Below are 63412 nucleotides of genomic sequence, written 5' to 3' on the forward strand. Positions count from 1 at the left end.
CTTAAACTAAGAAAGACTAAAAATAAAAACAACTAAAATTAGGACTATTGCCTCCCCGGCAACGGCGCCAAAATTTGATACCCGTCGTTGTGAGTACCAAAGATAAAATTTATAATCTCCTATTAAGACTAACCTAGGCTAGTGGTAACAGGGTCGAACCACAAGGAGGCAGATGTAAATTTTAGTTGATTTATGTTCAGTCTGAGGTAACTATTGTGGGGGGTGAATTGAATTGGTCTACGACTAAAAGTGAATAAAGATAATAAACTAAATAAACGATTTAAACAGACAAAAGAAGGGTACTAGGATGGTCGGTTCATTATAGCTTCGGCGGCAGCAAACTAAGTCGGTCTGAGTCAACACAGGTGAGGCGGGAAATAAAGAGGTCGTCTCGGTCCACTCTTAACAAATAGCATCTTTCGATCTCGCTATAGGTCCCTAATATCACTAATACTAACTTTCGTTCTGAAAAGTGACTAATGGTCTAAACTATACCTATCTTTCGATCTTAGCACAGTTTAGTCGATTTAATTGATGGTCAAACAACTTTCCCTATCTTTCGATCTAATGGGTCAGTCATAAATTAGGTATCTAACTGGTCGCATGCATTCGATTCGTTAAATACAACATTAAAACAATTAAAACGAATATGAAACCCTACGAGGTCAGTCGATCGACCTACAATGTCAGTCGATCGACCAACACGCGAAACAGTCCGTGTATAATCTATTACCGCCTATGCCATAAATCCCCTACATCCTAGCACTATAGAATTAGCTACTCATGCTAAGGGTAAAAACAACAATAAAACTAATAACGATTACTGAATTCATACTTAAAGTAGATAACAAATAGCGGTAATACGATAATTGGCTTTTGGGATACTAACTAGCAAATCTATACTAATGATGAAAATAGAACAATAAACTGAAATTAGGGCAGAAAGAATACCGAGATTTCAGAGGAAAGATTAAGAACAAGATCAGAATTCCAATGCTAAAACGATGTTCCAAACCCTAATTACTCGAATGAACAAAACTGAAAGTTACTGTATGAAACTTAGATAAAAACTTCAATCTTAAACTGAATGTTTTATGTTACGTTATATAGCAAATATGTAACAATTATTATCAAAACCTAAAACTTAATGGGCTTCAAGATTCACGGTCTTTCAATTCACGTCTGGAATAGCAATCTGGTCGATCGACGATAGATCGGTCGATCGATCGCTCCTCAATGAACAAAGAGCTTCGAACCGAACATTGGTCGATCGACTGAGGGTGATGGTCGATCGACTACTTGAGCTGGTACTTGACTTCTTAAAACTCGTGGACTTGTCTTTTGGGCCTTGAATTGCGCACCAAACTCGTTCCTTAAGTGATTCCTTTACGTCATTTGCAATGCAGATTACTCGGGGACGGATTTGGCTTGATTTTCCGTTGAATTCTTCACATTTCTGCAATAATGTACAAAATACGGAAGTAGACGGAAATAGGGAGAAATGCAGCATAAACTACACGAATGAGCTCTGAAAATGAGTGTAAAATGGGATGTAAAACATCATATAAAAGACACGCATCAGTACTAGTGTGTTGCTGGGAGGTTTTCAGAGACCGGCTCAGGGGAGCTATTCTCAGGGTCCGGCACAGAGTTATGCGAGCAACAGACTAGCTGGGTCATGGAACAACAGGGGAAGTCAGCGCAACAACGGTGGAGGCAACCGCAATGGCGGTAACTCTTATCAGAAACCTGCTACGAACACCAACAACAACCAGGAGTCGGGTGCTAAACCGGCTACTTCAGCTAGTACTGTCCAGGGAGGTGGGCAGAAGACCAGCGGCAAGCTGTTCATGATGGAGATGAAAGCAGCTGAAGACGACGCTCATGTTATCACTGGTACTTTTCTTGTTAATGGTGTTCATACCTTTGTTTTGTTTGATTCGGGGGCGTCACAGTCGTTCGTATCTTCGAGTCATGTTAAACAGTTGGGTCTGAGGGAATATGAGTCTGTAAGTGAGAAAGTTTTTATACCCTCGGGTGAATCTGTATCATGTGGGAGGTTGTATAGGGATGTATCTATCATAGTTGGGCAAGTTGATCTACCTGTGGACTTGCTAGAGTTTCCCTTAGACGGTTTTGAGATGATAGTCGGGATGGATTGGTTAGGAAAGTACAAAGCTAAGATAGACTGTCATCAAAAGAAAGTGTCTCTGAGAGGTCCTAAGGGCATTAGTGTGTCTTATCGTGGGTTTGTTGTCAAACCCAAAGTTAAGTTGATTGCAGCTGTGAGCCTGTGACCTTGAAGTCCTATCTGAGGAAGGGGTGCCCGATGATCTTGTGCCATTTGAGAGATGACACGATGGAGAGTCCGACAGTTGATCATATACCATTTGTGGGGGAGTTTTCATATGTCTTCCCAGAGGAGATTTCGGGGTTGCCACCGAAGAGGGAGATAGATTTCAGTGTTGAGCTGAAACCGGGAACGGGGCCAATCTCTAAGGCACCGTACCAGATGGGTCCTAAGGAGTTGGAGGAGCTCAGGAAGCAGCTAGATGATCTGATAGAGAGGGGATACATTAGACCTAGTGTATCTTCGTGGGGAGCACCAGTTCTTTTTGTGAAGAAGAAAGATGGGAGCCTGAGGTTGTGCATAGATTACAGAGAGTTGAACAGAGTAACAGTGAAGAACAAGTATCCTTTGCCAAGGATAGATGACCTGTTTGATCAGTTGAGTGGTGCATCAGTCTTTTCCAAGATTGATTTGAGGTCGGGGTACCATCAGGTGAAGATTAGAGAGGAGGACATATCAAAGACAGCTTTCACGTCTAGGTATGGCCATTATGAGTATGTGGTGATGTCGTTTGGGTTATCTAATGCACCTGCTGTGTTTATGGATTTGATGAACAGAGTTTTCAGTCAGTTTTTGGATAAGTTTGTAGTGGAATTCATTGATGACATCTTAGTCTATTCCAAGACTAAGGAAGAACATGAGGAGCATCTGAGGATTGTGTTGCAGGCCTTGAGGGAGAATGAGTTGTATGCAAAGTTGTCCAAGTGTGAGTTCTGGTTGGAGAAAGTTGCTTTTATGGGGCATGTGATTTCTAAGGATGGGGTAGTTGTGGATCCGACAAAGATTGAGGCAGTTACCAAGTGGGAAGCACCAAAGAATGTAGCTGAGATCAGGAGTTTCTTGGGTTTAGCAGGATGTTACAGACGGTTCGTGAAAGATTTCTCCAAGATTGTTAGACCTATGACAGCTTTGATGAGGAAAGAGAACAGGTTTCGTTGGGATGAAAGTTGTGAGACGGCGTTCCAGACATTAAAGGAGCGTTTGACCACGGCTTCAATCTTAGCATTGCCTGAAGGGAGTGAGAACTTTGAGGTTTATACAAATGCCTCAAAGAACGGATTGGGATGTGTGTTGATGCAGAACGGTAAAGTGATTGCCTATGCTTCTAGGCAATTGAAGCTTTATGAGGAGAATTATCCTACACACGATCTGGAGTTGGGTGCGGTTGTATTTGCTCTCAAGATTTGGAGACATAACCTTTATGGGGCGACCTTTAAGGTATTTTCTGATCACAAGAGTCTCAAGTACATTTTCACTCAAAAGGAGTTGAACATGAGACAGAGGAGGTGGATGGAGTTGAATGGCGATTATGACATGTATATTATCTACCATGAAGGTAAAGCCAATGTAGTTGCAGATGCTTTGAGCAGGAAGAGTGTACATTCTTTGTGCACAGCTATATCCTTGAAGAGATTGAGAGATGAGGTTGGGAAGTTTGGGATACATATGATCCAGAAAGGGGATACCATGGGAGATTTGACAGTGCAGCCTGATCTATATGATGATATTTGAAGTAAACAGGTGTTAGATCCCAAGATGGTGGAGTGGAGAGCAGGAGTAGAGAAAGGGACAACGTCTAGATTCTCTATTCATACAGACGGTAGTTTGAGGTTTGATGGGAGGTGGTGTGTCCCTAATGATGAGGAGCTGAAAACGACAATCATGACAGAGGCACATTGTACACCATATTCGGTACATCCAGGTGGTGACAAGCTGTACAAGGATTTAAAGAAGACTTTCTGGTGGCCTGGGATGAAGAAAGAAACAGCTGAGTTTGTGGCCCGTTGTTTGACATGTTAGAGAGTTAAAGGGGAACAGCGACGACCACAAGGTAAGATTCAGTCTTTAGAGGTACCTGAGTGGAAGTGGGAATCTATTTCCATGGATTTTATCGTGGGTTTGCCCAAGAGCCAGCAGGGTAACAACATGATATGGGTTATAGTGGATCGACTGATCAAGTTAGCTCATTTTGTGCCAATGAAAGATACATGGACTAAGGCACAATTAGCTATGGCTTATTGGAAGAATGTGCTAAGGTTACATGGGGGTGCCTAAAGACATAGTATCTGACAGAGATGCGAGGTTTATCTCAAGGTTTTGGAAAGAGTTGCAGGAGTCTTTGGGAATGATATTGAAGATGAGTGCAGCTTTTCATCCTGCAACAAATGGTCAGACAGAGAGAACAATCAAGACTCTTGAGGATATGTTACGAGCTTGTGTGATGGATTTTGGTGGTAGTTGGGAACAGAGGTTAGATTTGATTGAGTTTTCCTACAACAACAGCTATCACACTAGTATTGGCATGGCGCCATTTGAGGCTTTATATGGGAGGAGATGTAGGAGTCCGATTTGTTGGGACGACAGTGCTGAGGCAGTGGTTTTGGAACCAGATATGGTACATGAGATGGTTGAGCAGATTAAGATGATCAGGGAAAGGATGAGAGCAGCTCAGGATAGGCAAAAGAGTTATGTAGATCTACATCGCTGGGATATAGAGTTTCAGGTTGGGGACAAGGTTCTTCTGAAAGTGTCTCCTATGCGTGGGGTCATGAGATTTGGGAAGAAATGCAAGTTGAATCAGAAGTTCATAGGACCATATGAGATCTTAGACCGGGTTGGAGAGGTTGCTTACTGTCTTCTTTGGATAGGGTGCATAATGTGTTTCATGTATCTCAGCTGCGGAAATATGTGAGTGATCCGTCACATGTGTTAGAGGCAGAGAACATAGAGTTAGATGAGTCCTTGTCATACCTTGAGGTGCCTAAGCAGATTCTTGACCGGAAGGTTAGGAAAACTAGAAATGGTGAGACAGTCTTGCTTAAGATTCTTTGGTCTAATCATGAGGTTGAGGAAGCTACATGGGAGGCACAGGAATCCATGAGAGAGCGCTATCCGTTTCTTTTTGATCAGGTATGTATGGTTACGGGGACGTAACCTTGTTTCTTTTGGGGGGGTAGGAGATGATCGCGAAGAGTTTTTGCATCTTGTTATGTTGTTTTTGGTATAGTTAGTAGTGAGTTGTGTCGGGTTGAGTTTGGGTTGGTAGCATGTGTCGGAGTTTTGTGTTGAGTTATGTTTTGGTTGTAGTGTCGGAAGTGTGGTAGTATGTTTTTATTTTGTTGTGGTTTGAATTTTGGGGACGAAGATCTTTTTAAGGAGGGAAGACTGTAATACTACGATTTTATGAGCCTCTGGGTACTCTATCGAGTGAGCCTAAGGGTGTTTTGATTTTAGAAACAGTATTCTGCCTGTAGGGTACTCGATCGAGTAGCCTGGGTACTCGATCGAGTAAGTGGCACTCGATCGAGTACGTTAGTTACTCGATCGAGTAGGTCGGTTAACGGGTATTATTTTGACGGGTTTTGTTAATAACACGGATTAGTATATAATTCATACCGTCATCTTTATTAAACACTTTTACAAACCTAATAATCTTAAAAAGGAGATTAAGACTACGTTATTCGCATCATCAGTGTTATTGGCAAATCCCGGAGCTAGAGAAGTCGGATTTCATCATTCTTTGTGTCCTTGTGATCCTTGCGTCGAGGGTAAGATCTACGTACCAATTTTATAGCATTTAATGAACTTTGTTTAAACCCTAATTTGGGGATTGGGGGTTTTTGATGGTTAATTGTGATTGTTAGTAATTATATGATTATGTGTTAGGAGGAGGATTCGTAGAGGAGAGGTTTTGATACAGCTGTTGAGACCGTCTGCTTGTGTTGCATTCCAGGTAGGGTTTTCCCTACTCAGTATTAGTCACATAATGTGGTTGTTGTTGATTGTGATTGTTGTAAAGTATCATATTCGTATTGTGACGGTTGTTGGATTTGGTTGTTGTTGATTGTTGTGATTGTATCTGTCTGTGTTCTTCGAGGTGCGTCCCTGGCTGAGTGGAGTCACTTGCGGGAGTGGCTCCACGCCCATGATTCGCCTTCTGTGGAACCCGCCACAGAAGGGATGTGCACATTAATGGATTTGGGTTTATCGCTCGACGGAGATGAGCGGGGCTTCGGTGGGAACGGCTTAGTTGGTGATGGAGTTCGGGATGTTGTGTGTGACGATTGAGCTGTGTTGTTTTCTGTCTTATTGTGATTATATAATTGTGAGATTAGTACTGACCCCGTCTTTGTTTTGAAAAACTGTGGTGATTCATTCGGGGATAGTGAGCAGTTGTTGAGCAGGTATGATTAGAGGCATATGGGCTAGCTGGGATGTGTCACCACGAGCTTATTAGAGTCTTCCGCTGTAGTACTTGAGTAGTTTTAGACTTTTGGTTTTGAGGACATGTATTACACATTTTATCAGTTTTGTTTTGGATTGTAATCGCTTTAAACTTATTACTATTTAAATATTGTTTCGTTTTATTCTTTTGATTATCATTGCCTCGGAAAAACGAGATGGTGACATCTTTATACCTGAGTGGTCCTGGTAAGGCACTTGGATTATGGGGGTGTCACATCCATACCTTAAGTGGTCCTGGTAAGGCACTTGGAGTATGGGGGTGTTACAAAGGCACTTAGAGTAAGGGGGTGTTACAGTACTAGTGTCGTTGTCGGTATGTCTGGGCTTGTCCCGGTACCGTGGTGGTGATTGTTTGATAGCATGTCATTCATATCATAGTCATGTTGCATATTCACACACTCATGTTGTGTCACACTTTATTTATTGAAACTGGTGTTTGTGTGTATGTGTAACTGCCACCTATTTCCGGGGTGGCCTGTGTCGATCCATATGATATTTTCGATCATATGGGAAGAAGGTTAAGTACAGGTTATCTTGATAGCACGTGGGAGACGGGACGAGCCTTAATGACATCCGAGTCGAGTATAGTTGGCTAGAAGAGTATAGTTGTCATGAGTTGTACTTTCTTTTATTTATTCATTCATGGTTATGTAATTAACTAAACTTGTTATTTATAATAAATGTTTCTTGATTGTATATCCGATTTACCGCCTCGGGAAACCGAGATGGTAACATCTCCCAATTATCTTGGCCGGGTAAGAAGAGAGTGTTACACTTATCATGAGTAGCTAATCACTTTATCTAGGGTAAAGAGGATCTAGGTTGATTAGAAGAGGATTATGATTTAATTGTTAGTAATATTGCAAGAATTACCGTTTGATTATTGTTCTTCTTCTAATTAATTGATTGAGGCCTAAATTGATAATTAGTCTAGTGAATTAAGACTTTCTCCTACCGGGTTGGAATTAATATAGGCTGCGATAAACAGGTAGATATAGTTTAATTATAGCGATTGCATGTTAAACTAATCTAAAGGGCATAATTTAATCGACCGATCATGTGACCTTAGCTAATTTGATTGACCTTACAATTGATTAAAATACACCCCTGAATAATTAACCTAGTGAACCCGCTCCCTAGACCTTTTACTATTATTGTTTACATCCTTTACTTTATTACAATTAGTCCTTAAAAATCAACCAAACCAATCTCCAAGAAATTGTTACTTTAAGACACTTTAAATATTAACAAGCTGAATATTACCGCCTCCCTGTGGATTCGATACCTGTCTTGCCACTAGCTATTAGTTAGTAGTATTATAGAATTATTTTGATTTAGGTGATACGACTTTAGCCTTATCATTGGGAAAGTTGATTGGATGAAAGAAGGATAAGAGGATGAATCCAAGAGCAAGATAGCAAAATTGCCAAGGCTTTTTTTGTGAGAGAGAGTTTTGAGTGAATTAAAATGAAGATATGTCGAAAAAAAAATAAGAAGGTAGTGTGTTTATAGCTTTCCGGAATTTTAAGCGCTGAACCGGCAAAGATAGGGGTACTCGGTCGAGTACCAGACCTACTTGGTCGAGTAGCCTATACTCAGTCGAGTATACATGTTTACTCGGTCGAGTACTCAGAATTTGCAGAATACTACAGCTACTGCCTTTTGAGCATCGGCCGAGTGTTCACGTGCTTGGTCGAGTAAGGCGTACTCGGTCGAGTACCCTAAATCAGTAACATAATTCGTTTAACAGTAACGTCATCGTCCCTGCAACACGAAAAACATTGTTCAGAGTCTAAACTTATTCAGAACTCGTCACATTTAGGTCCTATTTCTATCACACCCTATGTAACTTAACAATTATACACACCTACTTCAACTTAATCGCACAAAATACATCGTGTCTCCATATAATCTTTTCACAAAACTTATCATGTTACGCACACACATACGATTCAAGCTTGATTAAATTATCAACAATGTCATATGCATCCAAGTATTCACTCAATTACTCAATGAAACAATATCACATGTCATTCACACATAATATAATAACATTTATATACTATACCGTTGACGTCACCCGTTCCTTCTTTCGTCATACCCAACATACATAGGACTCAAAGCTAACCCCGCAAGCTCATTCATGTGTACCATCACATACCATCTCTTGAATCATAACCGTTTCAACCTTATCAAAATACAATATGAAACCCAAGATGACCACACACACACACACACACACACACACACACACACACACACACACACACACACACACACACACACACACACACACACACACACACACACACACACACACACACATAATTCCACACATTTACCCCACGCGGAGTTGCTGGCTTAAGCAGGTTGGGTCCGGGATTTTGAGATGAGGGCGCCTTCTCACCCAAAACCTACATAAGAGGGCTCCCGACACACATGCACCGGGTTCATTTTAATTTGACACTCTACATTCATTTGGTTAATTGATTCAGGTTCCAAAATCGTCCCTCTAATACCACTTTGTAACACCCCTACTTACCAAAGAGCCTTAACAAGACCTTCCCTAATAAGTAAGGGCGCTACCATCTCGGTTGCCCGAGGTAAGTATATCAAATAGACCATAAAAGAACAAATAACAATCTCTTTACAACTTACAGTGGAAAAGAACAAGAACTAAACTCTGACAACATAAGAAAATACAACTCGTGAAACTACTATCGACCCAAGCCAACTCTATGTCATGCGACCTCTCCAACCCAGCAGCTATAACGAGACAGCAACCATAGCAACCTGAAAAGTCTCACTGCTCAGCATTTGCCGGCAATATCAAATGGATCACCGCAGACAAATACAAAGAGGATAAACACACAAACACACCACACAAGTCAGTAACAAGATACAAGGACAGAAGAATAAGCAACTCAATATAATAATACAACTCAAACCAATGATTGCCGAACTCAACCACTCCAACCACATAGTATCCAATGGTTCCCATCGCAACAGGTAACCAACACCAATAGTGGGAGACCGCAGCCTTACCACCTAAGCCCCGCTCATCACAACGAGCGAACCTAGATCATTAATGTGCACATCCACTTGTGACGGGAGCCACAAAGGGCGAATATGGGGGTGAAGACCATCACCCGACAATGACTTCAAAATCAATTCCAATAACAACAACAACAACATCATCACCATCTCAGTACTGTAACTGAATCCACTCATCAACGAACTCACAACAAAGATAATACATAATACAATCAGACAAATAACCACGAACTAAAACTAAATAGGGAAACCCTACCTTTTCGCTATTTCATAGAAACACATTAATCATATCACACCAAGCAAGAATTCGCACCTTACCCTACAACCACGATTATGCCCTATTACTAAACTTTTAAGATTGACTAACGATAATCAAATATCCACAAACTTACCTTGAAGAACAAACAGATGCCGACAGCGGCGACGACCCGACTCGATGACTCCCTGCTGAGTTGCCTCCTTTCCCGGATTAGTGTTCAAGGTTAACTCATGATTGGTAGTGAGAGATGAAAGAATTGAGAGAGGGGGAAAGAATTAAGTTTAGAAGAGATGAAATGCATCGTGGAAATGAATTTAAGTCGCAACCTCCGTGTTATTAATAACACGCTGTTAGAACGCATACTTGGTCGAGTATGGAACATACTCGGTTGAGTACTCTGCACTCGGTCGAGTACCAACGTTACTCGGCCAAATGACCCTTCCTAGGTTGAGTATTCAATAAATAACGTAATATAGCTCCCTCTTCCAGCTCTACTAAGGGTTTGCGTGGTCAATGGGTCAGTCAACGGGGCCCTAATCAGGGCGGGTATTACAACAAGTACCCGGAAGCTCAATTTAACAGACTGTGTTCTTGCGTCTAAAAAACCAAGTTATTCCTCTATCATCATGAATTGAAAATTTGGAGTGTACTAATTTTTGTTTTAAAATATCGCTCCCTCTGTTGTGTTCATTTCTTTACTTTTTTTTTTAATTTGTGAGCGATTATTTAATTAAAATTAAACAAATAATCGAAAGAGAAGAAATACCTTACATAAGTTATTCACAATTAAATACTCCCTCTGTCCCGGTCATTTGTTGTCATTTTCTATTTTTGGGTGTCTCAGTCATTTGTTGTCATTTCTATTTTAGAAATATATTTGATGAACAATTTGTTCATTCACACCTATTTTAGAAATATATTTGATGAACAATTTGTTCATTCACACCTAATTTGGTCCACATGTCATTTAGTAATTGGTCATTTCCTTTTTCATTGATCTTTGTGCCAAAACCAAAGAACAACAAATGAGCGGACCGGAGGAAGTATCTAATTAAACTCCATGATAAGCACCAAAATGGGTCAGATTTAAAGAGATTACGCAAAATCCACCCCATTACATACTCATTTACTCAATCTTCCCCTTTCTCTTTCTCTTTCTCTTTCTCTTCCCCACATAATCCAATCCAGCTTGTTGCTTCTTCAAGGTCCTTCTCACTTCATTCTTCTACCACCGTTTTCCAATTTCAACCATTTTACATACTCAATTCATCTTATTAAGTTTTTAATCTTGTTAATCTGTAATCGTATCATCCTAATTTACCGCCTTTATTGCATTTTTTCGTTGATTATTAGGTGATTACCAACACAACAGTCATTGTTTTGCACAATTTATGATCAATGGAGGAGTAAGTGCATTGTTTCCTTTACATTATCATAACAAAAATGTACTCTAGTTTCATTGTTAAAATTTCAATGATTTTGATATGTTGGTAAATATTAGGGGATGTGAGCTAGAGGTTCTACAAAGATATCGTCGCGATCGTCGTGTGTTGTTGAATTACCTGCTTTCCGGTAGCTTGATTAAGAAGGTTGTGTTGCCTCCTGGTGCTGTAACATTGGATGATGTTGATCTAGATCAACTCAGTGTTGATTATGTTCTTAATTGTATTAACAAAGGTCTCTTTCTTATGTTTTTTCGTTTCTGTTTGTTAATAATCGTCTAATTAAGAGATTAGCTTAATGGTTGTTCTTTATAATGTTCAATATGTAGGTGAAATGCTGGAACTCTCTGAAGCTATCAGAGACTATCATGATAGTACCGATTTTCCGTGTATGGTATGTTAGTTATTTATATCAGAATATTTGAACTTTAGTTTAACAAAGAGTGCACTGAACGCGTCAAGTCCAAGGCTTAGTGAGACACTAGCCAACTGCCTCGGTGCATTACTAATTTAGTACTTTCTCCGTTCCATAGAATTGTTTAGGTTTGCTTTTTGGGCACTATTCACAAGTGAGGACAATCTTTGATACAATTTCTAATATATAACATGAAAAATAGTCATGTGAGATGATTTTGTTTAAATTGTCTTACAGAGTGCATTATGAATATCAAACTTTTATAATTTTTAGTAATATGTAACTAAATTTATGAACAAAAGAAAACGAGCATTGATATACCATATACTTATATAAAGCAAACGTAAACTATACTATGGAACAGAGGAAGTATACAATTTCCATGTACTTTTTTCTTCTACTTCATTTATCATGCAAGATATAATTTGGCTTTAGCCCATTATCATTATCAGTATCATTCATTAAATTCTGTTTGTTATCTGCTGACTCTAGTGTCGGGATTGTTGACTGCTTTTGTAGAACAATGGTGGGTCCAGTGACGAGTTTTTTCTTGTCACGAATTCTGAATTGTCTGGTTCACCTCCAAGACGCGAGCCACCACCAATTCCACTAATTCCATCAGCACCCTTTCTTCCAAGCTTGTCAAACTCAGAGATGAATGATGAAGATGTTGTTTCCAATTCAGTGCCTTCTATCCAAGATCCACTGTCGACTGTCGATTTACTTGCTAGAAAGAGCATGTCACAAGCTGAATCCTTTAGTTCAAATCATGTCAAAGAATTAACAGTTGACGACATTGAGGATTTTGAGGATGACTATGACTTGGAAGAGGTTGATAGCAGAAGGATATCTAGGCGAATGCCAAATGATGCGTCTGATCTCATGCCAATATTACCACCTTTTTCGACAGGCAAGTGTAGTGGTTGTTCCCCGAGTGAAGTAGTGAACAAGCAGATGTTCTTAAGATTTACGCATGTATATATATTAATCAATATACTTTTAAGGATTATTTTCACTCTGATTACCCCGTAGCTCCAAATATATATGAGCATTTAATATTTATGTATACAATTATATTTGCATGCAATGTCTGGATGTTGTTCGGGGCGCCTTTATGCTGGAAAATATTGGCCCCATCTAACTGATTTAGTTCATATATTTGCTTTATCTTATATATCGCATCACTAAGTTTAGGCCTTGCGAATTCAGAACGAGTGTATTTTCAGCGAGTTTTGGTTGATATGCTTACAGGTATCACTGACGATGATCTACGAGAAACTGCTTATGAAATCCTTTTGGCATGTGCGGGAGCTTCAGGGTATGCCCTCATCCATATCTTGCTTTCATTTCAGAATTTGCACATTTTGCTGCAATCCGTCTCCTTTTGCTTTAAATTTACTGGACATGTTTTTCATCCCGGCCTTCTACAAGCAGAGGTCTTATTGTACCATCAAAAGAAAAGAAGAAAGAGAAAAGGTCTAGATTGCTAAGGAAGCTTGGGCGTAGTAAAGCTGAGAATGTGATGTCTGAGCCTCATCATTCATCTGGTTTGGTCGGTTTGCTCGAGACTATGCGGACTCAAATGGAGGTAGGCCAACATAATGCTTTTATTAGTCTTCATCCTATTCCTCGTCGACTTCTTCCAAGTAATTCCTTTACATATATTTTTTGGATAATAATTGAAGACTTTTATTCTGTTTTGTTGTATTTTATTCCATCTAATTTGCTAATTTAACTTTAATGTTTTTGTCTATGCGTGTAATTGCTTCTTTTTACAAGAATGAGTTTGTACAATTGTTATCTTCATGAGGCAAACAAACTGATGCAGTAGATATCTACCTAGCCAATTTTAGTGACCAAGTGACGTCTAGCTAAACAGCTAGGATGTCTTTGAATCTAAATCAATCATCTTTTTTTTTTTTTTTTTTTTTTTTTTGACATAAAAATAGGTAAAATTAATTTGTTAGCTGTGTCCTCGTCGATACATATTGGAGTCAGGCAGTCAGCTAACATTTGTGTTTGTTGGATCTAGTCTCCGACTTATGTGAACATAGTTGCGAATAAGTATGGGTTGAGTTAAGTTGACATTTGAGAACATTGAAATTTAGAACGAAGTAAATAGTACAGGAAGGCATGTCTCGCAAGTAACCAATGAACTCTCTTTGCTCATTTTCTGCTCTGTTGATATCTTGACTGGTTTTAAAAATTTGTCTTCTCTCTGTTTTTTTTCCATTGTTTGCAATGGAGCCAAAGAAATGATGGAACAAGTAAAAATGGCTCACTAAACAGGTTGCACTTTTTTTTTTATTGTGAAGTAGCCGTCGTTGTCATTACATGCAATTCTCAATACAAATTTCATTTGGGTCCTCTGGAAACATTTATAAATGCGCTTACCATAGGGATAAGGCTACTTGCATCTGATGCCTCCCTACACCTTCTGCTGGAACTTTTGAATTTCTGGAGTAATGTTTTAAATTTCCCGACTTGGACATAAATGGGGTTTCAAATCATTCATCTGGTTCTATTGGATATCTTTGTTATTTTTCTTTTTTCGAGGTGCAATAAGGAACATTTTGAAAGACCCTTGGAAGAATCTCTGCTAGCTTCGGTGGTCAGATTGGGTACCCCGTCGACCTACATTGACAAAAAAACTGACCAAAAAAACTTTGCTTGCTAATTATGCAGAACGATTTCTCATTGCTTATTAATTTGGATCCTGTTTCCTTCTTTGCCTATGCAATCAGATTTCAGAGGCAATGGATATCAGAACAAGGCAAGGGCTCCTAAATGCTCTAGTTGGGAAAGCAGGGAAAAGAATGGACACAATTTTGGTGCCTTTAGAACTGTTATGTTGTATTTCACGCACTGAATTCCCAGACAAGAAGGCATATATAAGATGGCAGAAAAGACAGGTGACATCCCATGTTTCTATTGCTTATTTACTTTTCCTACATTGGTGTCACAGTTCCTCAACCCTGATTGCACCCATGCCCTTGTGATCATAAAACCCATGCTCCACCCTAGGTCTTTTATGGATCCACTGTTGTGGGGCTCTAAATAATGAAATATCATTGATATCTGTTTGTACATGATTTTGTGTCAGTGTAGTTAAATATGTTGGAGGAGGGGCTTATCAATCATCCTGTCATTGGTTTTGGAGAATCTGGACGGAAGGCCAATGAAGTGAGGGTTCTCTTAGCGAAGATCGAAGAATCTGAGGTATATGATTTTTTTTCTTAGTTTTGATTTTTTAAGCATCCTGTGTTAACACTTAACACCATGCTTCCTTTCTCCATGGTTTCCCCATGGTATTGATGTAAACTCCCCTATCATTTAGCGTAAAATTTGTTGCAATGAATTGTATTCATGCGTTATTTTAGTAGTAGGTTTTAATTAATGATGTCTTGACAAGATGATGTTCATTAAATGAGCTTTGTGCTAGTGGTGGATCATACTAGGCTCTAGTCGATAGAACTATCAAACTTGTAGTTCTACACTAATCTAATTTTTATACTGAACGAGCTATTACGCAAAGGGAACCTCTTTCTCATAAGATTACAAGAGTCATAAGACTGCATGGTCATACCAAGTCGTGTAAGATTCTGATTGTGTACAAAAACCTCCATGTGAGCTTTTTGATTTTGGGAACAGATTTTGATGAGCCTTTGACATTTTAGTACTTAACACCATATTAAGCTTGCTCTAAGAGTTTGACCTTGCATGTTCATACCGAGTCCTGCAAACTTCTCACGAAACCTATCATCTCACTCTTACATTCTATTGTTTTCTTACAGTTTCTTCCAGCATCTTCTGGAGAAGTCCAAAGAACAGAATGTTTAAGATCTCTCAGGGATGTTGCTGTTCCACTTGCAGAAAGGCCAGTTCGTGGTGACCTAACTGGTGAAGTCTGTCACTGGGCTGATGGCTATCATCTCAATGTTAAGCTATATGAGAAGTTGCTCCTTAGTGTTTTTGATGTTCTAGATGAGGGAAAACTTACAGAGGTCAATCTTCTCAAGGCTTGACTTTTTTTAGTATCTAGTATTGTAAATTTGGTGCTAATCACTGAATTCAAAGATGTTAACATTTATTGTTTTCCACTTTATTGCTTCATGTTGGTGGTTCATTTAGCCAACCAAAGGTTTAGGAATTACCATGGAGATTCTGCTAATGCAAAATATTATCATAGAAATAATTGCTCATTTTAGCTGATCGCATTATACAATACAATACAATCACTTTTTAGGCCTTCATAAACTTCTTCTAGCTGCACCTCTTGGGACCTGGGAGGTTAGGCTCTGATACCCCACTGGACATCGCTATTGACAAGACGATAGTTTAGGTTGATTCAGGAGCATAGAGGCCTAGGACTGGCATGCTACTTGTACAAGAACTATAGTAGTAGATAATCAAGAGCATATTATATAGTTATCATGATTGTTGTAACTTGGAAGTCTTTATTATGAATTTGGGTTTCTAAATCGATAGAGCTTGTGGCATTAGTATCCTTTGTCTGATACAGCTGAAGTTTCGAGTCAAAGCTTACTTTGTTTATGAACTTCAGATGTTTTTCAGTTATAAAATTTTAAGGTAGTAACGAAGTATATACAAAATAGTGTAGAGACACCCAGAAGGCGGCAGCAAATGCCAAAAGAAAAAGAAAATAAAATACCAAGGCTTTTAACTGTTGCAAATAATTTTTCCCACAGAAGAATGTAAAAAGTTATGCTTTCTATTGATCCATGGTTATTTCTTTTCATCTGTAAGTATCCATGTTGCTCAATGGTTAAATTAAATGGCAGGAAGCAGAAGAAATACATGAGCTATTGAAGTCAACTTGGCGATTATTGGGTGTTACAGAGACCATGCATTACACGTGTTATGCTTTGGTATTATTTCGTCAGGTAGGCAAACTGCAAACTCTTGCACCACATTATTTTGACTCCTTTTTGGTTCCAAAGTAGCTTTATTATCCATATTGTGTTCTATTTCCAATGGGCCAAAGCAAAATGGCTTACTACACTCTATGCTTCTTCTATCGACGCCTTTATGACACGATTCTCAGTATAGGTCATTTGGAAATAGCTTCTTTGTTTGTTTTGAGTAAGGCTTAAGACTGCATCCTACCATCATACCCTGCTGAAGGCGGGAGCCACTAAGGCACTGTGTGAAGTAGTAGTAGCAGTTCTTATTGTTGCTGTATCTCATTATGCCAATGAGATTTACTTTATTTGATAGCTAACAATGCAGACATAACATTGCACAAGCTAATGTTCTTCCTTTTGAATGCTCTGTAAACTGGAAAGTAACCCCACCCCACTCATTCCCCTTTCACAAATTCAAGTTAAATGCAGTAGCCCTCTGCTCCTTTGACTGACTTATTTAATTGCTACATGATATCAGTCATGCCTTCCATGCGTTCGGGGATAGACACAAATATTGGACCTTTTGTATATGTACCCGTTTCATAGTTTTGTTCAATTTTACAACTGAAGAATTTTGCTCCTTCCAATCTACAAAGTACCCATATTTACAAATTCCCCTCACATATTCTGAAATATAGTACTTAATTTTGGATTGGAGAGGAAGTGCTAAATCATTGTCATGTAAAGCAGACTATTTTAGATTGCATTTGTGGGAAAGCTCATCTAGATTATATAATACTTGTAAAAAAAAGCTCAAATTTTGGGTCACTTGTGTTGAGCTTAGAGAGTATGCCGCTCCCTATGCTTCACTATAGCGATTAGCGAGCTTAGGCTTAGGGGAATGGCTATTTGCTGAGTTACTTTGACTGATGGAAGAATTCATTTGTAGTGAGTGAAGAGGAAAGAGAGTATTGACTATTGAGGACGTTTATGTGGATGGAGGTATGCTTGACCCGTGACCCGATCCGTAACTAGGTAAATTTATTGAAAAAATTGTATTTAAAGCAATTAGAACTAATATAAAAATGATGAAAATAGTCTACACATTCAAATTTTGAAGTAAAATATGCTTATATTTGTTTTAAAGCATAGTTTTACCACGTGATTTATTATTCAAATGATTACCATATAAATTGTCACGGTTGTCACTTACGTGTAACAATTGATCATTCTAATACTTCGTAATTTCGTATAGCGTTGCCAAAATTGAATATATTAAACAAAAAATGCTTATTCTTACTAATGTCATATATTATACTATATTATTCTATAAATTAAGAATACCTATATGTTTATAATTTAAAAAAGATAATAAACATTTGTTAAAAGGTGGTAGTCTGACGGACCCTAACCCAACTTGACACCCGTTAAACCGGACCCGTATTTTACAAACCCAAAATAGACCCGGCCCATATTTTACCCGAACCCGTAACTCAGTCCAACCGTCCTGTTTTGCAGGTCTAGATGGAGTATATTGGGAAAGATAGTGTTCTTCAAATCTTTGTCAACCAAATCATTCTGGCTACTCAGTATTGTAACGCCTAATGGGATAGTTGAGCTCTTCCCCTGCCTTACAAGCTGGGATTTCCCTGTAAACTGAATATCTCATAAGCTGAGATTTGCTTATAATCTTTCTTAGGGGCTTGGTCTTTTGGCCTTTTGGGCTAGAGGGTAACCGGCCAAAAAAAACAATACAGAAAACTATGGCCGTTGGGGTGTATATTGTTCAAAAGCTTTAATCAACTAGGATAAGGACACTTTAGGCGGAAGAGCATTTGCAAATTATGAACTCTCACATATCTTAAATCGTCTATTTTCTTTTTTATTATGTATACATCTGTAATTATACTCATATGAAGTTACAGACAAACAAGTACTTATTTGGGGTACTGCTTTCAGTCTGTAATTACAGGTGAAAAACGTATGCTTCAACTTGCCATTCAGCAGTTAAAGAGAGTCCCTCTTAAGGATCAGCGTGGTCCACAGGAGAGGTTACACTTGAAAAGTTTGCAATCAAAAGTAGATAGTGAAGAAGGATCTGAAAGTGTATCCTTTCTTCAAGCTTTCCTCGAACCAATCCAGAAATGGGCTGATAGGCAGCTTGCAGACTATCACTTGCATTTTGCTGAGGTCTGTTAATATTTGTAACATATATACTTTTAGTTATGAGGCAAATTAGTAAGCTGTTTGCACTCATATTTGATTTACCTATGATCTTAAAGTCAACGCTAAGATGACAAACTGCACGTCTGCACTTAAAGGTTTTGTTCGATTAGAACTTCCTGTGACTTCATAGTCATGTACAAATACTAGTGGAGCTTTAGACCCCATGGCATTTCTGTTGAGAGTGCTGTTGCTCTTGCAGACGCATTGAATAGGAATTTTTCTTAGTCATGTACAAAGTACAAACTGACCTTTTTTTTTTTTTTTAAGCTTCTTGGTACTGGGAATTGAATTGTGTGCCTTTTTTTTATCTATCAGGATTCAAAGAAGATGGAGGATATTTCAACAGTTGCAATGACTTCCCGGAGATTGCTCATGGAGGAACCAGAACTTGTATGTCTTAACATTTTGATTAATGGATTTACTTTCTTTAGTTAGACTCCTTAAAGAGGTCATCGTCTACTCTGTGACCATTCTTCTTGGATTAAAGTTTTAGTCATCTTTTTGATAGCTTGCAACCATGTTTTTTCTCCACAACTTGTCAGGGAGGGCAGTCTACTTCAGTCAGTGATGAGGATCAGATTGAATTGTTTGTAACATCATCAATTAAAAATGCATTTGCTCGGGTGAGTTAATTGATTTGATGACTGATGAGCATGAGTTGGTCTGGTATTATTTTCGGGCTTGATATTTCAAGCTATATGTTGCTGTTTAAGTTACCATGTAAATAATAACCTTTTATTGCAAGTTAAGATTGAGAGAATGAGTTGATAATTTAATTTCAGTGAGGAAGTATTTGATGACTGCCAATTCAATAATATCCTTCCATTTCCTTTCTTTTGGAAGTGAATACAATTTTTAACGGGTCATATTTAATTGCTGACTTCTTTTCACAGATCTTGTGGACAATGAGGTAGGTATCGGATGAATTAGGTTGTTTTTTGCAATGTTGTCTGTTGCTCAAGTATAACAGGCTACCTGGATTTGAATATGGGCAAAAATACATTCCTCCCCGGTTCCTATATAAATAGAATGAGAAAACTGAAGATAAGACCCAGTCCTGATTTCCTCGGTATGATAAGCAGGGGCCAGGGGATGTCAATATGGCAGGATGATATTCGCTAATTATAAGACTAAGACTTGTATTGGTACCAGACAAGGCCACTGCATAGGACTTTACGTACACAACTTACACTACATTGATAGTCGTTCATTTGCATGATATCAAATCCCGAAAACCAGCTAATAATCTTCTTGTCACCTTTTTCAACCTTGTTTTTATGTTTTGGGGGCGGGGGAGCTTTGTTTGCCCGTGCACACTTTTCATGGCAATCTGAACTCTCTTCTCATTAAACGGATATCCATGATATTGACCTTTTTTTTTCAAACTATGCAGACTTTGCATACTGTTGATTCAATGTCAGACACAGGGCATGAACATCCATTAACAGTGCTTGCAGACGAGATGAAGAAGCTACTAAAGAAAGAGTCTTCTTTGTTTGTCCCGATTCTGTCCCAGTGGAATCCACAGGCACTTGTAGTATCAACATCTCTTCTTCATAAGCTCTATGGAATGAAATCGGTAAGCTTATCGCCCCAATCTTCTTCTCGTGGAGACTGGAAATTACACCTCAGTAACAGTTTTAATTGTTTCCCTAGAAACCTTTCCTTGACGGAGCTGAGCATTTGACTGAAGATGTAGTGTCTGTACTTCCAGCAGCCAATACCCTTGAGCAGTACATTACAGGGCTTTTGACATCAGCTTATGGTGAGCAAGCTGCGGAAATGTATTGCAGAAAACTTGGGAAATATCAGGTAAAAACAAGTTTCTAGATACATTACGGGGCTTTGACAATATTTGAAACCCTCGCAAGTGATGGGGGAATTGTTTGAAACGGACGTGCTGGCAACTCAAGAAAGGGGCTGGCAGTAGTGGGTAATTTGAATGAAAAAGATGAAGTTGAATATATACAACAATGGTGTCTCTTGCTCTAGATATATGTCACTCTTTCTATATCAGTCAACAAAAAGTTATCAAATTTTTTTTTTAAGAAATAAACTCTGTTAAAAATATTTTTTGTGTTATTCCTGTTTTCTTGCCTACTGACTCACCTTTTTATAACTTCATTCAACGTGCTAGATCGAGACTTTATCTGGAACACTAGTTATGCGTTGGGTCAATGCACAATTGCAAAGAATTCTGAGTTGGGTTGAACGAGCCATTCAGCAAGAGGTAGATACTTGTATTCTTAATCATTGATTTTAATAATCCTGTAAACAAATTTTGGTTGTGCCTGTTCCTTTATTCAGTACTGTTAAAATTCAAAATGGGCCTGGCCATACCTACAAGGAGAGAGCGTGCCCACTTAACAAGCCCAAGGAACTCCATCTTTCCTAAAACCATTTGGCAAGAGGAGAACCCATAGGCCTTATAAAGTGAGCAACTATCTACTCCACCACCAATGTGGGACTGCACATGTGGGTTCTCTTACACTTGAAGCCCACTTAACAGACCCCAGGATGACACCATGGGGGCGCACTGGAGTGGGAACAGAAATTCTGAATCCTCCAATGAGACTATGAGAGGGTCCTCCTCCAGTGGTACTAAGGCTCAATTAAATTTATGGGAACCCAGGCATTGCTACCATATAGAATTCGAAATGGGCCTGGCCCCCACTTCACAGGCCCAAGGGAACACTATCTTTCCTAAACCAATTGGCAATAGTAGGAGAACCCCTATGCCTTATAAAGTGAGCAACTCTCTGCTGCACCACAAATGTGGGACTTTACATGTGGGTTTTCTTACATTCCAACAAGAACTTACAAGCTTCCTTGCAATTTGGCCTGGTTGCTTTTTTAGTTGAAACACATAGTTAAAACATAAAGGTAATATGTCAGTACAATTGTGATCCGTCACATATGAAGGATTCGGGATAAATGCAGGCATGATTATTTCTGTAGCCAGGCCTGAAAGAATCAGTGATAGAATCAAGCTTGAAGTGAAGGCAAAATACTCCTAAAGAAATACAGGAAAAACATAAGAATTGGATAGGGACAATGTATTGTAAAGGAGACTTATAAAAGAAAGTAGAATAGTTGGAAAGTGTGTGAAGTGCGTTTTTGAAGCACGGTAGATGATCTTGATAAATACAATATACTGACATTGTCATCCAAAAAAAAAATCCTGTTGGGCAGTGAAATGAAATATACAGTTTTATGCCTCTACCCAAAATAAAACTTGTATCTTGAAATTTGAGTGTATAGTTTCTTTACCTTCAAGGTATTTAACTTCTCATTTCTACTTCTGTGATGTCTACTCTTCCTTTGAATCGCATTCCTTGAGACAAGTTCATAGGAGGAAGATTTGTCAGGTGACTTATCTTGAAAGTCAATCATTACTTTCACCCAGTAATTTGGACGTTATGAAAGTCGAAAGATTATCATAGAAAGACGATTAAAGTGAGGCTATCTTCTTCAGTTTCAAGTACTTAAAATTGCTGATATTAACTGTTGAAGTTAGAAAGCAGCCGTAGAAGATATTTTACGTAGTATATCACATCCGGAAGATTGAGTATATGGAAGAGACTTGTCTGTAGAAGCCCTACTATTTTCTTACTTTTGCTTTGGCTTTCCTGTTGGATCTTTATTATTCATGGTTTAACTTTGCAGCGGTGGGATCCAATATCACCTCAGCGGCGGTATGGAGCATCAATTGTTGAAGTCTACAGGATAATTGAAGAGGTATGTTCAAGCGCTTTTTACTTCATGCCAAAAAAATGGCGAATATTTCTCCCATCTGATATTTGTGTTTCTTTGTAAGACTTTAAGTCTTGTATAGTTGTATCTGCTGTTTTTCTAGTGCCTATAGATGACTCAGTTTATTTATGTCAGCTTTTACGAGCACTCGAAACTTTTTCTCACTATCGAGGATTAAAAATAACAAAGTGCTCAATGTTTAGTCTCAATCATTGCCTGTGCACCGCTCAGAATAGACGAGTTTCAATCTTTAAGGCCTCAAAGATGTCTTAAAGGAAAGCTAGTGTAATGATATGAATGCTCCCCACCATATTACCTCATGTACATTTTTATGAAGGTAACAAAATACCTTGTTTCTAAATAATCTGGCATTCATTTGTCAGATAATTCTTATCTATTGCCGTTTGGGGGTAGGGTGTTTGGGGAGGCATTAAATTGCGTTGCTGAAGTTCCATGAACTGACTTCAATCTTAGACTTGATGAGCCTTTAAATTTTGAACATGTCATATCATACCTGATCATGTAGTTTACTGGTTTTCTCTTATCAAGTATTTGTTAAAGAGGTTTCCTATACCCCATGCAGACGGTTGATCAATTTTTTTCCCTTAAAGTTCCAATGGGTTCTGGCGAGCTTGGTGGCTTATGCCGTGGCATTGACAATGCATTTCAAGTTTATGTGAACCTTATTGTAGGCAATCTGGGTAAGCGTAAATATTTATGCAAACATTTTTTTTCTTATAATGGTCATGTTCACTGTATTGTTTTTTATGTATGTGTGTAGCATTCATATTTTTTTTGTTAAGAATGTTGGACTTTGTTTAATATCAATGGCTCTAGGTCTCCTCCTAAGCTAATGGATTGCCCACGTTTTTTCCTGCGTTATTTGTCAGTCTGTAACTCTCCGCAAATCAGAATGGTTTAACATCGTTATAGATCATTTTTTTTGTACTGGATGTATTGGAAACGTGATATACCCCTTGAAATGAAGGAGATATCAAGGGACGGACCTAGCATACTGATATATGGGCTTTAGACCGAGATAAATTGTTGAGAAAATTTATATAGTTATAGAGCAGCAAAAGGGTATAGGGAGACCGAGACAGACATGGTTGAGAGTGCTAGAGCATGATATGAGATTTCTGGGGCTTGAGGAGAGTATGGTGACGGAGAGGGCACAATGGAGGGAAAGGATACATGTGGATTTTTAGTATTTGATGTTATTTGACAGATTTAGTGTTTTTATTTAATTTTAATAAAAAAAATTATTTGTTCTTCTCTCCTTTATTACACCTTTTTTACCAACCACTTTCTTATATATTTTACATGGTTTACTTTTAAGGTATTCCGGATCCTTAAATTCTACTTCGGTTTTCAAAATCGTTTTAATCTTTATTCTCGATTTAAATTTTAAGTTTTTATAAAAGAAATCCGGAATTCGATTTTAAAACCTATAAATTTACCTTGACTTTGTATTATGTTTCGCTCTTTTTTTTCCGCATTTTGAGGTGCGCGTTCACCCATGGACTGTTCTAAAGGATGATTCATGTCAGCCGACCCGAAATCATTTTCGGATTAAGGCTCTGATGTTGTTGTTGTTGTTGTTGTTGTATAGAGCAGCAAAAGGGCTATGGCACATTGGTACAGTGGTTGATTTTTGTCTCCTTTGTGAGAGACTTGTGTTCAAAGATTCACAAGGGGCAAGGGCCTGTCCATTAACGTTTTGTGACTTTCCAAATCTCCTTTTGTGAGATCTTTTTCTCTTCAAAACTTCTAATGGGCCATTGGGCCTACTGCCCTACTCATTTATCTTACCCAGGCTTTTCAAATCCCCCTATTGTGTGTAATTTTGTTATCTTTGACAATAAACAGTGAGAATGGGAAAACGTACATTGTTGGAGGCACTATACATGCTACACTAGATACTATAATGCTTATAATAAATGACTGCGAAATTTTATATTTTATGCTCTAAATTATAACTCGTCAAATTAAGTTGATGTTCAACTCTGGGATACCAAGTTATTTGTAATAATAATTATTAGTGTTGCCACTTATAAGTGTCGGACTACCGAAAATTGTGTTATAATAGTTATGACGCTTAGACCCCTCAAAACGCATTTCGAACCTCGAAAAATATCAATTTTTTTTTAATTCCTAAATCTAGCCCTAGATGTATTCGGTTTCTGGTTCCATCCCTGGAGTCATTGTCCATCTGGTTTACTAGGATTGTAGATTAGGTTGATATCCACTGTCATAGAATCTAGCAGCCTTCTTAGTGGGCTGAAAGCAGAAATTAGATATTTGTTAACTAGAATGCCAATGGTCTTTTATATAGAATTTCCTATTTCCCTGTGCATGGGAATGTTTGTTTTTGTTGTTTCTTTAATGATGTTGAAATTTATGCTGTCTGATTTCTGTATACAGCAAGCAAAGAAGATCTAATGCCACCAGTGCCAATCCTCACACGTTACAGGAAGGAAACTGGAATCAAAGCTTTTGTCAAGAAAGAGCTTCTGGACCACCAAAAGCTCCCCGAAGAGAAAAAATCAAATGATATCAGTGTTGTGTCTACTTCCATTTTGTGTGTTCAACTAAATACTCTCCATGTAAGTTACTAAACCTTACTTACGTTTCAAGTGTGGACCATTTGCTGTCTTTTCTTATGGTTTCATCACTTTCACGCATCATCACAATGCTTTTAGACTTCAATAAAAAAAACATACATCCTCGGTTCTATTTGATTGTATAGTCTAAATCCTTCTCATATATCTTGAAAAATTTACATAAAATGGAAGAGAGGCGGTATTATCCAAATAGTTGATGATTGCAGAGGTCTGCAGGTAAAACAGTCCTGAATTTATCTTTGTTCCCTTGCTCTTGTAATTAAGTATTTGTAGGTGCACACGGTTATAGGCTGGTAGTGTCAAATTGGAAAAGGGTACAGAATAATTACATACACTCATTACTATTGTTTTATTTATAGTGCTTTCAATAAGTAAATTTGTTGTTACTATGTTACCATTCAATGGAGCCAAAGACTTATCTTTGGTTCTGGATTATGATGGAATAAAGCAAAATTGCTCACTAGAGCGGCTGTGCTTCTTTCTATTGTGAAGTACAGTCCTTCAATGTAGTTCTCGACGCAATTTTCATCTTGGTCATTCAGAAATAGCCTTTTGTGTTACAAACACAAGGGTAACCCTGCGTACATCTGATCCCCCATTACCCCGCAATTTGTGGGAGCCATTGAGGCAATGGGGTAATGTTGTTGTTTGTTGCCATTTACTTAATACCTTGGACAATTGAGACATGTATCACTTCTCTCTTTTCCATCAACAATTTCTGATGTTGTTTTGCTTATGTTTTTACAGTATGCGATTAATCATCTTAGTAAATTTGAAGATAGTATCTCAGACCGATGGCTGAAGAAGAAACCAAGTGAAAAGTTCATCAGTATGTTTCATAATGTATTGCCTCTGCATTTTTAGTTTGATCATATTATCGATGCAGTTTTGATCTTCAGTAGAGATCATGACGTCAAGTAAGCTGGTCTTATTTTGGTGGTGCGTTGGTTAATGTATCCAACCCTAAATCATTTTGGACCAAGGCTCTGTTGTTGTTGTTGTTGGTTACTGTTCCCATGTGCGAAACCTGACAAGCCTTTTTGTACCTAACAAAAGAGATTGTTTGCTGAAAACATGACATAACTAATACGAAGCAACATGTACCACCTTCATGTGTTTGTATGGTCTGTATATAAGCATGCGGGGGTTCAGCTAGAGTATTAGATAAACTATATTTGAGGGTCGACTGTCTACCAGAAATATAGTTTGGATTCCTAAAAGAAAAGACCTATCATTTGGCAGAAAATGGGGAAATCAACAGTACAGAATTCCATTCTTAAAGTAGCACTTTTGTAGTGGCAACAGCAAAATTTATTCTAATACTAAGAATATATTGTGAGGAGGAAGAAATTAAAACTGTCTTTGAAACATGTTGAGAGGTAACCTTGGCATGTGAGTGATTAAGATGATAATAGTACTAGGAGATGACATATCCATACTTTTTAATCTTGGCATGTGAATGATAAAAGATGATAATAGTACTAGGAGATGACACATTCATACTTTTTAATCGTCTTTCCATTTGTGATCCACCTTGAAGTTTCATCACGGAAATGTCTTTACTTGAATAATGGTGTTTACTTTTCCGTCTATCCTCCGTTTCAATGATTTTCCGAAATGACCTGTTTCACATACAAAAATGATAATAAGACTGTTCAATTTTAAATCAATGTTAATTTTGGAACACCCTATATCATCACTCTGGGACCTGGGTGGCTGGGTGCACGTGGCAAGTGTTGTGTAGACATTAAATTTTGTCTTGATAAATTATGCTCAAAAACTTGCGGAGTTTGGTTGCTATTTCGGTTATTCGATATAAAACATCCTGCTAACAGGATTCAGGAGGGCAAGAATCTCGTGCAAATTGAATAAGAAAGACGTAGAAATGGTTAATTTGCCTGTTTGCAACATAATTCAGGCCACGCATTGTACTAAATTTCGTTCTGGAGTCTCCTTTAAAAGCCTTGTGTCTTTTGTCCTCAGCGAGATCACTGGATGAGAAAACAAGAAATTCTAACCAAGGAAACACTTTTGACGGCAGCAGAAAAGATATCAATGCTGCTATTGACAGACTTTGTGAATATACTGGTGAGAAATCCTTATTCAGACCAGTATCTATTCCATCCCGTGGCTACTGATTCTTCAGTACCACTGCCTTTTGCTCCATTGTTATTTCGGATGTCTCTAGTTTGGCGCTTTTGAGTCTTTTGACGATTTTTTTTTTCCTTTGTTATGTTGTTTAGGGACGAAGATCATTTTTTGGGAGTTGAGAGAGCCATTCATTGACAACTTGTACAAGCCCAGTGTATCTCAATCTAGGTTGGAAACACTAATTGAACCGCTTGACCTGGTAAGTTATCCTTTGTCATTTAACTTTTATGTTTAGATGATCTGATGACGTACTTCGTAGTATTCTAGAACTGCTAATAGATGACTCATCAGAAGATCACGAATTCTTCAAGTTCTGTCAATGGCTCGGCTGAACCTTTCATTCTAGCAATGTCTTTGCAAGACAGCTATCATCACTTAATTTCTGGAAATCCTTTAGCTTTATTGCGTGCCATCCTCTACGAATAGGTTCAAATTCTTGACCATTTATCAGTCGGGTAATTCTGTTTGCTTCCAGAGAATGATATTTCGTCGTATTTTGCAGGCGCTAAATGAGCTTTGCACAGTAATAGTCGAGCCACTGCGAGATCGACTCGTGACTAGTCTCCTTCAAGCATCTGTTGTAAGTTCTGCATACCTCTAGATGATGCTTAGTTTTCCTTTCCTCCGCAAATACCAACTCTTATGATTCTTAAAATGTTATTTGTATCATTCAGGATGGTCTCCTACGCGTTTTATTAGATGGGGGCCCATATCGTGTTTTCTTACACAGTGATGCTAAATTGTTTGAAGAAGATCTAGACGTTCTAAAGGTAAATAATTGTTCCGAGTTCCAATCCCTTGAGAGAATGTTTAGCAAAATGTATTAGAGAACTCAAATACATTCTTTCCGAAACTTCAACAAATTCTTTTGCTGAGCTTCAAAATGTAACAAGGAATGTTCTTCTTCAAAGCTGAGATAAATAAGGGTTTTCCTGCTGCTGCTTGATCCGACTAGTGTTATATTGCAGGAGTTCTTTATTTCTGGAGGAGATGGTCTTCCTCGAGGCGTTGTGGAAAATTTAGTGGCACATGTTCGACATATAATAAATTTGCATGGTTATGAGGTTAGTTTTTGAAATTCCGTAGTGGAAGAATTTGATAGTCATATAGAGTGTTGTCATCAAGACTGAATGGACTTTTTCGAACTTTTTTATTGCTGGTGGTGGTGTGCTGCTGTTGAGTTCGCTGCCTGAAAATTTGAAAAACAAAGTAGTACTTGTGAGTCGATGTGAACTTCAAAAATGTTTAAAATTTTTGGTAATATTTTCACTTTATCGTGACAATTTTGATTTAGGTGGTATGGTATATTTTTTTCTTATTTAAAATTTACTTAAAAGACCAAGATACAATAGAGAGCCATATCAGCAGTACATGTGGTGCAGTCTCGGACTGGGATTGTTTTGCTCTTTTTTACTGAAATTAGTTTCTTGTGTCTCACAGACTCGAGAACTAATAGAAGACTTGAGATCTTGTAGTGGAGTAGAACAAGGTGGGAGGAGTAAATTGGGGGCCGATACTAAGACTTTATTGAGAGTGTTGTGTCATCGAGGAGATTCTGAGGCATCTCAATTTGTCAAGAAACAATTTAAAATACCCAAGTCTGCTGCCTAATTTGGAAATGAATCTTTAAGCAACTACAAAATCAAGGGGGCCAAGTGTATGTACGTTTTAAAGCATTGTTTTGTGTATAAAACTAGATTGACCAATTCTCATCCCAATTTATTTTTTTCATGTTTTTTTTTTTTTTTTTTTTTTTTTTTTTTTTTTTTGTCTCTGTAAATTTATTTATTCCTTCTTGCCTGGTGTTTATGTAATTCTCCAGTTTGTCTTGTTCAATCCGTATATTCTTAAAACGTGTTTCCATGGCGATTTTGCAATTGAGATTTGAAAGCATGGTTTGTACTTTTTCGGGTAAGCTTTTATTAAGGCATGAAGGCAAGGCACCACCATGGAGCAGGATTGTAGAACTTGAGAGAGGCCGAAGATAAACGACATGAAAATAAGACAACTACAACAAATAAGCGAAAGCGAACATGAATGACACCACGCCCTGTTAGCAATCGTAACACTATCTCTGATAGATTCTTATTTTTTCATTGGGGTCTTGACAACAGTAAAGGTTTAATATTATTAGCAGCCAATGGCCGCCAGCCATCATACTATTAAGATAAAACTAGTATTGGTGCCCGGCTTCGCCCGGGCTACCTCTACTTACTATTAATTTTTTTTTTCATTAAATAAAATTACTTAAAGTTGCATAACCCATAAATGTATCATTAATATATTTGTCTATGACATATCCTAAAATTATGATGAAATAAATTTTGAGACAAATTCACTACTCTCGCTAGTAATATTTTACTCTTATTAATGAAACAATGATAATAACATTTCACTACTTGCCCGTAATCATTGTTACTTTCACTACTCCCGCCGTAATTATTGTTACTGTCACTACTGCCGCATTAATATTGATAATTTCACTACTCCCGCCGTAATTATTGTTACTTTCACTATTGCCACATTAATATTGATTATTTCACTACTCCCGTTGTTGTTTCTACCACTTTCACTAATCTCGCTGATAATATTGTTACTTTTACTATTCAAATGAGTGATTACTATCATATAACTATATTCAATGTTACTATAATTCTTTTCTTTACCGACGAAATTACTTTTACTACTTAGGCATGTAATTTTAAGAGGATTATATATTTATAAAAATATATTACATATATGAATTAAATCAAATCGAAAGAATTATGCAATATTATATATTATGGAATCTAACTTGAATTATTTATAACCTAATTATATTATATTTTTGTATGTTAAATAATTAACATCTCTATACATCTAATAAACTATAAAGTTTAATAAAATTGCATAGATTTTAAATTTAATATATAATTTTATGATGATAATAATTAATACCATAAGTGTGCATGTTTATATTAATTAATTATTTTATTTTAAGAAAATTGACCATCTTCAAGTTTCTATATATATTTAGGAAAATTACCAAGCACCATCTTAATTAATTATTTTATTTTAAGGAAATTGACCATCTTAATTAATTATTTTATTTTAAGGAAATTGACCATGTTTTAGTCTCTTACAATTGTTTAGGAAAATTACCAAGCTTTTATATAATTTAATTTTAACCCAAACTATATAATATTTGCATTGAGATCCCTTAATCGAGTCCATCACACGGTGCTAGTGATTTAAAACTATATAGTATAACTAATTTGTATAACTTTCTTTAATTACATTGAAGTCCCTTGGTTTCTGGATTTAATATATAGTATTGATATTCGTCAGTCCAATTATGGAGGGAGGCTACTTTTATCGTACGATTTTTATTCATCATAGTATTTTTTACACCAAATTTTCCATTTGTCTGACCTTGGATTAAAAAACTTCAAACATAATTTAATCTGCCACCTCTTTCTATTGTTGAAATCTTAAACTTCCACAAATCTTATTTCAGACCAAGTGTATCCGTCTGAAACAATAAGACGGGTCAAATCCACCCGTATTGGATAAACAAATCAGGCGGCAATTCAAGTGGGTAGACCAAGGCATTAAATGAGCCGTAAAATTTGTCTGTCATGTCTAATATTATAATAAAAATAGTACCATGAACTAAAAACCCTACATTGATCATATGAGTCTATCACTTCTTCTTTTATCACAATTATCATCAAACACTCAATTTTCATTTTCATCAAACACTTAATTCTTCATTTTCATCAGATTGTTGTTCACATATGACAATCTCCGTCTTCATAAAACCGCCTTAGTTTCTTGTGTCATTAATTTATTTATTTTATAATTTAAAAAATAAAAGAACCAAACTCACTCAATGGAATTGGATGATTTAGGTGAGATTATCACCGTACAGAACGAACCATCTGACGTTGTTCCAGTGGACTCTGATGTTGGAGGTAATAGCGATGATGCGATCAAAGTGTGTAGCAGTGATGGCGAGTAACGTTGTTAATATGCATGCAAACTTTGTTTGAACTCGTAACCTAGAGTGACGAATTAATTCGACTTTTTAAAAATGTGTTGCCACTTATGGTTTTTTGTATACATATAATCTTTGTATAATTATAATTTGAATGAATGAATGTGTGTTGTTAGAATTACTTGTGTTTAATGAGGATTTCATAAACAACTAAATCGAATTTGCAAATAACAATTGACACTTATGGTTTATTTGTGTATATATAATCTGTGTATAATAGTTTTTTATTGATACTTTCTGTTATACAATCATTGTATTTACAATATGATGACGATAATTCGATGATGTTCTGAGGACTGGAGTATCAATATTTGTTTTTCCATTTAATTGTTGCATTTAATCCATGTTTTGAAACATATGTCACCATTTTTGGCTCATATGTCTGGTGAAATAGTTGAAGCGTCATTGTTTATGAAACTTTTAATTGTTTATGAAACTTTTAATTATGAGAATGATTTAATTATGCTACCATTTTATCCAATCACTGCATTTAATGAATGTACTGATTGTACTATGATGATCTCTAATGATTGGAGCATTAATATCCTTCTTTGTATTTAATTGTTGCATTTAATGCATTCTTTCAAACATATGTCATCAGTTATGGCTTAATTGTTTGGTGAAATTGTTGAACCCTGATTGTATACATATTGTATAATTATGTTACCATTTTGTCTTTGTATCCAGTCACTCAGGATCTTTAGTAGGCGCTGTGGGTGACAAGTGGGAGGATTTATACGAGCTATACAAAAAGCATTCTCAAGCAATTGGATTTAGCATTAGGAAAAGCGGACTTCATAGGGCTAACGTTCTGGGAGCCCCTGAATTTGAGAGATACTTTGTGTGCTTTTGTGAAGGTCAACATGGTAATGGGAAAAAATCGGAGGCAAGTCTTTCTACATATGGCCAGGGGAAGAAAAATGTTAAGACACGATGCTCCTGCAAAGCTAATGTAAGGGTCCAAGTGACTGATAACGGAGTATGGGAAGTGTTGAGCCATGTTCTTGAACACAATCATCCACTAACCCCACCTGAGTGGCAGCATCACCATCGTTCCGAGAGGAAAATTACGGATGCAGAGGGTGAGTTTATAGAGGCCATGACTGAAGCTATGGTCCCCGCTACTGTGCAATATAGGATCGCCGCCAAAACGGCTGGTGGTGATGATTTGGTGGGCCACACAAAAAGAGACCATATCAACTTCGTTCATAGGCTTAAGATGAAAGATATTGAGGGTGGTGACGCGTCAACACTAATGACTTTGTTGGCGAGTAGACAAGCGGAGGACCCTGGTTTTTTTTTTTCCGAGTTCAGTTTGGTGAAGATGGGAGGTTATGTAACGTGTTTTGGCGGGATTCTATGATGAAAGAGGATTACTTGCTATACCATCATGTTGTGATTTTCGACACAACGTACCCAACAAATAGGTACAACCTCATTTGTGGTGCATTTGTTGGTATAAACAATCATTGGTCAAATGTTATGTTCGGGTGTGCTTTATTGGCTAAGGAGACACAAGAATCATTTGAATGATTGCTCAAGGTCTTCAATGAGTCTATGGGCCCGGACACTCTACCGGTCTCTATTTTCACCGATCAAGACCTAGCAATGAATAATGCAATTGAGGAGGTAACTTTCTTTGTTTAAATGGCAACATATTAGCATGAATTGGTTACAATTTGGTTGTAATAGTTGCTTGCATTTCTGACATTATGATGAGGATATTATTCGCTGCGTTTTAAATGACAACATATTAGCATGAAGTGGTTACAATTGCAACATACTAGCATGAATTGGTTACAATTTGTCTGTAGGCATTTTTTGGACATTATCATGACGATATTATTCGCTGCTTGCAGATTTACAAATCATCAAGACATAGGTTATGCTAGTGGCACATCCAACAGAATGCGATCTCTCACTTTGGCTTGTTAAAACATGATCGTGTTTTTCAGAATGCATTCAACAAATGTTTGAACGACTGCTATAGTGAGATCGAATTTGAAACAACCTGGAGCAAAATAATATCAGAATATGGCCTGCAAAATAATGAGTGGTTTAAAAGATTGTATGGATTAAAAGAGAAATGGTCAACCGCATTGAACAATGAGTACTTCTCTGCATGTATATTATCTTCCCAAAGGAGTGAGAGTACCAACCATGCTATAGGATTTCAGGCTACCAAAACAACTTCTTTGACCGAGTTCTATCATATATATGAAGGGACAGTTAAGCGGTGAAGAGGTGAAGAGAAGCGTAAAGAGTTCACCTGTATTAGGTCGACCCCTACCTCCGTGTATCCTTTAGTCGACTTATTACAACACGCCTCTCAGGTGTACACAATTGAATTGTTTCGCTTATTTGAGAAAGAGTTTGTCGTGGCTATGGGTACAAGGGCTGAAATAATTTCAACCGAAGATTCAATTCTATTATATGGTGTTGACCCACCTGGTGTATCTGGCAGTACTCATCACGTGACTTTTGATTGCGTAAACACCATGGTAGAGGGCTGAAATAATTTCAGGAAATGGGCATGCTTTGCTTCCACATAATGCGCGTGTTCCATATGCATTCTGTGACTGAAATCCCTAATAGATACTCCCTCCAATCCAATCCAAACTACCCACTCACTTTTTAAAGTCAACCTTGTTAAATTTTGACATCGATTTTATTTAATCAAATTTTTAAAATTTATACGTAAAATTGACATATTTACATTTGTTCTAAAAAGAGGTTTCAGAAAATTATAATTTCGACAAAAAATAATAATATATAAATGAAGAAAAGTGTGGTCAAAGTGTCGTCTCGTAGACCGTGAAAAGTCAAATGGGTAGTTTGGATTGGATTGGAGGGAGTACATCTGAAGAAGATGGACTAAATTTGCCAAAAAGGAAGTGTGGAGCCGTATTCTTCCTACTGATATGCGTAGAGCCATTGCCAATGGATCTTTAAATTGACGGCGATCTCTGATGACAAAGCTCTACCATCTTATTGCTAAGTGCCAAAATGAGCCTGATGCAAGAACAATTCTTGACAAGCTCTACACTACAGCTAATGAGCAGGTCCAAAAACTATTTCAGGAGAAAGTGAGGACCGAAGAACCTCGTCCAGACACTGCTCAAAATGAGACGGTCGTACTCGACCCTATACGTTCTGTTACCAAGGGTAGGAGTAAACATAAACCAAGCGGTGTTGGGAAAAGGAAAAGGGCCAAAAAGGGACATGAAAATCCGGAGTTATACACTCCAATTCCACGACTTTTATAAGTCACCTTAATATGTTACTGGCCATATTTTGGACATTTTGTGTAGTATTTTGGGTTTACAACATTTTGGGAGGTAATATCTGAACTATCCTAACTACCTAGTATTTATGTGAACCTATCTGGTCTTTTTGTAACCCATTTGTGAAAGATCTCAACTTTTAATCAGGTGGTGACATTGTAAGTTCATTTGGCAACATCTATGTAGTCCATTTATATAGCCTCATTTGAACTATTTGTAACCATATTACCAATTATCCAACTTATTATATAATTGGCAACATTTTATGCTTCTCTGTGAACATTATATATATTTAATAACTACTTGTTCAGTTTACAATTTGATCAATACAAAATAGTTTCATGTATGTTCTTAATGGTTACATATTAAACCAACAATTATGTATTCTTATTTTAACTATATGTAACCACATATGCATTTGTGGATACATTTTCGCCATTCATATAAAAATTGTTCTTATTAGCTACTTATAAGGTAACATTATTAGATATTATGGCCACATATTTTACATGAATACATATGTCATCATATTTTTACTAATTGTAGCCATATTCACAAAGAAAAGACATAACTGAAACTGACAACATTTAAAGACCAAATGGCAACATCTTTACCTGCGGATTATGTGGAAGTAGCTATTATGGCCACATCTTTAGATATCATGGCCACATATTTTCCATGAATACATATGTCACCATATTTCTTATAATTGTTGCCATATTCACACACAAAAGACATAACTAAAACTGACAACATTTAAAGACCAAATGGCAACATCTTTACATGCCGGCTGAAACAACCAACCTTGGTTAAGAAAGTTCACAAGTTAAGAAAATTAAACCAGTTTATGTTACAGACTTGTTCAATGACATGACTACAAAATGAAGCATCATTCATGTCAATAACCAAACAAACATGTTTTAAACATGTTTCAAAATATCCTTCTACAATTTGGTTGACTGACAACAACTACCTACAACCACACGCCATCCCAGAATATTAACATCGTAGGCGATATCCAAAATGTTGTCATCCCCAACTACCATCACTTATGTCTTACGACCACGCTTCTTGGCTGTTCGTGTGTATCCCCGCTTGTACCTTGCAACCACAGGGTTTCCAGAATGCAGTGGAGGGTCTTCCACGGCCTCATCCACTGCTGCACTTGCCTCAGCTCCTTCGTTGTTTGCAGACTCGGGTTGGGGGTTTTCCACAGCCTCACCATCTTCAAAACCTAAGCTATCGATTCCTAAATCAAACGAGGGTGGTTCCACAAGATTGAGCGCCAAGGCTTCATCCACAATTCGCCCCATAGTATGAAAATCATTAATGAAATCTTCATTGTTCTCCAAAGCTTGGGTCCATGAAAACTGAGAATGATGTTGGCTCGGCTCGCCGCCTTCTTGTACCTCTTCCGCTTGAACCACGTTCTGAGCAATGACACCGACAGTAAAAAAAGCCTCAAATTCCTTCGTCATGTCACTATGAAGTCCTGAAACTAGTTCTAGGTTGCGTTTTGAGGTCATCCATTTGAGTTTCCGGACCTGCAACAATACAAATGCAAGATATATATGGAGTGAAACAGGGAAAAAAATGGATACATAATGACTCATCAGAGGGCAAATGGCAAATACTTACGTCTTGGTACTTCAGGCGAAGTTCATCGTCATTGAGCAGTCCAGTGGGCAGCGGGAGGGTTATGGTCCTTGGCTCATCGACCTCTCTATTTTGGACGTCCACAAGTAAGCGGTATAACACTTTACGCTGATTTCGTGAGATTGGGTAGAAGTCATTCTGCCACTCCCATATACCAAAGTGTCCTATTCCTGCTGTACGCAAGCTTCTCCTCCTTCACCCTTTGCTTGATATCTTCGTATGTCCAATGCTTCACTAAGGGTAGCTCACGACTGGCGGGGTCTGTTGGAGCTTGTGTCCTCCACAGTTAGTGTGATAACATATATAAATCTCTTATAGGTTCACAAGGGTATACTTAGTATTTTATCAGTTGATTAACGTTTATTAATAACGGTTGGCTTCCTAGAAGTTTGACGTTATTATCATACTGATGGCGGTGATCAACTGGTCCCTAAAAGTCACACCTAAAGGATGTGTTTGAGAGATGTGATTATATGAAAATATAATCACATTGATGCCTTATATGACTAAAAGGTTAGTCCATGTATTTGACTAAAAGGTTAGTCAATGTGATGATGAGACGATTATTTAATACAATTAAATAATATTAGCTGAGACGAATTAATTGTTAATTCGTAAATTGAATATAAACTGTTATATTTAATTAATGTATATAATGTTAGCTTAAAAGAATTAAGATGTTAATTCGTAATTAAATATAAACGGTTATATTTAATAAGCAAATTATAAATATGCGATATTTATAGTTAATGTATATATTATACTATATTGTCATAATAAATGATGACGGACCGGTATTAAGTGTGTGGACTTATTAATACAGAACGACATAAATGACAATTGATAAATAATACACATTTTATACATTTTGACAACAACCTAAAATAAGAAGATTTCCTCCTTATTTTTGGTGGTTGGTTGATACGGCCGTTTCTGTACCAAAAATAAATACCTAAATATAACTAACAGAAGCTAGCGATAAGTAGGGTCGATCTCCACAGGGAGGCGGTCACTATTCACTTGTCTACTCGGTCTGTCTAATGTCACAGTTGGGGGTTTTGATTTGATTTAACTAAACTAAAGAGGCTAAGGCAAGAGAAATAGAGATAAGAGAAATTAACAGTAAGAGAAGGGAACTAGGATGTCGGGTCATCAATGAACGTCAGTCAATTGCAGCTAAGGTTACAGATTAGTCGATGTGTCGGTCTAAGGGGCAACGAATATCTCCTTTCGGTCTCAATTCGCCCTAAAATGCTATTAGCTTAACTTTCGCCCTCACTAAAGCATCCTATTGTTCACTGCAGGTCTCACCCCTTCCAACCTTTCGGTCTAGGTCAAGGTTTACCTAAATTAAAAGGCTAATTGCTTCGAATCAGCTAGCAGGATATAGTTAAAGCAGCGATTAACAACATAGACCTAACTACAACGACAGATCTAATAACCTAATTAGCAATTAACATCGGTCTATTGAATCACCTAATCCTAGCAGAGGAATTTAGCTAGACATAGAATAAAGAAGAACAAGAATAAAGGAAGTAAGAACAATAAACATTAAATAAATTAAGGAGAAAAGGGAGAGAAAGAGTTACAGTAATAAATCCGGAAAGAGAGGAAACAAAGAACAGTAGAAAATTATCGTCTGATATTGTAAGGTAAAATCCGAGAGGAGAAGCCCCCTAAACATGACGTCCTAACTTCCTATTTATAAGAAAATAGGATTTATTTGACCTAATGACGGAATAAAACTAAAAAACCCAAGCCCATAAGAGAATCCACTCGATCGAGTGAACTAAAGCTTAAACCACTCGATCGAATAGAAAATCTACTCGATCGAGTAAATCCTAAAATGCAACTACTCGATCGAGTAGAAAAAGGACTCGATCGAGCATAATTGTACTAGATCGAGTACTTTCCAGCAACAATTTCCTGCTTTGCGCACTGAACTTCAAACGGCTGTCATTTCTTCGTTACTTGGGCAAACAGGGAGATTCCAGTGGCATTGGAAAGATAAGAGGACACACTTTCATCTCCAATTGGAATCACCTGAATATATGTTGTAGAACTCGAGATATGGATTTTCAAAGTAGGCACTAGCAATTTGAAGTTCTTCCTTTGCTCGCCTAGCTATCTTACTTCTTTGCGCATCTCAAAATAGCTACATTCCCGCTCCAAATTCACTCTTCCTCCAAATGCATGCTAAACGGACGGTAAAAGGCTTGATTTCACTACTTTCTAGTTCATTCGTGCAATTAAGACAAAACAAACCAAAGTAGCATATTCGGGCATTTTGTAGCATAAACTACGATAAAAGCGTGGAAATACGTGCATGAAAAGGCCTAAAAAGACTATATAAAATACACGTATCATTGGTGAAACCGAAAAAGGAGAAAAAAAGGAAGAAAAATATCTTCCCATTTTGGACTCCCCTTGGACGGTTAAAAGAATGAGGAGGAGATCATTTTTACTCCCTTCTTTTTGACCTAATTCTATCATCACAAAAACCCTAAAATAATTAGAGAAATTAGGGATCTCTTTCTAGCAAGAACAAGGGCATTTCTCAAAGCATTTTGGGTGCAACAATTAGGAGAATATCGATCTCGATATTTGTTCTTAGGCCAAATTGTTAGGACCAAAGGTTGATTCTAATCTCTACTCTTTTTGTTTATGTAATTTCGTTTATAACTAGCATTTTCATAATTATAATTTCGTTATAATCCGAATTTCTTGATGAAATATACCAATATTTCCCACAAGTGGTATCAGAGAATAGGCCACGAAATTATTTTATATGATTTTCATAAATGAATTCAAACAAAAATTTTGAGAGAAAAAAAAAAATTCGGCCGAATTAAAAAAAAATTTGCCGAGACCTTTTTTTTGTTTTTTGATGTTTTTGTTTCCATTTGATTTATTGATATTGTTGTTTTAATAGGTTAAGATGATAATATGATAAATTTGTAGATGTTTTAATTTAATTAGAATTAAATTGAAATGTAAATGGAAATAGTTTTGCTTTATGATGTTCATTTGTTTTGCTATATAGTTTTTGGCATACATGGTTTTAAATTGTTGTTTAGAATCATGATTCATTAATTTACTAATGTTCAAATCAATTGTGATGAATCAAATATTTGGATAATCGATTTAATCATAATTTAGATATTCATTTTTAAGAAGTTAAATTGAATCATCTAGTTTGGATCTATATTAAATTAAAAGTTGATGATTATGCCAATCTTGTTATTATAGAAATATTAAACAAATTTGTTCATCTAAAAGGGTATGTTTTTCGAAAAAAAAAATAATTTTTTTTTTGATATTTAGGGCTAAATGCCGAGTAAAAGAAAAAAAAACTGTTTTTTGTTTTTTTTAGGGCAAATTGCCGAGAGAAAAGAGAAAAGAAAATTCTGTTTTTTTTCCCCGTTTTTTTAATGCCGTTAGCTGTTATATAAAAATAAAATAAAAAAAACAATTTCGGTTTTTGTTAGTTTTTGGCCAATAATGATTATACATTAAATTTATAATGTATGATTGTTTGTTGTGAAAAGGTTCACAAATTTTAGATACCCAGTTATTTTAAAGAGGTTTAAAATAATGTTGGATTAATTCATATCACTAGTTAATGTGAATTAAGATTGGAATTATTGTGAGTAATTGAGGAATTGTCACATAATTTTGATAATTATAAAATAGGTGGTTTGGATAAATTACTCTACATAATTAAGGAATTATGTCTTGAATGGTTAATGTAATACTCCGTATTTATAAGTCTTGGGGTACTCTATCGAGTAGCCCTTACTCTGTCGAGTAAGGGCAAGTTGCGAAATAAAATAGTTTCTGACCTGTTGGGTACTCGATCGAGTAGCTGAGGTACTCGATCGAGTAAGGGGGTACTCGATCGAGTACCTTGGGTACTCGATCGAGTGTCCGGTTTTACGGGAAGTTTTCTCGGGTTTTGTTAATTATGCGATTAAGGTATTTAAGTTCCATCGTCATTGTTTTAAATCACTTTTACAAAACCTAAAACCCTGTTTAAGAGAGAAAGCAACAAGTTCATCTTCCTAATCGCATTCTTAGCAATTCCCGGAGTTCAGTCGGCCAGTTCTTGTCGTTATTCGTACCGTTGAGTTCCTTGCGTCGAGGGTAAGATCTACGTACCCTTTTTATTGCCTTTCCTTTGATTTGTTTAAACCCTAATTTAGAGATTGGGGGTTTTTGTGTGTAGTATGTGATGTGTAGCCTCTATGTGTTATATGATAGGAGGAGGGTTCGTAGAAGAGGCTTTTTGATACAGCTGTTGATACCGTCTGATGATTGTGTTGCTTTTCAGGTAGGATTTCCTACTCAGTATTAGTCCCATAATGGGATATTGGTGATGTGCTGTATTTGGTTGTTTGATATGATGATTATACTGTGTTTGTGGTTGTGATTGCTGTTGATGGTTCTCGAGATGCGTTCTCGGCTGAGTGGGGTCACTTGCGGGAGTGACTTCACGCCCTAGTTTCGCCCTTCGTGGAACCCGCCACGGAAGGGGATGTGCACATTAATGGACAGGGTTATCGCTCGGTATGATGAGCGGGGCTTAGGTGGGAACGGCTGCGGTCCCCCATCGGCGGGCTAGTCCAAAGTGGACGACGTTAGTGATTGAGATGATTGGAGTTGGTTGGTTGTGTGTGTGTGACAGTTAAGTCTCTTTTATCTTATTGTTGATATATGTATTGAATTGTGTGATTAGTACTGACCCCGTTTAAATGTTTTAAAAACTGTGGTGATCCATTCGGGGTGGTGAGCGGTTATTGAGCGGTGTGATATGACGCGTATGGGATAGCCGGATGAGTCATCACGTGGCGGTTAGAAGTCTTCCGCTGTGTCAGACGAAGTCTAGTAGCTTTGATAGTTTTAGCTGTAGACCGTATGAGAACCTTGTAATTCCTTTTATTAGTTTTGGTTTGAACATGTAATCACTTAATCTATAATTACTTTAAAAGTACGTTTCTTTATTGTCTTATGATATTCGACCCTCGGCAACCGAGATGGTAGTATCCTTATACCCGAGTGGTCCTGGTAAGGCACTTGGAGTATGGGGGTGTTACAAATGGTATCAGAGCGACGATTTTGGAACCTGTAACAAATGAACATAATGAACATAGGGAGTCTAATAAAATGAACCTGGTGTATGTGTAATGGGAGCCCCGGCTGATGCTAGGTTTTGGGTGAGTAGGCGCCCTCATTTCAAAATCTTGGCCCCATGATACTTAAGCCAGTCACATGGTATGGGAACGTGGAGTCCGTGTGTATATGTGCGACGTGTATGTTAATTGTGCTGTATATGGTTTGTTGAAAGCATGTTGCATGATAGTTGGTTGACATGTTGGTTGGAATCGTTGGAAAAGTATATGAGAATGATGAATGACATGGTAGAAAAAGAAAGTAGTTCGTATATGATGATGTGTGATGAAGTGGATTTGTAATGTTGTTGTATTAGCAACATGGAAATAGGATTTGTAGTGTATGGGTGTGGTTTGTGTTATGAAAAGTTATGAAAATTTAACACATGCGGGTAATACATGATTGAAAGTTGAATGCTATATGAGCATGATAGATGGTAATGTTTGGCTTTGGTAAGTAGTAACATGAAGAATAGAGGTTCAATGATATGTGTTTTATATAACGAATTGGATGAAAAGCATGACGGTTGTTTATAACGTGGCACTTGATAACACGAAGTAGATTATTTTGTTAATTGTATGAGGAGTCGCGCAGATTTGAATGCGTAGTTGTAATCATAATGTTGAAGTAATAATGAATGCATAGTACGTTAGGGTATGTGAGATAACATTCGGGTAGTATTCACGAGTCTGCATGACTCGATCGAGTGGGTTTGATTCGATCGAGTGGGTACTTGTCGTTATTTTGACCAGAATCGTGTTTTTGGGCACTCGATCGAGTACCTCGGGCACTCGATCGAGTATGGGGTCACTCGATCGAGTAGCCGGGCTACTCGGTCGAGTAAGTCGAGATCGAAGGTCTCTGTTTGTGTTAAGTGAGGGGGGCACTCGATCGAGCATGTTGGGTACTCGATCGAGTAGCCTCAACTCGATCGAGTAGGTTCTGGTACTCGATCGAGTGGGGTCCGTGCAGGTCATATGCGTGTTTCGGGTCACATGTCTATCTTTTTGACATTCGTTGCATATTATGTTTAATTCAAAGGTGTTGTATTACTTCTTTATGCATTGTTTTACGTATGTGTTGGTCCTGAAGCGTAAGTTACCCAATCTTATGGTGTAAAGAGTGGCACTATGATGAGTATGAGTTCGGTGGGGAGGACATGAGTCATATGTGATTATGATAGATGGTGGAAAAAGAAAAGGAAGATTGGTATAGTTTATTGAGGCATGGCGTACGTTTTGCGAGACGGGATGAGTGATATGATTGTGTGTTGAGTAATGTAAAAATAAGTGAATATAGGCAAGGGATGATGTGAGTATAATGAACGTGAGAATGAAGAGATTGAAAGTAAGAATGTGGATAGTGGCGGCTTGCGATGTGTAAAGAGTTATGGAGGGAAATGGTTAGGAGTCGTGTGGGTTATGGATTTATGTAGTGAAAGTTCGTTTAAAGGGGTTGAGAAGAGTAATATATAGTGAACTTTGTGGAGACATGTCGCGAGGTGTATTTGTAGACAGTGAGTGAGTTTGGGAGGTTTGGTTTATTAAAAGATGAAACTACTGTGTGATTTCCTTGGGTAATTAACGGTATTAAATGAATTCTGATTTCTAGAGATGTAAAAAAAAAAAAAGGGAGATGCAATTGTTTGAACATCAAACGTTGGTTCTATGGATAGATTAATGGCAAGTATGAGTGATAGCATAATAAGAGAAGATCCATGGTAAGAAAGAGTGAGATGATGTCGGTAGAAAATAATGGAATTGAGTTTTGGAGCAACGAAGGGGTAACCAGATTTCTAAAGAGTTAGCTAGAAGAAATAAGGAGTTGAACTATTAATTGGTATTATTGAGTGTAAAGAGAAAAGAAGGATAAAAGTAAGTTGAGGAAAATGTTCACCGGAGCTATGTGATATAAAGATAAGGGATCATCGAAATGTGTGATGGTATCACGAGGATGTTAGCTAAAGGTTATATAGGAGTTTCAGGACAACATGATTGGTAATGAGTTTCGAGGAATTAAGGGAGTAAGAAGTTGGTGGAGTATTGGCACGATACGAGGTATTTGGTGGAGAGCTGGATGACAATACAAATAAGATAGCATTGGGAATAATGTTGAGGTAATTTTGTGGATGGGTTTGATGTTCGTTATTTGCAATGTTAACCAAAAATAGGAGAAAAACCATGTTATTTTGATATGAGTGTAAGAGATTTGATATACTGACGGTGGTGGCATTGTGGTGTTATCACTAATGGTTAAGAGTGATGGAATATTAGAAAGGTAACAATTCTAAAGAGGTTGATTTGGTAGGGACCTGATTGTTGTGTATGATTGTGAGAGGGTATAAGATGTGGTTAGATGAGGCGGACGCTATTAGTTGAATAGTGAAGGTATGGTTATATTTGGCAGGAAGTGATGGTTGTGCGAATGGGGGAGTATGTTATGAGGGGCATATGAGTTAAACTCGGGCAGCAGGTAACCTTTTTCGAGTGGTAACTTACGTGGTCAGGATTGACTAGTTGGTTGTGATTACGGGTCTATGATATGTGTAAATGTTTGTGTGAGGTTCTGACCTCACAAGAAGTGGTATGGTGTGATAATTATAAAGTTGTTTTATGAATGTTCTGTAATATATATATGTTGGACACGGTAATTTAATTGAATGATATCCAAAAGGTAATAATTTGATGGATTTGACATGGCTAGTTATAATTTTATGTGTATTGATAACACATGTATATTCCGTGAAATGGTAGAGATGATGTTCATGAGATGCTTATCTGTTTATCCATATAAGATGTTGCGTGGTGATTTGATAAAGTGGATTTGGGTAAGTTTTTCCGTCCGAGAAGTTATCTTTGAGTCGATTTATGGGAATTGTATGCAGTTGTGATGTCTATCGGTGTGGTTGTGATGCCTCGGGTGGTGATCCGGGCACGGTACATAGTGCTGTGATGCGGGTATTTTCGCACTACGGTGTGGCTGTTGGTGGCGGTGTTGTGATGCCGTCACCGGTTGTGGTGGAGTAGGCGGGATGATTATGATTCGAGTTTCGAAAGTACATACCAGTTATACATGGATTGTTGTTTTGTTTGATGTTGCTCTCTGCGAGTTTCAGTTTGTGCTGATAGACAGTTGTCTTGTTTATTGATGTTTTCTTTACCAGGTTAAGTCGGGAATGAGGTAGAGTATGATATGAAACAGAGTTGTATATGTTTCGTTGTTGTCATGGGATAGTGATAATCTGTTGATGGGACACGGTTGTGAGAGGTTGTTACGGTAATTTTGATCTTGTTTTCAGATGAGACATCGGTAGACATGGTAATGGAAAATGATTCGTGGAACATGTGTGGTAATGATCTGAAAGCGGCAGGTAGTTCATAATCTTTAGTTGAGACAGTGAGTGTAGGGTGTTGGGAGAATTAGTGTCATGTTAAGTTGTGTATGAATTTTGCGGTAATGAAAGAAAGAACTTGAGGATCTAGTGTGCGTGTACGTAACGAGTGCGGATCGTGAGTTATGCTTCTGGGAGATAAGTGCCTTACATAGAGAGGTATGTTGTTTGGCAGTAATAATGAAGAGTGGGTATGGTGATTTGCTACGAGTTTATGGTATAGGTTAGGTGCTATGCCGAATGAGTTGAGGAATGGGAAATTTTTATGTATGGGAGCCTTGGATATAAGAATGGTGAGTGTTTGGTTTATAGACGGTTATCTTTGACATGTGGTGGTACAGTGGGTAATGAGATATAGATATGGTTTGGTATTAGTGAGTTACGAGGACATAACATTTGTCTTAGGAGGAGTAGGATGCGATAAAACAGATTTTGATGGTTGTACATATGGTAATATATTCGGAAGTTGAGTCTTGATGTAGAATAAAAGATCGATTCGTGTTGTGGGTGATTTTATTAAAGGTCATGACCGTGCTTGTAGTAGCGTGATGTTTAGGAGTGTGAGAATATTTCGCTAGTGTTGACAGTTGGATGATGAGGTTACGAGTGTGAGTAAACTTCGAGGACGAAGTTCCTTTTAAGGGTGGTAGAATGTAACATTCCGTTTGATGTCTATGAGTGTCTTGGTATTGGATTTGATAGTTGATGATATTATGGAGCTAGCAGCATTAGAGGATGGTAGTTGGTTATGTATGGAGTTGGTGTCGTGAGAGATATATATGTGGTAGATACGATATAGTGAGTCATGTTGTGGAATAAACATAGTTGGTGGAGTGGGTGTTAAGAGTTCATGTTCTATGTTCGGTCGAGTTCTTGAGTCCTTAGCTAAGTTGTTGTGTCTTGGTCGAGTCAGTATGGTTGTTTTTATGTATGGGTTGAACTTCGGGGACGAAGTTCTTTTTAAGGAGGGAAGACTGTAATACTCCGTATTTATAAGCCTTGGGGTACTCTATCGAGTAGCCCTTACTCTGTCGAGTAAGGGCAAGTTGCGAAATAAAATTGTAACAACCCGACCCAAACCGGGTCGGGAGCGGTTACTTATGATAGCTCACCAGGCTGTGTACATGGCCCACAGATCAACACGGGTCCTTTATAGCGCATTTTGTCCTCACTCATGCGCATCCCGGAAACCTTCCCAGGAGGTCACCCATCCTAAGACTACTCCCAGCCAAGCACGCTTAACTTTGGAGTTTTTTCGCATGGATGACCATAAAAGAAAGTGCACTTTGTTGATATGAGTAGTACTTCCAATCCCTTTAAGCACTAGTCATTTAAGCCTATCACTGGACCTCTTCAATTACCGTGGGGTGTTACAGTCACCCCCACTTGAAGAACGCAACGTCCTCGTTGCGCCTGGGAGCATAACCGCTAACCCAGAATCCTCCCCCACTAGGTGTGTGATCACAATGGAGCGTATAACCACTGCCTCCGATCACCACACGGTCGCAGGGTCGCTCTGATACCACTTGTAACAACCCGACCCAAACCGGGTCGGGAGCGGTTACTTATGATAGCTCACCAGGCTGTGTACATGGCCCACAGATCAACACGGGTCCTTTATAGCGCATTTTGTCCTCACTCATGCGCATCCCGGAAACCTTCCCAGGAGGTCACCCATCCTAAGACTACTCCCAGCCAAGCACGCTTAACTTTGGAGTTTTTTCGCATGGATGACCATAAAAGAAAGTGCACTTTGTTGATATGAGTAGTACTTCCAATCCCTTTAAGCACTAGTCATTTAAGCCTATCACTGGACCTCTTCAATTACCGTGGGGTGTTACAAAAATAGTTTCTGACCTGTTGGGTACTCGATCGAGTAGCTGGGGTACTCGATCGAGTAAGGGGGTACTCGATCGAGTACCTTGGGTACTCGATCGAGTGTCCGGTTTTACGGGAAGTTTTCTCGGGTTTTGTTAATTATGCGATTAAGGTATTTAAGTTCCATCGTCATTGTTTTAAATCACTTTTACAAAACCTAAAACCCTGTTTAAGAGAGAAAGCAACAAGTTCATCTTCCTAATCGCATTCTTAGCAATTCCCGGAGTTCAGTCGGCCAGTTCTTGTCGTTATTCGTACCGTTGAGTTCCTTGCGTCGAGGGTAAGATCTACGTACCCTTTTTATTGCCTTTCCTTTGATTTGTTTAAACCCTAATTTAGAGATTGGGGGTTTTTGTGTGTAGTATGTGATGTGTAGCCTCTATGTGTTATATGATAGGAGGAGGGTTCGTAGAAGAGGCTTTTTGATACAGCTGTTGATACCGTCTGATGATTGTGTTGCTTTTCAGGTAGGATTTTCTACTCAGTATTAGTCCCATAATGGGATATTGGTGATGTGCTGTATTTGGTTGTTTGATATGATGATTATACTGTGTTTGTGGTTGTGATTGCTGTTGATGGTTCTCGAGATGCGTTCTCGGGTGAGTGGGGTCACTTGCGGGAGTGACTTCACGCCCTAGTTTCGCCCTTCGTGGAACCCGCCACGGAAGGGGATGTGCACATTAATGGACGGGGTTATCGCTCGGTATGATGAGCGGGGCTTAGGTGGGAACGGCTGCGGTCCCCCATCGGTGGTCGGTCCAAAGGGACGATCGGTGATTGAGATGATTGGAGTTGGTTGGTTGTGTGTGTGTGACATTAAGTCATCTTTTATCTTATTGTTGATATATGTATTGAATTGTGTGATTAGTACTAACCCCGTTTAAATGTTTTAAAAACTGTGGTGATCCATTCGGGGTGGTGAGCGAGCGCTATTGAGCAGTGTGTGATATGACGCGTATGGGATAGCCGGGATGAGTCATCACGTGGCGGTTAGAAGTCTTCCGCACGTGTCGACGGCGAAGTCTAGTAGCTTTGATAGTTTTAGTGTAGAGACCGTATGAGAACCTTGTAATTCCTTTTATTAGTTTTGGTTTGAACATGTAATCACTTAATCTATAATTACTTTAAAAGTACGTTTCTTTATTGTCTTATGATATTCAGTACCTCGGGCAACCGAGATGGTAGTATCCTTATACCTGAGTGGTCCTGGTAAGGCACTTGGAGTATGGGGGTGTTACAGTTAATTTATAGTTGATGCATTTTTATTTAGTTGTATGAATTGTTGAATGGTTTAATTTACGTATTTTTGCAATCGGTTGTAATTTTGTATTACCTAGTGTGGCCTTAGTTAATTATGTTTTCGTAATGATGGAAACATAATTTTAATGTAATTTTGAGATCTCGAATCTCCTTTTGGTTTTCTTTAGTATTATGTTTTTGAAATTAGAATGTAAATAGGTTTATTTTGTAATTTTAATTGTAATTTTGAGAAGACTAAAGATGGAGATTGGATTGCTCACTCCCGCTACATGGACCAAGATGGAACATCAAGACAAGCTTCTCGGGTCCTAGGAAGGATTCCAAAGTTGTATTTATGTTCATTTTGGTAGATAGGCCACACTAGGACTTTATTTTATTTTACGTTTTTCATTCTCGTTGCTTTTCATTCGCATGATAATTAGTGCATCATATTCCGCCTAAACCAAACCACCTACTACTTATATGCATGAAAATTGACTCATATAGATTGTATGTTAGTTATCATGGACATAAAGATGTCACAAAATTTTAAGCCATCATCTTAGTTTATTCATTCTTGTATGCTAGATATTAGTTCACTTAAAATGAATTAAAATAAAGTTGATGGGATCTTCCTCTAAAACTAAAATTGAGACTAGTCTTTATAAGGCCAAATAAATATGAATCACTTCTTCGTCGGTAGGCATATAGGACCTTAATCTCCATGTGACCCCTTCTACGTTGGGTAAGTAGTTTGTGTTGACTTATTTTACCTCAACATTATAATCCGAAGAGTTTCTCGTGATTATGATGGACTATAGATATAATTTACAGAAATTTATCACCCAAGAATTCTAGCAGTAGAATTAGCCAAGAGGTTGGCTTATCAATTTACAGATAATTGAGTCTTGGGATCATTTATATAATTCTTGAGGGAGGTCAATTGTATATGTTGGGGTTGGTGTCCTTAACAGTTAGTGCAAGGACTTATAAACCTCTAAAAGGATCAAAGGGCATACCTTTGGTATTATTATCAGTTGATCCACGTTTATCAATAACGGTTGGCTTGCTAGATAAGTTTGACGTTATTGTCATACAGATGGCGGTGATCAACTGGTCCCTAAAAGTCACACCTATAGGATACGTTCGAGAGATGTGACGGTATGAAAATACAGTCATGTAGATGCCAAATTTGACTAACCAGTTAGTCCGAGTCATTTGACTAGTAATTAGTCAAAATGTGATGTTGAGATATTATATTTAATACGGATTAAATATCATGGGCTAAGGCGAATTAACCAGTTAATTCGTAAAATTAAATATAAGCGTTTTATATTTAATTAATGTATATTGAATTAATTATACAATATCGTCTTTGTCGGACACGTTTTAATACTTCAACTAACCCGTGTTATTAGTTGATGTTTTAATAGCCGATAACCGATGACGATTTATAATAAACCGCATCATATACATTTAGTCTTTTGGGCACGGACTACGAGTTAAAATGAAGAGGAAATGGAAAAGCCCATTTCCTCCCCATGGACTCGGTTTGGCCGAGATTAGGAGATCAAAAGGGAGAGCTTCTCCTCCCTTCTGACCTAATCGTCATTAGTGAAAATAATTAGGGTTTTAGAGATTAATTTTCTCTCTGAAACTGAGATCTCACATCTCGAGAAAACCTCACATCAGTTCTCCCAATATTGCAAGGCAATCGGAGAACACCATCTAGCACAAGGGCATATCTCGGACAAGTCTTGGGTGCAACAATTAGGAGGGAATCTCATTTGATTTCTGTTCTTTACGCCGCACTATAAGGACCCGAGGTTGATTCTAATTCCTTATCGTTTCTATATTGTATTTATGTTTTATGACGATATTCGCATGTTAAATTTACGTTATAGTCCTAAATTTAAAGGGTATTATACGGATATTAACCCTCAAGTGGTATCAGAGCGAGGCCACGTAAATTTTTCTATGTGTTTTTCATAAAACGATTTTGAAACGGTTGTGTTTTATCTCGAAAACCGTGCCATGTATACACGGCTGGATTTTTTTTTTAACCGTGACATGATATTACACGGTTGTTTTGTGTGATTTTCGATTTGATCTTTTACATATTGTTGTTTTATACAGAGATTATAACAATATGTCAAGTTTTGTCAATTGTTAAATTGTTTTGATGCGTTTTTGATCAAAATTGCAATTGATTTTGTTTTGTCAAACTGTTTTCACGAGGGTTTTATGTTTTCCAGAAACTTTTTCCCTCGATCGAGCATGTTTTTGGTCGATCGAATGGTTTTTCTGACATGTTTTTACTCGATCGAGTCCTTGCTTGTACTCGATCGACCCTTTAAAACCCCAACGCTCGATCGAGAAGTCCTCGTACTCGATCGAGCGATTGTCTGATATAAGTCCTCAATCGACTACCAGTTTTGTCGATCGAGTACTTCCTGATTAGCACACCTCTCGATCGACTTGCGATTCATCGATCGAGCCCTTTTCGTCCTCGATCGAGCACCCGTGTCCTTGGATCGAGGGATTTCTGCTTTGACAGCTTTGAAAATTTATTCTTTTTGCTTTAAATTTTCTTTTGGCTACAAAATGTACATTATACGGATATTGTACACTCGCTATGATTGTGAAACGGTTCACACACGTACCATTAAGTTATTTTAAAGCGTATTTAAAGTAACGGATTGTAATGGATTAAAATTGAATGATAGAAGCGGTTTTATCACATGAATTTTAATCATTAAAAGGTGGTTTGGATAAATTTAACATAATTACGGAATTATGTCACGAATGAATTTGTTTTTAGTTGATGCATTTATTTATCGTTTTGTTGAATGCCTTGAATGCCTTTTATTACGTATTTATTTATTTTGCAAACGGTTGTAACTTAGTGTGGCCTTAGTAGAACGTGTTACCGTAATGATGGAACACGGTCTTGGTTGTATTTTGAGATCTCGTATCTCCGTTTTGGATTTTTCACTTGTAATTACAGTTTTTATTAGAATGTAATTAGGTTTATATTTTGTAATTTTAATTGTAATTTTTGAGAAGACCAAAGACGGAGACCAGATGCTCACTCCCGCTAACTGGATCAAGATGGAACAACAAGACAAGCTTCTTGGGTCCAACGGTGGATTCCAAAGTTGTATTTTGTTCTTTTTATTAGGATAGGCCACACTAGGAAATTTTATTTACGTATTGCATTCAATTATTTATTTTTCCGTAACGATAGTATGCATCATATTCCGCCTAAAAACCAAACCACCTAATAAATGCATGAAAACTGACACATTTAGAGGTCACGAGTTAGTTTTTTTTTGACATTCGTATGTCACACGATTTTTATAAGCCATCACCAAAATTAATTCATTCACGCAGACGCTAGTTATTCGTTCACTTAATATGAATTTTAATTTAGTTGATGGGATCTTCCTCGTATAAACTAAAATTGAGAACGGTCTTTATAGGTCAAACTCCAATGAGTCCCTTCTTCGTCGGTAGGCATAATATGACCCCTTCTACGTCGGGTAAGTTGGAACCGATTGACCTATTTTATCTCAACACTATGGTCACTCGTACGATCCTGTGACTGTGGTGGACTATAGATAGGATTTACGGAAATCTATCGACCAAGAGTTCTTCCTAAGAATTAGCTAAGCGATTGGCTTATCAATTTACAGAAATTGAGTCTTGGGATCACTTGTATCATTCTTGAGGGAGATCAATTATGCAAGTGCGAGAGTCTACATGTTTAAAATGAATTTTAAAATAGACTTAAATCACCTCGATGAGTTGCTTATTTCGTTTTGTTTTTCTTCCTTTTTCAGTGTAGAACACGAACATTTAAACTGCTAATAACATAATGGCTGGCCGTAAGGACGACCCAATGCCAAGTGTCACATTGGACCGTGAGTCCTGGCTTCGGATCTTCATGGATCAGATGAATCAGTCTACTCGACTGAAGAATGATGGATCAAACTTCACGGACTGGGAGGCGGCATTACGGAATGCTGCCATTGCTGATGGGAAGCTCAAATATCTGATTGAGCCCATCCCACCAAACCCAGGCCCCACGGCTGAAATTAACGAAATCGACAAGTATAACGATTTCGCCATGGAAGCGGGTGCGGTAAAGAACGTACTTATTTTTGCAATGGAATCCAATTTGCAGAAACGCTTCGTAGCTCAAAGTGCAAACAAGATTTTCACTACACTCACTAGGGAATTCTCAAAAGCACCGAGAATCGTGACCTATGAGCTTACCACTCGCTTCTTTGATGCGAGACTCCAGAAGGGCCAACCAGTTAGCCCACACATTCTCGGATGATTGAGAATGTCGAGAAGCTGGAGACCTTTGATTGTAAGATCAGCGAGAACATTGTTATTGACCGCATACTTCACTCACTCCACGATGGTTATTCGCAATTTAGAGCGAATTACTATATGAATGATTTGAAGAAAACTCCCCATGAACTGCACTCCCTCCTCGTACAGACCGAGAAGGACATGAAGTTCAGTGGGAGCATGAAACAAGATGTTCTCGTTGTGTCAAACAAGGGCAAGGGTAAGGGCAAAGTTCAGCCAGGCCTAGCAGTAGGCAAACCGAAGTTTAAGAAGTCGGGATCAGGTAAGAGTGGGCCTGGTGAGGCAAGTAACTCATCAGGCACGACAAAGAGCAAGACCGAAAACATGGAATGCCATCATTGCCACAAGACTGGGCATTGGAGGCGTACATGTCCTGTTTATCATGAGGACATAAAAGCAGGTCGCGTTAAACCTGTTGGTATGTCTTCTCCGTCTACTTTTATTCATATGATTGAGATTAACCACGCAAGTTACGGAACTTGGGTACTTGATACTGGTTGTGGTTCTCATCTGTGTAATCATGTGCAGGGCCTCCGAAATCTCAAGCCTCTCGTAAAGGGTGAGGTTGACCTGCGTGTCGGGAATGGAGCAAGAGTGGCTGCCGTCTCGAGGGGAACATATGTGATCCAGCTTCCTAGCGGATTTGAGTTATCATTATATGATTGCTATTATGTACCCAGTCTTTCGAAAAACATTATTTCAGTTTCTGCACTTGACAAACTTGGTTTTTCATTTGTAATTGAGAATAATACTTGCATTTTCTCTTTACACAATATGATTTATGGCAAGGCAGTCTCCATGATGGAATTTATGTTCTAGATCAGACCACCGAAATATTACACGTAATGAATAAAAAGTTAAAGGTTGGTGACAAAGATCAAACGTATCTATGGCACTGCCGTATGGGACACATTAATGAGAAACGCGTAAAACAGCTCATCAAACATGGAGCTATCTCGGCCTTTGATTTTCAATCATTTGGCACGTGTGAATCATGTCTCATCGGTAAGATGACTCGGATTTCCTTCAAAGGTGTTGGAATGCGCGCTGCTGACCTATTAGGGCTCATACACACGGATGTATGTGGTCCTATGTCAATCACCGCACGAGAAGGCTATAGGTATTTCATCACTTTCACGGATGATTTAAGTAGATATGGCTATGTCTACTTAATGAAGCACAAAAGTGAATCCTTTGAGAAATTCAAGGAATACCAGAATAAGGTACAGAACCTATTAGGTAGGAAGATTAAAACACTGCGTTCGGATCGTGGTGGCGAGTATCTTTCTCACGAGTTTGATCAACACCTAAAGGACTGTGGGATTGCCCTACGATTAACTCCACCTGAACACCTCGGTTGAATGGTGTGTCCGAACGGAGAAATCGAACACTACTTGATATGGTTCGATCCATGATGAGTCACACGATTTTACCTGATTCATTATGGGGTTATGCTCTTTTGTCGGCCGCTCTAATACTTAACCAAGTCCGTCTAAAGTCAGTAGACAAGACTCCATATGAACTATGGAAGGGAACGGTCCCTAACTTGTCCTTTGTACGGGTTTGGGGCTGCGAGGCTTATGTCAAGTGGAGACACGAGGATAAGCTCGGCCCGCGATCGGTCAAGACATACTTTATAGGTTATCCTAAAGGAACATTTGGTCATTACTTCTATTCGCCAACCGAACAACGCGTTTTTGTTGCGGCTAGTGCGACATTCTTAGAGAAGGAATTTCTTGAGAATGCAAAGAGTGATAGAACCTTCGACCTGTCGGAGATTCCAGAACCAAACACCGAGCAACCATTGGAGGAACCTGTTCCTTCAATCCCGGCTGTGGTGAATATTCCTGAGGAACCTAGGAGGTCGGGAAGAGTCTCTATTCCTCCAAACAGATACATTGGTATGGTCGAGGAACATGACATAGATGACGTTCTACTCTTAACGAGTAGTGAACCCGCAACCTATAAAGGTGCCATGACTAGTTCTGACTCAAAGCTATGGCTTGAGGCCATGCAATCCGAGATGGACTCCATGTATGAGAACAACGTGTGGGATCTTGTTGACTTACCTGCTAAGGTTCGTCCCCTTCAATGCAAATGGCTTTACAAGATAAAGCATTCTGTGGAAGGTCAACAAGATATCTATAAAGCACGACTAGTTGCTAAAGGTTTCACTCAAGTGCCAGGTTTGCACTACGATGAAATTTTCGCACCCGTAGTCATGCTGCGTTCCATTCGGATTATCTTAGCGATCGCCGCTTTTCATGACTATGAAATTTGGCAAATGGACGTGAAAACCGCCTTCTTAAACGGCTTTTTGGAGGAAGAGTTGTACATGGTACAACCCGAAGGTTTCATCGATCCACAACATCCTAAGAAAGTATGCAAGCTTAAGCGTTCCATTTATGGACTTAAGCAAGCATCTCGGAGTTGGAATCATCGCTTCGACCAAGTGATTAAAGAAAATGGATTTACTCGATCTGTCGAGGAACCATGTCTATATATCAAGTCGAGTGGGAGCAAGATTGTCTTCCTAATATTGTATGTTGACGACATACTCCTGATTGAGAATGACATACCTCTCTTAACTTCGGTGAAAGTATGGTTGAAGAACCATTTCCAGATGAAAGATCTGGGAGAGGCACAAAGAATTCTAGGCATCCGTATCTATCGAGATAGATCACGACGGATGCTATCTCTCGATCGAGTCTTACATAGACAAAGTCCTTGAGAGATTCAGCATGACTAACTCCAAGAAGGGGTTCCTTCCAATGGCTCCAGGGGTGCATTTGAGCAAGTCTCAGGCACCAGAGACACCGGAAGAGAAAGAGCGCATGACACGGATTCCTTATGCTTCGGCAATAGGATCAATCATGTATGCCATGATATGCACACGTCCGGACGTGGCATATGCATTGAGTATGACAAGTCGATTCCAACAGCATCCAGGTGAATCACACTGGTTAGCTGTCAAGAACATTCTTAAGTACCTACGGAGGACTAAAGATTGGGCATTGACTTATGGAGGCGAACAAAAGCTATGCGCAACCGGTTCTGCAGATGCTAGCTTCCAAACGGATCGAGATGACTCGAAATCTCGATCTGGATTCGTTTTTACTCTTAATGGCGATGCGATCACCGGAAGAGTTCGAAACAAACTGTTACAGCAGATTCTACGACTGAGTCCGAGTACTATGCCGCGTCTGAAGCTACAAAGGAAGCGATATGGATGCGTCAATTCTTACATGGGCTCTCTGTAATGCCTAGTTCGAATGACCCGATCACCATCTATTGCGACAATAGTGGTGCCATCTTCCAAGCTAAGGAGCCAAAGTCTAGCAACAAGTCTAGACATGTACAACGGAAAGCTCATCTAATCCGGGATTACGTGGAGCAACAGAAGTAGTGATAGAAAAGATTGCTACAGATGATAACATAGGAGATCCTCTCACTAAAGCATTACGACAAGATAAGCATGAAGGGCATGTTAATTCCATGGGAATTAAACGTGTTCCTAAGTTGTAGTACTCTTTTATGGATCAGATTCATTCTCTCTTGTACTCTATACGACATCATCGTTTTGATATTTTATATATATATTTTGTTTGTCATGTGGATTTGTACGACAAATTTTGAACACCACAAAGTGAACTGAACGAACATTATATCTTCTCGGTCCTTAATTGCCCACATGAGCTGATAACTCGGCAATTATTTTGTGACGTTGGTTGATGGTGGGTTCAACGAGCCATAAGTCAACCGGTTGACCGACCAACCAATCACGAGAGGCGATTTATACGGAAATTTCGTAGGACACACTTGTGACATCGACGTGGAGTCCTAAATGTTTTATAACATTCGGTGCCCGGTCGTGGATAGGACCTCCATGGTGATCCTAAGAGTCGATTCTTTTGACTATCGACCTCTCTTGAGACTACGGCGCTTTTGGGTGACTTTGGTTTCTTTCTCACGGTCATCCGTAACAGGGGGCCAAGTAGATTTTTTTGGGTCATTTCATGTTGTGCTTAGATCGGAAGGAGTCGAGTTGAAGGAAATATTCAGCCTTTATCGGTACTCGATATTTCTCGGGGCCACTCGAGGAGTCAGAATCGAAATGCATGGCCATGCTCGGATACGGATTCGTTTTATCGGTTAAGTTACTCTCTAGTCGGGGAAACCACTCTAGATACGGATCGATTGTAAAATACGACCTTTGTGGATCCAGATCTGCAAATTGTTTTACATTGAGTGGGAGAAATTTTAAATGAATATGAGAATCGGTTATCGCACATACACTTGTACGGACAAGTGGGAGTTTGTTGGAGCCGTGTCCTCCAGTTAGTGCGGATAACGTCATTGCACATGCACTTGTACGGACAAGTGGGAGCTTGTTGGGGTTGGTGTCCTTAACAATTAGTGCAAGGACTTATAAACCTCTAAAAGGATCAAAGGGCATACTTTGGTATTATTATCAATTGATCCACGTTTATCAATAACGGTTGGCTTGCTAGATAAGTTTGACGTTATTGTCATACAGATGGCGGTGATCAACTGGTCCCTAAAAGTCACACCTATAGGATACGTTCGAGAGATGTGACGGTATGAAAATACAGTCATGTAGATGCCAAATTTGACTAACCAGTTAGTCCGAGTCATTTGACTAGTAATTAGTCAAAATGTGATGTTGAGATATTATATTTAATACGGATTAAATATCATGGGCTAAGGCGAATTAACCAGTTAATTCGTAAAATTAAATATAAGCGTTTTATATTTAATTAATGTATATTGAATTAATTATACAATATCGTCTTTGTCGGACACGTTTTAATACTTCAACTAACCCGTGTTATTAGTTGATGTTTTAATAGCCGATAACCGATGACGATTTATAATAAACCGCGTCATATACATTTAGTCTTTTGGGCACGGACTACGAGTTAAAATGAAGAGGAAATGGAAAAGCCCATTTCCTCCCCATGGACTCGGTTTGGCCGAGATTAGGAGATCAAAAGGGAGAGCTTCTCCTCCCTTCTGACCTAATCGTCATTAGTGAAAATAATTAGGGTTTTAGAGATTAATTTTCTCTCTGAAACTGAGATCTCACATCTCGAGAAAACCTCACATCAGTTCTCCCAATATTGCAAGGCAATCGGAGAACACCATCTAGCACAAGGGCATATCTCGGACAAGTCTTGGGTGCAACAATTAGGAGGGAATCTCATTTGATTTCTGTTCTTTACGCCGCACTATAAGGACCCGAGGTTGATTCTAATTCCTTATCGTTTCTATATTGTATTTATGTTTTATGACGATATTCGCATGTTAAATTTACGTTATAGTCCTAAATTTAAAGGGTATTATACGGATATTAACCCTCAGTATAAATGCTTGAGTCTTCGCTTATAACAGTTTTGCATTAGACTTAAATCATAACGATGAGTATGCTTATTATGTTTTTATTCTTCTTTTCGCAGTATAGAATTCGTTTTATATTGATAATACTGCTTACAACAAATGGCTGGAAATAACGAAATCCCTATGCCAAGGGCCACACTTGCACGCGAGTCCTGGCTCAAAACTTTCATGGACCACATGAATCAGTCCACTCGACTGAAGAATGATGGGTCCAACTTTGCGGACTGGGAGGCATCATTACGGAATGCTGCCATTGTTGACGGTATGTTCAAGTACTTAACTGAGCCAATACCACCAAACCCAGGCCCCAATGCAAGAGCTAACGAGTCACTTGCTTATAGTGACTTTGTCATGGAAGCGGGTGCGATAAAGAATGTACTCATTTTTGCAATGGAAACCAATTTCCAAAGACGCTTTATTGCCCAAGGTGCAAACAAGATTTTCACCATGCTCACTAATGAGTTCTCAAAAGCACTGAGAATCGTTACTTATGAGCATACCTGTCGCTTCTTTGATGCGAAACTCCAGAAGGGCCAACCCGTTAGCCCACACATTCTTAACATGATTGAGAATGTCGAGAAACTGGAGGCACTTGATTGCAAAATCAGTGAGAGCATAGTCATTGACCGTATGCTTCATTCACTTCATGATGGTTTTGCCCTCTTCAGGGCAAATTACTACATGAATGACATGAAGAAAAGTCCTCATAAGCTACACTCATTTCTCGTACAGACCGAGAAGGATATGAAATTGAGTGGGAGCATGAAGCAAGATGTTCTCATGATTTCCAACAAGAATAAGGGTAAGGGCAAAGCTCACGGCGACCTAACTGTAGGAAAGCCAAAGTTTAAAAAGTCAGGAAATGGTAAGAGTGGGCCTGGTGAGACTAGTGGCTCACTAGGCAAGGCAAAGAGCAAGGACGGTAACGTTGAGTGCCACCATTGTCACAAGACTGGGCATTGGAGGAGGAACTGTCCCGTGTACCGTGAGGACATAAAAGCAGGCCGCGTCACTCTTGTTGGTATGTCATCTTATATTCATATGATTGAGATTAACCATGCAAGTTTCGGAACTTGGGTACTTGATACTGGTTGTGGTTCTCATCTGTGTAATCATTTGCAGGGCTTAAAAAACATCAAACCCCTCGCAAACGGTGATGTGGACCTGCGAGTTGGGAATGGAGCACGAGTTGCTGCAGTCTCAATGGGAATATACGTAATCCAACTCCCGAGTGGTTTTGAGTTATATTTATATAACTGTAACTATGTACCCAGTTTATCTAAGAATATTATTTCTGTTTCCGTACTTGATAAAGACGATTTTTCATTTTCAATAAAGGACAATAGCTGTATTTTATCTTTTAATGAAATGGTCTATGGCAAAGCAGTTTCCATGAATGGAATTTATATCTTAGATCAAACCACAGAAATATTACATGTGAATAGTAAGAAATTAAAGGTTGGTGACAAAGATCAAACTTATCTATGGCATTGTCGAATGGGACACATAAATGAAAAACGTGTAAAGAAACTCATTGATAATGGGACTATCTCCACATTTGATTTCTCATCATTTGGCACGTGTGAATCATGTCTTATCGGCAAAATGACTCGAATTTCCCTCAAAGGTGTTGGAATGCGCGCTAATGACCTATTAGGACTCATACATACTGATGTATGTGGACCTATGTCAATCACCGCAAGAGATGGCTATAGATATTTTATCACTTTCACGGACGATTTGAGTAGATACGGATATGTCTACTTAATGAAGCATAAAAGTGAGTCTTTTGAAAAATTCAAGAAATACCAGAATAAGGTTGAGAACCAACTGGGTATAAAGGTTAAAGCACTCCATTCAGATCGGGGTGGCGAATATCTTTCAAATGAGTTTGATCAACACCTTAAAGACCGTGGAATAGTTTTACAGTTAACTCCACCTGGAACACCTCAATTAAATGGTGTGTCCGAACGGAGAAATCGAACACTACTTGATATGGTTCGATCCATGATGAGTCACACGGTAGTACCTGATTCATTATGGGGTTTTGCTCTTTTGTCCGCTGCTCTTATACTTAACCGAAGTCCGTCTAAAGCTATCGACAAGACTCCATATGAAATGTGGAAGGGAACGGTCCCTAACTTGTCCTTTATTCGGGTTTGGGGCTGCGAGGCTTATGTCAAGTGGAGACACGAGGATAAGCTCGGCCCACGATCGGTCAAGACATACTTTATTGGTTATCCAAAAGGAATGTTTGGTCATTACTTCTATTCGCCTACCGAACATCGAGTTTTTGTTGCGGCTAGTGCGAAGTTCTTAGAGAAAGAATTTCTCGAGAACAAGTCAAGTAATAGAACCTTCGAGCTGTCGGAGATTCAAGAACCAACAACCGAGGAACAGATGGAGGAAGATGTTCCTTCAACTGATGATACGGTTAATATTCCTCAGGAACCTAGGAGGTCGGGTAGAGTCTCTAATCCTCCAGACAGATATAATTGGTATGGTCGAGGAAAATGAAGTTTTGCTCCTAGAGAGTAATGAACCCGCTACCTATAAAGGTGCCATGACCTGTTCTGACTCTAAGCTATGGCTTGAAGCCATGCAATCCGAGATGAACTCCATGTATGAGAATAACGTATGGGATCTTGTTGATTACTAACAAGGCACGACCTCTTCAGTGCAAATGGCTTTACAAAATAAAGCATTCTGTAGACGGGCAACCAGATACCTATAAAGCATGACTAGTGGCAAAAGGTTTCACTCAAGTGCACGGATTGCATTATGATGAAATTTTTGCACCCGTAGTTATGCTGCGTTCCATTCGGATAATCTTAGCGATTGCTGCTTTTCATGACTATGAAATTTGGCAGATGGATGAAAAACCGCCTTCTTAAACGGTTATTTGGAGGAGGAATTGTACATGGTACAACCCGAAGGTTTCATAGATCCTGAAAATCCTAAGAAAGTGTGCAAGCTTAAACGTTCCATTTATGGACTTAAGCAAGCTTCTCGGAGTTGGAATAATCGTTTCGACCAGGTGATAAAAGAGTATGATTTCACTCGATCGGTCGAGGAACCATGCTTATATGTCAAGTTGAGTGGGAGCAAGATTGTTTTCTTGATATTATATGTCGATGACATACTCTTGATTAGGAATGACATTCCTCTCTTATCTTCGGTAAAAGGATGGTTGAAGAACCATTTCCAGATGAAATATCTGGGTGAGGCACAACGCATATTGGGAATCCGTATCTATCAAGATAGATCACGACGGATGTTATCACTGAGTCAGGAGTCTTATTTAGATAAGATTCTTGAAAGGTTCAGCAAGACCAACTCCAAGAAAGGGAACCTTCCAATGACTTCTGGGATGCATTTGAGCAAGTCTCAGTCACCCCAGACAACTGAAGGGGTCGAACGCATGAGTCGTGTTCCTTATGCATCAGCCATAGGATCAATCATGTATGCCATGATATGCACACGTCCAGACGTGGCATATGCATTGAGTATGACGAGTCGGTACCAAGGCAATCCAGGTGAAATACACTGAATGGATGTTAAAAACATCCGTAAGTACCTACGGAGGACTAAGGATTGGGTATTGACTTATGGAGGAGATACTAAGCTTTGTGCAATCGGTTACGCATATGCTAGCTTCCAAACAGATCGAGATGATTCGAAATCTCAGTCTGGATTCGTCTTTACTCTTAATGGTGCCGCGGTCAGCTGGAAGAGTTCCAAACAGGATGTTGTAGCAGATTCTACTATTGAATCCGAGTACTATGCCGCTTCAGAAGCAATAAAGGAAGCTATATGGATGCGTCAATTCTTACAAGGACTATCCATAGTTCCTAGTTCAAATGACCCAATCACCATCTATTGTGACAATAGAGGTGTCATCTTCCAGGCCAAGGAGCCTAAGTCTAGCAACAAGTCTAGACATGTACATCGGAAGGCTTACCTGATCCGTGATTATGTGGAGCAAGAGGAGATAATGATTGACAAGATTGCTTCGGATGACAACATCGCGGACCCTCTCACTAAACCATTGAAATATGATAAGCATGAAGGGCACGTTATTTCCATGGGAATTAAACGTGTTCCTGAGTTGTACTAGTTGCTTATGAATTCGATACATTTTCTTTTCATATGCTATTTATAACTTCATCGTATTATTTCATATTTTGTTTTTCATGTGGATTGTACGACAACATTGAACGCCACAAAGTGAACTGAATTACATTATATTTGTTTTGGTCCGTAATCGTCTACATGAGCTGATAACTCTGGCTATTATATTGTGAAGTTGATTGATGGTGGGTTCAACGAGCCATAAGTCAAACGGTTGGCTGATCGATCACAGATGCGAGTTATAATGATACCTCGTAGGACATTGTGACAACATAATAGAGTCCTAAATGTTTAAAAACATTCGGTGCCAGGTCGTGGATTGGACGTCCATTGTGTTCCTAGAGTCGATTCTTTTGACTATCGACTGTCTCTTGAGATTAAGGCAGTTTTTGGGTGACTTTGGTTTCTTTCTCATGGTCGATCGTAACAGGAGGCTAAGCAGATTTTTTTCTGGGTCATTTCATACCGTGCTTATATCTGCAGGATTCGAGTTGAAGAAAATATCCAACCTTTATCAGGTTTAGTCATTTCTCAGGGCCACTCGAGGAGTTGTAACTGAAATGCATGGTCATGCTCGAATGTTGATTCGTTTATCAGTTAAGTTACTCTCTAGTCGGGAAAACCACTCTTGATATTGATTACTTGTAAAATACGACCTTTGTGAATACGGATTTTGCAAATTGTATGAGAATCGGTTATCGCACATACACTTGTGAGGACAAGTGGGAGTTTGTTGGAGCTTGTGTCCTCCACAGTTAGTGTGATAACATATATAAATCTCTTATAGGTTCACAAGGGTATACTTAGTATTTTATCAGTTGATTAACGTTTATTAATAACGGTTGGCTTGCTAGAAGTTTAACGTTATTATCATACTGATGGCGGTGATCAACTGGTCCCTAAAAGTCACACCTAAAGAATGTGTTTGAGAGATGTGATTATATGAAAATATAATCACATTGATGCCTTATATGACTAAAAGGTTAGTCCATGTATTTGACTAAAAGGTTAGTCAATGTGATGATGAGACGATTATTTAATACAATTAAATAATATTAGCTGATACGAATTAATTGTTAATTCGTAAATTGAATATAAACTGTTATATTTAATTAATGTATATAATGTTAGCTTAAACGAATTAATATGTTAATTCGTGATTAAACATAAACGGTTATATTTAATAAGCAAATTATAAATATGCGATATTTATAGTTAATGTATATATTATACTATATTGTCATAATAAATGATGACGGAACGGTATTAAGTGTGTGGACTTATTAATACAGGACGACATAAATGACAGTTGATAAATAATACACATTTTATACATTTTGACAACAACCTAAAATAAGAAGATTTCCTCCTTATTTTTGGTGGTTGGTGAAACCGAAAAAGGAGAAAAAAAGGAAGAAAAATATCTTCCCATTTTGGACTCCCCTT

At 38.3% G+C, this 63412-nt stretch overlaps 2 protein-coding genes across 3 annotated transcripts; both read left to right on the forward strand.

The window, feature by feature from the left end:
- Positions 1-10989: 10989 nt before the first annotated feature.
- LOC141605620 (protein unc-13 homolog) lies at positions 10990-29286 on the forward strand. 2 transcript variants are annotated; one of them, XR_012526399.1, is made up of 27 exons: positions 10990-11113; positions 11262-11314; positions 11410-11585; positions 11680-11744; positions 12285-12675; positions 13017-13083; positions 13200-13353; positions 14510-14677; positions 14874-14984; positions 15560-15769; positions 16568-16669; positions 18590-18820; positions 19172-19246; positions 19399-19479; positions 20250-20435; positions 20513-20668; positions 20994-21086; positions 22523-22594; positions 23193-23310; positions 25034-25215; positions 25981-26076; positions 27217-27321; positions 27477-27583; positions 27887-27964; positions 28059-28154; positions 28353-28448; positions 28825-29286. XR_012526399.1 is itself a non-coding variant. In XM_074424479.1 (27 exons), the coding sequence occupies exons 2-27, from the start codon at positions 11307-11309 to the stop codon at positions 28993-28995; spliced, it is 3381 nt and encodes a 1126-aa protein (XP_074280580.1). In that variant the 5' UTR covers positions 10990-11113; positions 11262-11306; the 3' UTR covers positions 28996-29286. The 2 variants fall into 2 exon arrangements, 1 of the variants encoding a protein (XP_074280580.1); XM_074424479.1 differs by having other exon boundaries at positions 25981-26062.
- A 1969-nt stretch (positions 29287-31255) lies between these two features.
- On the forward strand, positions 31256-32783 carry LOC141607570 (protein FAR1-RELATED SEQUENCE 5-like). The gene is made up of 2 exons (XM_074426923.1): positions 31256-31380; positions 32108-32783. The coding sequence occupies exons 1-2, from the start codon at positions 31256-31258 to the stop codon at positions 32781-32783; spliced, it is 801 nt and encodes a 266-aa protein (XP_074283024.1).
- Positions 32784-63412: the final 30629 nt, after the last annotated feature.

Source organism: Silene latifolia, chromosome 10 (genome assembly GCF_048544455.1).
Source record: "Silene latifolia isolate original U9 population chromosome 10, ASM4854445v1, whole genome shotgun sequence".
NCBI classification, from domain to species: Eukaryota; Viridiplantae; Streptophyta; class Magnoliopsida; order Caryophyllales; family Caryophyllaceae; genus Silene; species Silene latifolia.

Coding starts and splice junctions, on each gene's coding strand:
- LOC141605620 (XM_074424479.1), top strand. Junction 19,480..20,249: donor TTAAAAATGCATTTGCTCGG/GTGAGTTAATTG, acceptor CAAACTATGCAG/ACTTTGCATACTGTTGATTC. Junction 27,322..27,476: donor CAGACTTTGTGAATATACTG/GTGAGAAATCCT, acceptor TATGTTGTTTAG/GGACGAAGATCATTTTTTGG.
- LOC141607570 (XM_074426923.1), top strand. CDS start 31,256: ATGGAATTGGATGATTTAGGTGAGATTATCACCGTACAGAACGAACCA. Junction 31,381..32,107: donor GTGTGTAGCAGTGATGGCGA/GTAACGTTGTTA, acceptor CTTTGTATCCAG/TCACTCAGGATCTTTAGTAG.